A 61,295-nucleotide genomic window follows, 5' to 3' on the forward strand; every position below is an offset into this window, starting at 1 on the left:
AGGCCCAAGCAGAGCAGGGTCCCACGGGACAGCAGAGCACTGGGGCTAGACACACTCACATGCTCACTTCCCGCTCCAGCAGCTTCTACGCCAAGTAGCTCATTGACATCAACCATTACCTGCAACTGCCAGTACAGGCAAGAGTTCACCTTTCCACCCTGTTGTGGGTCAGGATTGGGGGAAGAGGCCTGCAATGATGTTCAGGGAAGGTGGGCCAGGATGCAGGGCTCCAAGGGACCAGCCCACACCAATGGCCTAACCCCTTCCCTTCCTTGTCCAGCCAGAAACCCTGAGAAGGAGGCTGGAGCATGGATCCAGGGTCCTAACCAGAACAAATGCAAACAGATAACAGGGCTGGGCAGCCTGAGCAGCCAGGCGAAGAGGAACGAAATCTCCACGCAAATTCTGTCACTCCCTCTGTCCGTGACCATCTTGGCTCTCATCTCTTGTCTACATGGTTCCAAGATAATGTTTTATTAAGTGTCATCCTCTCTCTCCCATAACAAACCTTTCCTGAGTGTGTTCAATAGCTGGTATTGAATGAAATGACTCTCCTTCTATGAGATGTTCCCCAGGGTCTGCCTCAGGCCTCTCCCCTCGCCTTGTGGATGATCCTAGATGTGGGAGGATCTCAGGGCTCTTGCCTCAGCATGGAGTCTCCCTAGTTACCACCTTGAGCATTCTACAGGCTCACACACAACCCATAACAACATCGACAGTAATACACCACCACCAATGAAGTGTCTCAGCACACCAATAGCATTAACAACAACCCAACAGCAAAATTAACAATATATCCTCGTCGATACTAACACAACTAACACCCCACCATCACCACCAGTAACACTAGCAATGCTAACCCTTAACACCCCACCTGCCCCACCTGAAGGGAAGCTAGCCCCCTCGGAGTCAGTACAGGGCACATGCAGACACCAATTCTCCCAAAGGAGATTTATAACCCTGGACAGCAGCAGTAACTGCAACAGCAGCAATAACAAGCAGGAACCAAGCAACAAGCAAGAGAGCAAGGGAGTGTTTCTGCAGGAGTGGGTTTTTAAGGGGGTGGGGGGTCTTTGCCAGGGTGATCTGGTAAATCCTGATTGGACATGTTAGCCAAATAATGAATTTTGATTACTGGACCTTGGTGTTTTGTCTCAGGAATGAGTCAGTGACCAAATAAGGGAACAGACCTTGGGGGATAGCACTAGGAATGTAATGGTTTTTAGCAAGGAGGAGGAAAGGGGGTAAAAGGCCAAACCTGTCTGCAATGCTTGCCACGCTCAGGCCTGTGTTTGCCATATTCAGGCCTGGTAGAGTCCTTCACCACCACCAATATTAGTATCACTAACAATCAAAATATATCACCATCAGTGTCACTAATAAAACAGTAGCAATCCACCAACAACAAAACAATACTAACAAAAACCACCACCAACACTGTCACTGGTGCCCAAAACACCAGCCCCTAGGCACACCAACAGGCCCTCCAGATGCGATGCTCTCCGCTGTGATACCCCAACACCCCATCTCTGGAGGCAAACTGTTCCTCACTGTGTCCCCATATGAGGGATGGGCTCCAAACCCTGGCAAGTGCCTTGAACCATGAATATACAAGCCTTGTGTACACCAGAGATACTGAGATAGCTAATCCTGTTAACAGGTGGTAACTAGGAGATAGAGGATGAGGGCACATGCATTGTGGACACGGTAGGCAGAGGGAGGAGTCTCGTTCAGGGTGAGAGGGCACGAGACTGTGCAAGATGTCATCAGGCCGCTAGGGATGGTTCACAATTTAAGTTAGGAGTTGGTGTTTCCATTGTTATATGTTTGGATGTTAGGCAACCTCAGCTGCCACATCCTGCATGGACTGTCCTGGAAACCTGACTGAAGTGATGGAGGAATGAAGCATGAACAAGCACACAGACATATGTGCAGAGAAACTGGCATGGGATGGGCTGTGGTGATCTCTGATGGAGACATGCCATCAACAACAGTAACAACTCGGGAACTCAGAGAGTTTGTTTTCTACATCTGAATAGAGGAGGCGGGTTTACTGTGTCCAAATGAACAAGGAGGTTGGTTTAGCTAATGTCGGTAGGTGTTTTTGTAGTGGTGAAGTCTCAGACTGCAGTCATCCCAGAGGGCGTAGCTGTGGTTGGTAGCTCCTGCATACACTGCTAGCATTTCCACTCAGACAAGAGGAAGGCCTTGGCATCCCTCTGAAACTCACCCAGGAAGGCTTGCCCCTCTCATGGGCCTGAGGCATCGGGTCCTTGACATGACCCTGAAACTTCATCCTCTTACCACACTCTGAGACCAGGCAACGAAAACCAGAGGGTGGATGACAGAGATCCCTGCTGGACACTCATACCTCCCTGCCCAGCCTCCCTCCCGGCTCGGTCCGCGGATCAGCCCATGTGACAGAGTCCGTGTGGGAAGGAGGCAGGGACAGGGACAAAGGAGTTTCATCCCTGGGGGCAACTACAGCTAAACTGGACTGGACAGATCTACCTCCATTGGCCAGTGTCTCCTTGTGACCAGGCACTCAGAGCAGGAGGGGCTGAGTGTGCTTTGCTAAATCGCGTCTCACTGTTGTAGAGATGAGTAACACAGTACAGGGTGCCACAGTGATGCCCACAGCCATGCAGCTACACAGCGGATCACAGGACTCCGTGCCTCCATTCTACCACCAGTCCCCACGCTGAACAGTAAGAACGAAGCTGGTCTAGCTGCCCACCTGGTGTGACAGGACTTGGAGCATCCTCCTCATGAATGACACTGGCTACAGACAGTATTGTCACACTCCAAGTACATCCCAGCTGCCATCGCTGGCAGGTGCTCTGTGGGCAGCTTTCCTGGCGACAGCCTGGCTTTCCTGATGATGCGACCTGGTCTGGCCCTCCACAGAAGGGGCTGCACCATATGAACAGTAGCCGTGAGGCTTGAGAGCCTGGAGTTCAACTGCACCTTACCAGGACAGGGGCAGAAGCTAGGCAGTTTTCAGGGTCTATCCGGCTGCCTACCCTGAGACTGCCCATCTCCCCCAGAGGCCTGGCCCACTCCTCTAGTGTGGTGGCGGCTGCACGGTGACCTTGTAGTAACCCAAGTGCCATCCGTCAGCAGCCGGCCGCCAGCCTCCGGAACGCTGCTGCAGCTCATCTGAATTCAAATTACCCTGGGAGCCGCACGCTGGTGCCAGCCATAACTCAGCACGGGGAGGAGCATGGCCGCCCCTGGATTGGACATCACCATACATTCCTGGGGCGTCGGACAGGGCTACTAATGAAAATATCAATCAAAAACTCGGCTGACTTAATGGTCAATTTAAATTAATTAATTGGGGAGGAGAAAAAAAGTTGAGGAGAACAGCACTGCCGGGCTCTGTCTCCAGTGGTAGTCAGAAGCGCTGTAACCAGCTAAGCACAGTCCCCAGGCAGGACGAGGGACCCATCCCAAGGGACCCGCAAGGCATGTCCAAAAGTCCAGGTCTAGCACTGCTGGAGAAGGGGTTCAGAACTCAAACTTTCTGTCTGTGGTTCCAGGCCAGCTGTGAGCAGTCTATGCCACTACTGGGCCTTGCTGTTTGCAGGGATAGCCGGTGGCCTCCCGCTAGGTCCCCTGCCATCACTGAAGAACAGAAACTCTGTGCCCAGCAAGACTGGACAAATGCCCCTGGTTCATGCCTTCTCCAGTTGTCTGGTCAGTTCTCTGGGCCCTGTTCCTTCATCTGAATTTAGGTGGCCACATCCCCTGCCAGGACCTAGCTGAGGTCTCACCAGGTACTCAGGGGCAGTCAGTAAACATTCTTCTACACATGAGAAGATAAATCTCCAAAAGAGCGGCCCAGAGCTGCAAGGTGGCCAGAGCACTAGGTGTACGGTATTCCTGAGGGCAGCTGTTGGCACTAGGTGTACGGTATTCCTGAGGGCAGCTGTTGGCACTAGGTGTACGGTATTCCTGAGGGCAGCTGTTGGCACTAGGTGTACGGTATTCCTGAGGGCAGCTGTTGGCACTAGGTGTACGGTATTCCTGAGGGCAGCTGTTGGCACTAGGTGTACGGTATTCCTGAGGGCAGCTGTTGGCACTAGGTGTACGGTATTCCTGAGGGCAGCTGTTGGCACTAGGCAAAGCAGGATCCCAGTGGGGAGATGCTTCCACACATCCAGTGCTTCAAGGATGATTAGTGGCCAAACACAACCACCTCGGGGATCTGAGAAAGTCATCCAGGAAACCCCTGCATGTGGAACGTTCACCCCAAACACACTGGGACATTATGCACCCACAAAAGCAATGGCAGAATCCTCCATGCAGATGGAAAAGTAAGGAGACCCAGACGTCCCTGACCCCTGCAGGGCACAGATGAGCTGACACATCTGCCAGGAAAGATGCTGGAATCTTCTAGCCATTCACGTTTGCTGACGGCAGCGGTTTGACTCAGACACTTGGAACTGAGGGATTAGTGCCACTGGTTACCAAGCTCCATCACCCACCCTGCTACAAATCAAGGACAGGCTGGGGCAGAACAGAAAAGGCCTTATCTTGGTGGGCAATGCATGGACGGACTCAGAACTATGGAGACAGGACTTCCAAGGCCCACAAAGATGACTGAGCCTGAACTCACCAAGTCTTTCCACCAACCACTTCATTGTACATCCCACACGGGGAAAAGTCAGCTATCTGCAAGTCAGGTACAGTACAGGGGTGGGGATACTGTGGACCGTCTTTATATTTTATTTTATTTATGGTTTTGGAGACAGGGTTTTTCTGTGTTGCTCTGACTGATCCGGAACTCGCTCTGTAGACCAGTCTGATCTCTGATTCACAGAGATCCTCCTGCTTCTGCCTCCTGAGCGCTGGGATTAAAGGTGTGCCATCACCACCCAGGTGTGGATCATATGTAAAGGGAAGGCCAAAGCCTTCAGTGAACAGTGCCTGTGAGAGACCAGACTCTGGTCCAAGGGCTTGTCCAAGGCTATACTGATCATCAGGGCCCCTACTCTGAGTTTTGTTGCTAGTCCTAACCATATCTGTACCCAGGAGTCTGGTAAACCCGCCTGTGTGCCTTCACACAACCTCCCGTGAGGACTCAAGTGGGGACTCGAGTCCCCAGAGCAGCACCCAGGGCTCTGTCTGGTTCAATACACAGAGGGGACGCTGCCTTTACACTCTGATCCCAAGCACCCTGTCTGGTCTGGCTGGACCAAGGCCAGAGCAGCAGTCAGCAGCCACCTCTACCGTTGACCAATGCAGGGCCTCAGATAGCTGTCAGCTGTGAACTGCCCATGTCTAGGCGAGTCTCCAGACCTCGTATGCTGTGGTTGCTTATCTAATAACCTAAGAGTAGATGGATCAGGGGACTCAGGCCAAAGTCCACTGAGGTGCCACTAGGCTCACCCAGTCATGACTTCCCATTGCATCCCAGCCCAGACAGCCCTCCATTGCACATGGCCCGCTAAGTCCTGGGTGCCCCTGGTCTTCTGTCCAGGCTGAACCTGGTCCTACTCTCAGCACTTAGGTCAAATCCTTGAAGCCAAAGGCAGGGTCCACATGGGTAGAATGGCCCAGAGCATATCCAAGGTCAGCCTGGTGAGGGAGTCATGGAGGAAGCCCAGGGCCAGAGAGGTAGCCTGGGCTATACACGGGCCTTCTCCCCACACCCACGTCTTCCTCCCCTGTAGTGCCATCGGCAGCCGCCAAGGTCTCCACTCTGAGGAGGAGTATCTCCTAGGATACGCAGCACATCAGGGGACCTGGCCTTGAACTGAGGCTCCCCATCCACCGTGAAATGATTCCCACAAACACCCCAGCTCTGCTTGTGTGCAACAGGCAAGAGTCTCCTTGTCTCTGTGATCAGAGCCCGGAGCACCCAGCAGCGAGAAAGCAGGATTCCTCAGGTCCTGGGTTTACACCCGGTGCCACACACAAAGGCCCACCCCCAAACTTATGCCCAGTGTCTGATGCCTTGGTTTCCATGGGGCATGGGCAGTGGTCCCCTTCTCATCCATAGCTCTATAGGATGCCAGGTGCTTTCTTCTGGGAGCGGCACTGATGTCCTCAGGGGACACCAGGGTCTAGACCAAGCTAGGAAGTAGGAGACCAAGATAGATGGGATAAACAGTTTTCTCTCCACCACAAGAGTCCGGAAGCTCAGGGCACCCATTCAGGCTCCAGTTCTGAGACCCCTCAGTCTACAAGGCCTTCTACAGTATGCCAATGACACAGCCACAACCAGGGCTGATCTCTGCTGCCACCCAGTGGCTGCTGAGGGCAGAAGACTGGCCAAAGTAGGTAGAGCCACAAGGCTCAACCCCAATGGTGGTCCAAGGTCAGTCCTGGGCCTGGACAGGAAGGAGATGGGCGCCTCGGAGGTCAGGGTGATTTCTGGCCATGGTCCACGCATCTGTCTGGAAATCTTCCTGACCTCAGCATCAGGTGTCCCTAATGCTCATTCACCACAGTTCTCAGCTTTACAACGGCTGACATTTGAGTGTGACATGAGGCCAGGCTGCATTGGCCAAGTTCTCAGTCCCTGAACTGTCAGACTTCAAATGGTGTCAGGCTGGGCTGCCTCAGGAAGGGCCAGGCCTGTCCTCACTATGTCCTCAAGTACACTGATGAGGGGTGGTTTCTTTGTGGCTCTGGACACGTAGGCTTCATCTCGTCCCATTGAGCGGCTCACACAAGGCTCAAATTTCCACCAAGGGCCAGCATCTCTTCAGGATTCCTTTGGTTCAAGGACACATTAGCACTCAAGGCCCCAAATGTCCCAAATCCCCCTGGCCATACATTCTCTGCCCAATGAGCCTCTTCTACTTCTGGAACATTCTGATCCAATGCCTGACTCAGCACAACACAGCCACCCCCACCTAACCAACTGCTCTCCAGCGAGGGCCCAGCACACACCTGACCTACAGCTCTCTGGTGAGGGGTGAGGGCTCAGCACACACCTGACCCACAGCTCTCTGGTGAGGGGTGAGGGCTCAGCACACACCTGACCCACAGCTCTCTGGTGAGGGGTGAGGGCTCAGCACACACCTGACCCACAGCTCTCTGGTGAGGGGTGAGGGCTCAGCACACACCTGACCCACAGCTCTCTGGTGAGAGCCCAGCACACACCTGACCCACAGCTCCCTGGTGAGGACCCAGCACATCTCGGACCTGGAACCCACTTCCTACCGGGTATCCACATGGTAGAAGGAGGGCACCAACTCCCACGGGTTGTCCTCTGACCTCTACACACCTGTGATACAAGCACATGCATTGGATGCACGTGCACACACACACACAAATAAAAATAGATAGATAAATAAATGTAATTAAAAACAGATAGATAGATAAATAAATGTAATTAAAAACACCAATGTGCAGTCAGTGAGATGCTCAGAGGATAAATAAAGGTCCTTACCATGAAGCCTGACAGCCTGAGTCCAATCCCTGGAGCCTGTGTGAAGGCGGAAGGAGGGAACTGGCTCCACAACATTGTCCCCTGCGCTCAGACCCACACGATGACAGAGGTGCACACACACTCAGTGAAACTTAAAAAAAATAAAACAAAACTAGGGGATGAAGAGATGGCTCAGTGGTTAAGAGCACTGGCTGCTCTTGCAGAGGACCCAGGTTCAGTTCCCAGCACCCACATGGCAGCTCGCAACTGTTTGTAACTCCAGTTCCAGGGCTTCTGATGCCCTCACACATACATACAGGCAAAACACCAATGAGCATAAAATTTTTAAAAATTAAAAAACTATCCAGTCAGTGGGGGCACACACCTTTATTCCCAGTGCTTCAGAGGTAGAGGCATGTGGATCTCTGTGAGTTCGAGGCCAGCCTCGTCTATAGAGTGAGTTCCGGGACAGCCAGGACTATTCAGAGAAACTCTGTCTCCAAACAAACATAAAAAAATTCGATTAAAAACCTGCAAATGTGTACATTTTCACAGGTGCAAGCTGAGAAATTCTGTTTTGAGGAAGTATCCCGATGGAGAGGGGTTAGTGGTCACAGGGCTGAGGTAGGGTACTCCAGGGGACTTTCTTCAGGGGTTTCATTCTAGGGCAAAACGTTTTGGAATCAACGAAAGTGGTGTCTTCATAGTCTTGTGAATTAAATGCTACTAAACTGAGCCCTTTAAAATGGTTAACTTTATATTATGGGAAGTTTGCTTTAGAGTTTTAAGAAGACAGGTAGTTCATATATATAGTAATGTATAAAATTAACATCCCAAATCAGGGAGCTTCATATGTGCTAGCAAAAGGGCGTTCCTGGTAAGACCTCCCAACTGTTCAAGATAACATTTATGGTAGGGGAGACAAACTTGACACTTGACCTCAGCCCCACCCCTCCCAGCTGCCAGGACGGACTCCACCTGGGGAGCAGTTGAGTTGGGTGGGATGGCACCTGAGCCTCTGGAACTTCAGGAAACGCCTCTGCCTAGGCCCCAACCTCTGCTGTTCACGACAGGGGCAAGAGGAGTTGAGAGGGGACTCGGATTGGCATGGAGCTCAGGTAACACTAATGTTCACCTATGTATGCCAGGGACAGTGCCTGGGTCTCCTCTGTCATGCAGCCCTGTGACTTTAGCTCTGTGAAACATGCTCCTCATGACCTCTTTGCTCCTGAATGGGAGGGTCACTTCTATGAACAGGATCAGCAGATGTGACGGGTCCCTGCAGGAAGAAGGTGACAAAGATTGGCTTCTGCCTTTGGCACTTGCTTGTGAACCATGCTGTCCTTCTGGAGAGGCTGAGCGGCAGGAGCTGAGGGTGACTGACCCTGGAGGAATCGTCTGCAATCCAAAGGGCAGAGAGAGAGGAGCTCGTCCAAGTGGGGAACCCATGAAAACGGTCATGGCTCATACAACTGAGAAAACACACATGGACGTCCAGGCCTGACAGGGCAGCTGAGAGGCAAGTAGCTGGCCTAACAGATGGACAAAGTCGTTGGCACTGCCAGGAAGGAAAGTGAGGACTCCAGAGCCCCAGGCCCTGAGAAAGTGAAGCCCTTGCAGTTCCTAGGAAAAGGGCTAAACAAGGCTGGAGCTCCCCTTGTCACCAACAGGTAGAGATGGAAAGTCCGTAACAAGGCTACAGAAGTGACAAAAAGCAAACTGTGAAACTGGTTGGGTGGGAAGGAAAGTTCCGTCTGAAGGCTTCTGTCCCTGAGGCTGAAGAAGCTGGAGGCCCTAACTGAAGTGCTGCAACTTCCGCCCCAGGCTGGAGCATGGAGGACAGCAAGGCCAGTTCGCTGTGGGATCAAGGAACACCTTGGGGGGCCAGTTCTAGGGGCAAGAGCTCCCAGATGCAGAGCCTTCCTAGCAGGGCCCATGGTAGAGACCGCAGGTGCTGGGCCAGACCAAATCCACAGCCAAAGTCGCTCCAAAAGCGACCCATGGGAGCTCCCCACAGATCAGTGAGGAGGACTCCCAGGACAGCAAAGCAGCGTGAGCATCCGGGGAACCATCGCTGAACTTCAGCCTGTGACAGAACCTCACACACAAAGCTGCAGTGGTGAGGATTAGCTTGTACTTACCAAAACAATGCAAGCCAGGCAATGGGGACACTTCTTCCAGTCACAGAAAGGGGCTGGTGACAGCCAGATCCCATCCTCGGGACTCACAGGGCAGAAGGACAGGACGGACTCCCCACAAGCTGTGCTCCTAAGTCCTTGTGTGCTGTGGCATGCATGCCCCCAACAAGCCCACAATAAACAGTGTAATGTTTTTTTAAAAAAAAAATTATTTATTTATTATGTATGCTGTGTTCTGTCTGTATATATGCCTGTAGGTCAGAAGAGGGAACCAGATCTCATTACAGATGGTTGTGAGCCACCATGTGGCTGCTGGGAATTGAACTCAGGTCCTCTGGAAGAGCAGTCAGGGCTCTCAATCGCTGAGCCATCTCTCCAGCCCACAAGTGTAATTTTTTAAAAATTAATGAAGAGACAAGCTCTATGTAGCAAACACCCTTCCAAAATGAGGTAAATAAAGTCATTGTCAGAGCAGTGAGAGCAGAGCTGTCAGACCCAAACACAGTGAATTCTGAGAAAGTGAGGCTGAAGAGAAACGGGGGCAGAGGGCGCTCAAGTCCGCTAGGAAGAATCAGAAGCGGGAAAATGGTAACCTTGGGCCAGGAAAGTCTATCTCTAGCAAAAGAGAATTTAGGTAAAAATGATTAAAAAGACAAAAAAGGGTCAACTTAAAGTTCCAACCCATAGAATTGTATAATTCTAAACTTCTATGCACCAACAAAACTGTGGGGGGAAATAGAGAAAAGAGCCAGTGAAGAATCGAACTCAACAACCAATAACTAATGTATCAGGAAGTACACAACAGCATGTGTCTGTTAGCCCAGTAAAAAGAAGAGCTAGTGGTTAGCTTGAGCTATATAGACAGATCCTGATAGAAAAAAAAAAAAAAAAAAATGAACCATGAAGATCCAGGTGTGGTGGCTCACGCCTATAGACCCAACACTCCAGAGGCAGAGGCGGGCGGATCTCTGTGAGTTTGAAGCCAGCTTGGTCTGTATAGTGAACTACAGGACCGCCAAGGCTGTATTATAGAGAGACTTTGTCTCAAAAAAATTAGAAGAAAGCAGGGGTGTAAATTTGTACAACATTAGCTATTACGGATGTACATAGAAAGCTGGATGTCGGGGGCTAGAGAGATGGCTCAGAGATTAAGAGCACTGCCTGCTCTTCCAGAGGTCCTGAGTTCAATTCCCAGCAACCACAGGGTGGTTCACAACCATCTGTAATGAGATCTGGTGCCCTCTTCTGGCCAGCAAGCATACATGCAGACAGAACACTGTATACATAATAAATAAATAAATCTTAAAAAAAACAAAAACAAAAACGACAGCTGGATGGCTGGATGTCTCTTCAAAATAAAGGCTTTCCGAGTGCACTAGTCATTCCTCAGCTTGACTCAAACCTAGACATATCTGGAAAGAGGGAATCCTAAGTGAGGAGTTGCCTCTGCCTGACTGGGCTGTGGACGCTTCTGTGGATCATTTTCTTGGTTGCTGATTTATGGAGAGAATCCTACAGGTCAAGGGAAGTATGAGCGTGAGCCTGGGAGCATGGTAAGCAACGTTCCTCCGTGGTCCCTGCTTGAGTTCCTGCCTTGGCTTCCATCAGCGATGAACTGTAAGCCAGATAAACACTTAACTCCCACAAGTTCCCGTTGCTCGTGACGTTTATCACAGCCACAGAAAGCAAACTAGGACGCTGAGTACATGCAGAATGTCCACAGAAATTGCCACAAAGTTGAAAACAGTTTGCTGTTGTAATAAAAGTAAGTTAGATATCAACAAATCTTCCCATGGCGTGAGTGAGCATTAGGATGCCAAACAGAACAGAACAGAACCAGAGCACATTAGCGCAGCGAGGACACCGACCAGCAGGAGCCCTCGCGCACGATGGTGGCACACTGTGGTACCGTCACCATGAAGACAGTTGGTACCTCAAAAACTAAAAACTGCAATTGGCAATATAGTGTTAGTTACTTTTTTTTTCAGGCTGGGACAAAAGACTTGTCAAAAATGACTTAAAGAAGGAAGGGCTTATTTGGTCTCCGGAGGAGCAAGTATATCATCGGGTGCATGTGGCTGGCCACGTCGCAGGTCACACTGTGTCTACGGTCAGGAAGCGGAGCCATGAACACTGGCAGTCGGCTTGCTTTTCTCGTTTTATTCAGTCCAGGATCCCAGTCTAATGACGATGCCACCCACACTCAGGCTAAGTCTTCTAGCCTCAGGCAGACCTTCGTGGGAACACCTTCAAGGACACAAACAGACGTGTTTCCATTGTTATTCCAAATCCAGTTGTGGTAACAGTTTTCTCCTGGGGTGGGGTGGCTAAGCAACACTGAAGCATGATTAATAAAAACTCAGAGACAGAAACTGGGGTTCAACCTGAAGAACCGAAAAGCAAAGTAGTCAGCCACTGGCTCTTACCTCTATCTCAGTCTGAAATGGCAATCCTGCCTCCAGGAATCTCAGAATGAGACTGTGTCTGTGAGCTGTCTCCTCCTGTCTTATATTCCTGTCTAGGGCTGGGATTAATGGTATGTACCACTGGGATTAAAGGATGTACAATCAGGTTTCTATGGCAACTAGTATGGCTACTGGGATTAAAGGTGTGTGTTACCACTGCCTGCTCTGTAGACTGACCAGAGGAGCTGTTTTACTCTCTGATCTTCAGGCAAGCTTTATTTATTAAAATACAAATGAATGCCACTACACAACACTTCCTCCCAGACCCTTTTGTGGTTTCAATGACAAACCAAGGTTCAATTCCAAATTGATGTTCCCCCTGGTGAAGCAGTGAATTTATTAGGCTACTTACAGAGCATAGATGAGGGGCTGGCTACACAGGAGCATGGTTGACCTTAAAACAGCCACACTAAATGTTCCTCACCCAGCATGAATGATGACATTCCCATGACTATGTAGATGAAGCCCCTCCCAGTCTTCCCCAGCCTGTATACACTATCGCTCCAACAAGACAGCTAGGTGCAATTTGGGCAGAACTGCATACAACTGGCTAGAAGGATTGGCTAAATAGTCAGAAGAGAGTACAATGACCTTTCATGCTCCTTCCGTTTGAGGAAATGTCAACAGGTAATAAGCCCAGCTATGATGATCCTGCACAGCAGACACAGCTGGTCTTAGGGTGGTGGTTCAGCTCAGAGGACAGAGCCATACAGCACAGCCAGGATGCCAATGATGTAACCACCACACATGACCCAGTGACTTTATTTCTAGGTATAGACTGAAAAGAATGGAAAAAGGTCTCAAGAAGACACATGAACACCACTACTTTAGGTTCACAAGAACCCAAAAGAAGGCTGATGGGCTGGAGAGATGGTTCAGTGGTTAAGAGCATTGTGTGCTCTTCCAAAGGACCCAAGTTTGATTCCCAGCAACCACATGGTGGCTCACAACCATCTGTAATGAGGTATGGTGTCCTCTTCTAGCCTGCAGGCATATATGCAAATAGAATATTGTATCCATAATAAATAAATAAATAAATATTTTTTAAAAATTAAAAAAAAAGGCTGACCCAAGACCCAAGTGCTTGTCAACAGTGGATAGAAAGCTGCATTTGAGGGAATATTACTCCACTTCAAAATGGAACACCAGACATATCCACAATATGAATAAATATTGAGAAATTATGTGAAATAAAGTGGGCCAGTCATAAGAATGACAAATACATGAAGGACACAGAGTCAAGTGTTGTGGGATATTTGTACTCTGTGTGAAGATATATTGCTATGATTGGTTTAATAAAGAGCTGAACAGCCAATGTCAAGGCAGGAGGTATAGGAAGGACTTATGGGCAGAGAAAGAGGAAGTAGGAGATGAATCTAGGTCCACTAGATACCAACCTGTATTTCTTTATTATCCTAAATATAATCCTATAATAATCAAACTTGTCACATTAGGTATGTTTTGGAGGTCAAACAGATTTTTTTTAAAACAGAAATATATTTTAAATGGATAGATGGTCTTCAAGCACTTCAAAGACCTACAGAATATGGCATTTAAAATGTTTTAATAATGTAAGTCTTGAAAATGACAGTGAGACATGTCTGCTCCTGGAAGCACCAACTTACTTCAAAAGATGATGATGGACATCAAAGAACTTCCATATGGAGTTGCTTTAAATGTGGCAAAGCTAGCCATTTCTGCAAGAAATCACCCTTTCCTAGACTGCTGATAGTATGCTGTCCAAATTGGATATGCAGGACACAAAAGAAAGTGACTGCCAAACTTCGCCAAGGCAAAGCAGGACAGTCCTTCAAAATTCCTATTTCACAAAAAAAGTCTGCCAGATAGTCTAAGCCTGTAGGCTGAAGATGGATGCTCCAATGTTGCAGAGGAAATGTGGGTGACTGCCCAGGCAGTCAGATGTCTTTGTCATTCCTATAGTTTTGGAAGTTGCTTATTCTATACTTCCTGTTTACTCAGGTAATATTCTATCCTTCTCATATCTTTTATGGGTTTGAATATTAGATAGTTATAGTTACAGTTTTCCCTGTTACCACATTCAGAAAAGAAACTCACAAAAGAGGTGTAAAGTATATAGGGTTGGGAGACATAAAAGCTTAAATTGTTTATCTAAGAAAATGACTTGAGGTCTAAAAACAGTTTTGGGATGGTAATACAGGTTAGGATAGAAAGTAAATTAGGTACAAAACTTTGGACTCAACAAGATATGATATATAATGGAGTGTTTAGTTGAATTTTCCAATACTAATGGACCGGACATTGTAAAAAGAATTCTTACCTGATAATTGTTCTTACTATATATGGTTTTACTATGTTAGAGTTAGAACCTTTCCTTTTTATTTACAAAAAAAATGAGGGAGGAATGTTGTGGGATATTTGTACACCGTGAAGATGTATTGTTATGATTGGTTTACTAAAGAGATGAACAGCCAATAGCTAGGCAGAAGGTACAGGCGGGACTTCTGGACAGAAAGAAAGTAGATGAATCTAGCCATGCAGACGACAACAGGAGACATGGGATGAGTGGAACACACAGATGGGAAAGAGGTGAAAGTCACATGGTAGAACGTAGATTAAATGATGGTCGTGGTTGTACAAGTTGTGTGTACTCATTACCACCGAACTGTACACTTAAAAATGGTTAAAGTGGCAAATTTTACCACTACTTTCAATGAAGAGTTTACCAAAGTCCCACCTGGTTTGTTGTATTTTGTGATGACAGACCAAGATGCCACATGGCTTTAGGGGATAAATAAAACAGGAGTAAAATCCCAGCTCCACCTACGATTTTAATTAACAAATTCAGGAGACACCAAAATGCTCTATTTGAAAATCTCCCAGGTTGCCTTCCTGGGGCTCTGTGATTAACCACATGAGGCCCCTACAAGACTGGAAAAAGAGCGCTGGCCCCAGGGCAAGCCCACCTCCACTACATTCTGTGCAGGAGATCCCACAGTCCTTGGGGTGAGCCCAGTAACATCAAAGGTGTCTGTCTTCCATTCAGAGTTAGAGGGTTTCTGGTAGTCCCACCCTCAGCCCTGATCACCATAGTGCCAGTGAGCCTAGGACATGTGTTATAAGCATAGATACAGACTCCAGCTCAACCTGGGAAGGCCAGTCTTTAGACCACCCTGAATGATGCATGGATTTCACCAGAGACCCTGAACCAAGAGAACTAAACTGGAGTGAGTCCTCTCACAGATGTCTGTATATTCACAGATCCTAGTACCGCACAGATGGAATGTTTACCCCAAACCACAGTTCTTTCTACACATGCATACACATGTGCCTGGATATGGATGCAGACTGCACTTGAGTACATACACAGCTACAAGTTATATAGATGCACATAGTACATACACAGAAGCACACACAGATCCACATACAAACACACAGGTTCATGGACACATATATCTGAGTTCACACACACAAATAGGTACATTATGAGTTTATAGACCCCTCACAGACAGAGGTAGGCACATAGCCATTAGTTAGGCACATATTTGTGGCTATGTGTGTACAGCTGTGCAATGTATACACATGCACAAGCACAGAGGCACAAGGATGGACATGATACGTGTATGTATGTACATGTAATAGTGTGTGAGTGCCCACTTTCATGCGTACACACAGTTCTCTATAGACGTCATTATTTAAACTAACACAAGAAACCTAACAGTTCAGAAGAGGATCTTAAACTAAGCCAGATGGTCTGGAAATCCGGAGATGCTCTCCTAAATTATTCCTAAGCCCGAGAGTTAATAAAATACGGTGACAGGCGATTTTACAATTATAGAGAAAGCAACTGCACGTTCATGGAGCAGCTTCAGGGAGTTGGCGGAGAATTCACAACCTTAAATGTTTTTATTACTGAGCAAGAGAGACTGAAAATAAATGAACTAAACATTCGACACAAGGAGGGAAAAACAGAACAATAAAGTAAATCCACAGGAGGCAGGAGGGGGTAAAGATAAAGGCGGATTAATGAATTGGAAACAAGAAAAATGGGAGTGCCTGTCAGTAAATCCAAGAGCTGGTTCCTCTAAATAAATAAATAAATAAAATAAACAAACCTTGGGCCAGTCTAATCAGCAAAGAGACACACACACAGAGGCCCACAAGGATGCAGAGAGGGGAGTCAGAGCAGCAAAAGAGATTAAATGTGACAAGTTAATACAGCTGATATTCTTGACAAAATTGACAATTTTAGGACAATATAAATTATCAAAATTAACTTAAAGATGCTTTAAAAAAAAAAGTCCAAGTCCATAATTGCAGAACAATAGGAGGTGTGTCGTGAGCCTCCAGCTGGTGACAGGGTAGGAACCCACCCCTCAGAACGACCTCTGTGGGACCTAGGACACCTCAGGGAGGGGCTCTCTGGCAGTGGGAGGTGAATGGCAGATGAAACTGACTCAGCCCCTTCTTGGGGCACTGGTTGGTGGCTCCTGTGAAGGATGGGGCTTCTTCCTAGCTATGTAGATGACTGAACTGGAGGTTGAGGACCTGAGGCCATGGTGGACACCACCTGCCTATGGCCTTGATTTGGGGGATGGTGGGAGGGGCCTAAGTTTTTTATGCAACCAGAACCCCTTGTTTAGGTGTTGGGAAGAGAGCAAAGTGTGCAGGAAGAGAGGGCCACTCATCCCCAGGACCAACTGAGGAGGTTCTAGATACCCTTTGAGCTCTATTCACGTCCCCCATGGACTTGAGTATGAGGCCATAATCCCCACATACTGTCCAGATACCAGGGAACACAACAAAGAGAGAGGACCAGCCTCTGAGTCAGCTCACAGATTCTGTCTGGTTTCCGTGGATATCATATGTGCCGTGTGCTATGCTTTGGGAGGGGTCTTCTTTTTCTGTTCCCAGACACTGTGAAGGTTAGCTGAGCTTGATGGTGAATTCCTGTAATCTCTGCACTCTGGAGGAAGAGATTAAGAATTCAAGGTCACCCTTGCAAATGATTATGATTTCCTTGCTTTGTAGATGCGGCCATAAAACTCACCGTCAGGTGGGTGAGATGACTGAGCAGGAAAGGTGCCACCCACCAGCCTGACAAACTAAGTCCAATTCTCAAAAACTGTAAGGTACAAGGAGAGAACTGATGCTGGAAGATCTCTGACTTCCACATGCCCACTAGGACACGTTCTTAGACAGTCATGCACGTGTGTGGGTATGCACACATGTGAGCACACACAACACATAAATGCAATATTTTAAAAAAATATGTATGTCTGGGACCTGCAGAGGCCAGAATAGAATGCTGGATCCCCTTGCACTGGAGTTACAGATGGTTGTGAGCTGCCACGTAGGTGCTGGGAATCAAATCCAGGTTCGCTAAAAGTGCAGCAAGTGCTTTTAGCTGCCAAACCATTTCTACACTCCATAAATGCAATTTTTAAGTTTCTTTTTTTAAGATTTATTTATTTAGGGCTGGAGAGATGGCTCAGAGGTTAAGAGCATTGCCTGCTCTTCCAAAGGTCCTGAGTTCAATTCCCAGCAACCACATGGTGACTCACAGCCATCTATAATGGGGTCTGGTGCCCTCTTCTGGCCTGCAGGCATACACACAGACAGAATATTGTATACATAATAAATAAATAAATATTTAAAAAAAAAGATTTATTTATTTATTATGTATACAGCATTCCTTCCATGTGTGCCTGCAGGCCAGAAAAGGGCACCAGATCTCATTACAGATGGTTGTGAGCCACCATGTGGTTGCTGGGAATTGAACTGAGGACCTCTGGGAGAGCAGCCAGTGCTCTTAACCGCTGAGTCATCTCTCCAGCCCTAAGTTTTTCTTTTTTTTTTAAATCATCCAGGTGGGGGCTGGAGAGATGGCTCAGCGGTTAAGAGCATTGCCTGCTCTAGCAACCACATGGTGGCTCACAACCATCTGTAATGAGGTCTGGTGCCCTCTTCTGGACTTCAGGCATACACGCAGAAAGAATATTGTATATATAGTAAACAAATAAAAAAAAAACAAGTTAAAAAAAAAAAGAGTGATCAATTAAAAAAAATCATCCAGGTGGTAGTAGTGCATGCCTTTAATGCCAGCACTCAGGAGGTAGAGGCAGGCAGATCTCTGAGTTCGAGGTCAGCCTGGTCTACAAAGCAAGCTCTAGGACCCAGGATAGCCAGAGCTGTTACACAGAGAAACCGTCTCAAAAAGCCAAAAAACAAAACAAAAACAAAAAAACAAAAAACAAAAAAAAAACCTCCTCAAAAAAAGAAACATAACAAACAAACAAACAAAAATCCAGAGTGGCACTTATCTTTTATTTATGTGTGTGAATGCTTTACTTGAATGCATGCATATGCACCAAGTGCATGCCTGTCAGCCCCTGGACCACCACGGGGTGCTAGGAATCAAACCTGTGTTCTCTGCAAGAGCAAGCACTCTTAGCTGTGGAGCTGTCTCTCCAGCCCACTGTATCTTTTTTTTTTTTTCTAAAATAAACAAGCAAGGTCTTACTCTGTAGCTCAAGCTAGCCTGAAACCCATGATTCTCCTGCTTCAGGATGAATGCTGACATTAACAGGTATACACTACTATACCCAGCTCAGGTCAAGCATTCTTTATAATAAGATTTCTAACTACCATTCATACAAGCTTATGGCCACAGGACTATCTGTGGGTTCTTTTTCCTCTGGAGTCAATTTCTGACAGAATCTTCTCAAAGTGTAAATGGAAGTTTCTGTCCTGCCTGGTATCACAGCCACTCAGTCCCAAAGAAACACACAAGGCTTATATTAATTATAAACTGTTTGGCTTATTAGCTCAGGCTTATTAACTAACATTTATTTATTTATTTATTTATTTATTATGTATACAATATTCTGTCTACATGTATGCCTACAGGCCAGAAGAGGACACCAGACTCATTACAGATGGTTGTGAGCCACCATGTGGTTGCTGGGAATTGAACTCAGGACCTTTGGAAGAGCAGGCAATGCTCTTAACCACTGAGCCATCTCTCCAGCCCTTAACTAACTCTTACAACTTAAATTAACCCATAATTCTTGTCTATGTTTAGCCACGTGACTTGGTACCTTTTCTCAGTGTAGAATTCTCATCTTGCTTCCTCTGCATTTGGCTGGTGACTGCATCCCTGCCTTTTCTCTTCCCAGAATTCTCTTAGTCTGGTTGTCCCATCCATACTTTCTGATTGGCTAATGGTCAACCAGCTCTTTATTAAACCAATACAAGTGACAAATCTTTACAGTGTACAAAAGCATTATCCCACAGCACAAAGTCCATCTCCTCTGAGCAGTCTCTGATGTCCTCTCCTTTTCTTGTGATCTACCTTTTTGCCACTGCCCCTCCTCCTTCCATTCCTAGAAGTGTTGATCATTTTCGAAACCTTGTTCAGTCTGATGGTTAAGTTTTGATGTCAATTTGACACAAGCTAGAATCACCTGGGAAGATAGTCTCATGGAGGATTTAGATCAGGCTGGCCTGTCGGGGAACTGTCTTGATTTTCTTAGTTGATTTAGGAAGGCCCAGTCACTGTAGGTAGCATCACACCCTGGCTTTGGGTCCTGAGTTGTGTTAAGAGTAAAGTGAGCTGAGCAGTGGATACTCACATATTAACATCTCTCTGCTCCTGATGTGGATGCAACGTGACTGTTGTTTCTTATTCCTTGACTTTCCTGCTATAATGGACCATCACCTGAAACTGTGGACCAAAATAAACCCTTTTGTTTTGGTGGTGGTATTTTATCATAGCTACAGCATACAAGTAAAACATTCATACACATAAAGTAAATAAAAGATAAGCACAGCTCTGGATGTTTTTTGTTGTTATTTATGTTTGAGGGGCTTTTTTATTTTTGTAGTTTTTTGTGTGTGTTTTGTTTTGCTTGGTTTGGTTTTAGTTTGGGTTTTTGAGAGTTTCTCTGTGTAATAGCTCTGACTGTCCTGGATTATGGAACTCGCTTTGTAGACCAGGCTGGCCTCGAATTCAGAGGTCTGCCTGCCTCTCTCTCCTGAGTGTTGGGATTAAAGGCGAGATAAGGAACCAAGACAGTCTTGTTCAGCCATAGGCATAATCTGCTGGTCAGTCTCTTGTATTTCTGTTTTCATTTTATTTCTTCTCTCCCCTTAAAGGTTTATTTCAGCTTTGTTGTGTGAGTATTGTGCATGTCTATGCACCACTTGTGTGCCCATAGAGGCTAGAAGAGGCACTGGGTCCTTTGGAACTGGAGTTACAGACATTTACTGTCAATGCCCCAGCCCTTCACGGATTCCAGGCAAGTCCTCTACTGTCCAGCTATGCCTAGGCCTCACTGGAGGAGTCTAGGCAAGTGCTTTGTCATGGAACCCAATTAGTTCTGTCTTCTCTAATTCCTAATTTTCTTCTTTGACCTATGAGTTACATAAGTGACTTTCTTGTGATTTTCTTTTTTAGGATTTATATGTGTGCATGAAAACATTTTTGACACTTGTGTGGGTGCCTGTGGAGGCCAGAAGAGGGTGTTGGATGCCCAGGAGCCAGGATTACAGGCAGTTGGTAGCCACCTGATACGGTGCTGGGGTTGAACTCAGGTCCACTTGAAGAGCAGTAAGTGGTCTTCATGGCTAAACCATCTCTCCAGTCTTATCAACTTTTTTATTATAGATTTGTTTATTCATTTATTATGTGTACAGTATTCTATCTCATACCAGAAGAGGGCACCAGATCTCACTACAGATGGTTGTGAGCTACCATGTGGTTGCTGGGAATTGAACTCAGGACCTCTGGAAGAGCAGCCAGTGCTCTTAACCTCTGAGCCATCTCTCCAGCCCTTATCAATTTTTTTAAAATAAAGTTTTCTTTGTTGTTATAGAGGTATGATCAGATAGCTATGGATAAGTATCAATTTCTTGACATGTATTGATACATCCTCCTGACCTATGCATGGTCACACTTTGACTAAGATTCCCCATGCCTGAAAGGCTGTGACTCCCATTGTTAGGAGCACCATCTGGGACACACGTGAGCTGCCTGTCCTACTGCTTACCAGAATCCCCATTGGGACAGGGAACTGGTGACTTTTTCCTTTAATCTGCACTGTTTTGCCATGGAACTCAGTTTCTGAGGATAGCTACATTTGTGGTTTCTTCCTATTCAGATTTTAGTCTGTTTGCACTTATGTATCTGAACTCGTGTTTACCATACTATTGTGCCCCCAGACCCCTGTTCTCTTCTCTGAAGCCCAGGTCCCCTTGCTGCATCCAGCACCCCAAGCTTGTCCCCAGAACCTTTGTCCATCTGTTCGGACCAGTCACAAGACGGATGCCTGAAACCAGGTTTTTTGGTAAGCCTGAAGAGGTATCTGTGCCGGCCAGACCTGGGTGAGGTGTCAGGCCACAAGGCCAAATTATGTTCAGGATCCACTGCCGTATCTATACCAGCAGGACCTGCTCCACCTGAGCCCCACGGGACAGGCAGAAGTGTCTGGGCCAAGGAGAGGATGTCTCCTATGAAGATGGCATTCAAAAAGCAGGAGCCAGCCGGGCGGTGGTGGCGCACGCCTTTAATCCCAGCACTTGGGAGGCAGAGGCAGGCGGATCTCTGTGAGTTCGAGACCAGCCTGGTCTACAAGAGCTAGTTCCAGGACAGGCTCCAAAACCACAGAGAAACCCTGTCTCGAAAAACCAAAAAAAAAAAAAAAAAAAAAAAAAAAAAGCAGGAGCCAGTTGAGCAAAGGGAGCTGCTTGAGTGCCTGAGCAGGACATCAGGGTCCACAGCAGGCCGGACAGGGCAGCTGCCAGGGTATGTCTCTGCCCCTCACAGCAGTAAGTCAACATCTATCTCAATGGATTCAAGAATAAGCAAGCCTCAGTTTGTCCTTGAAAAACAGTAAGTCTAACAGATTCTAACATGTAAGTGCCTCTGAGATATATAAATCAGACAAGACCCACACAATGCCATTGTTCGGGGACAGAGGTGGACTAGAAAGGTAGAGAGGGTGATAAACAGGGGAAAGGGCTTCAGCTTCAAGATATTCAAAGTTTTAGGGCTGGACAGATGTCTCAGAGGTTAAAAGCACTAGCTGCTCTTGTAGTAGGACCTGAGTTCAGTTCCTAGCACCCACACGGTGGCTCACAACCCTCTGTAACTCCAGTCCCAGGAGATCATCTTCTGACCTTCAAGGACACCAGGCATAGTTACACATGCAGGCAAAACACACATACACATTACGTAAGTAAATGGTAAGCTTAAAAAATAAAGAACGCATGGAAAGTTCTGGAGCTGGAAGTCACACAATTATCTTGATGTTGCTGAACTGTGCACCTCAAGCAGGACAGTTGCCGAATGAGAAACCAGCCTCACTGAGAGATGTGGAGGCAGAGGCAGGGTTGTACTCCCATCTGGATGCTGTTGGCACAGGTGAGAATGCAGGAGGAAGTCTGGCAGGCTTGTAGCTAGCAGCAGCCTAGCTGCAGTCAAGGGGCAAGAAACAAGGCACCAATGAAGGTCCAGAGGAGGGCCCCACCCAGGCTGAGGAGTTAGGGTGGGGCTCAGAGGCCCAGAGCAGGAAACAGGCAACTGGGGGGAGGCAGGCAGGGGCAGCTTTGGGAACAGAAGAAATGGTAAGCAGGCCCAGTAGCCTCTGTGAGGCCTGAGTTCTCTGTCTAAAAGCTAAAGACACATGGCATATCACAAGCAGGCAGGTGATAGGTAGCCCCAGCTGGGCTTGACCAAGCAGGTAGCCACTCAGGCATGCAGACGGTGTATAAAACAAACCAACTGTCCCTATAGTCCTCTATGAGATTAACCCCCTTCAGTAGGCCAGGTGGCTAAGAGGCCCATGTTGGCACGGGGAATACTGAGCAGCCTTAGAGAAACGTACTCAGGGTGACAGGCCAAGGACTGGGTGAGCTCACACAGGATTCTAGTGGTCCACAGCAATGGAGCAGGGACACTGGTTATAGAGCTGAGATCAGAAACCAGAGAAGGGCAGTTCCCAGTGCTAGGCCACAAGCCTTGCAGGGTCTGAGTACCTGGCAATGCTGACCCTCATCAGCTCTGGAAATGCCACACTGCACAGCTGGGTGCAGAATTATGAAATCACATTTAGCAATCCTTGGCCTGAGTGAGTCCTCTGAGTCATCACACGCTGTGATGAGGGCCACTAACCAGACCAGACTGTCCTGGAACTAAACACTAAAGCTTTGGTGTGGCCATGGGAACTAGCTGGGCCACTGCCTGCCTCACAGGGCTCTGCAGATGCAGCCCAAGTTCCAACAGCAACAAAAGCTCTGGGCCATCAATGGAAGGGAAACCTTTAAGGCCATGTCACAGCTGTGCAAGTGACTGTGTCAGACAAGCACCACTGAACACACACTCACTGACACGGGTGCCACTGTCTGCTGATGGGGGGAGGGCTGGGAACACACCACTGGTTTCCAGTCACAGGAAAGATAAGAGACTCTGAAAGTCAAACCCCACTAAAACTTGATGTATGCCCAGATCATCTGACAGGGAAGCAGGACTAATGTCAATCACCTTTCATAAATTTTCTTGGAAAAAAAAATACCAACCATTTTTTCCAGAGATGATCATTTCCTCTGCTGTCCGAAAGCCCTTCCTTGTAATAGTGTTCCTCAGTGGACATCTTAGGGGGAAAATCCCTGAAGAGGTGCTAGCTATGCTGCCAGCAGCATCACTTTTGGGGACTGGTATGGACACTTCACATCCCAGAAGCTCAACATCACGGGGCTACAGAAAAGCAGACTCAGCAGTGGGATCTCATAGATCAGCCCAGCCAGCTGCTAGAAGGCCAGGTGGTCACCAAGCCATAGTTAGTCAACCACAGACACCAAGGGCCAAGGGTGCAGATCACCCCGAGCACCCAAGGCTGTGATCCCTCCACAGGGAACCTGCAACTATCAGTCTCAAAGTTGTCAAGCAAATCATACTCTCTTTTCACAGCAGGTTTCTGACAAAAAAAAAAAAGCAAAACTAGTCAGAATCTAGGCAGAACCATGTTTAATACAACGCCCTCTGAAAACCCATTTCAAAATAGAGAAGTTCTCCCAAACTGTAGAAGCCATAAAAATGCAAAATACTTCTTTAGGAAAAACTGAATCAAAATTACGCCTCAATTTTCAAAATAACACACAAGTTTTTCCACTGGTCAGGCACCAAGGTGACAAGACAGTAACTACGCTCAGTCAAAATTCAGTTGTTCTCGATCTGCTCCAGGTCCAGGTCGTTGTGGTCCAGTGGGAAGACACCCTCCTCTCCTGCACTGTCCCAGTCACTGGGCTCCCCACTGCTCCCACCCTCTCCTGTGCTGGCCTCTGGCTCCCCTGAAGCCCAGGCACTGGGGCTGGTTGGGCCAGGTCTAGGGATCCTTGGGCTGGAGCCAGGTGTGATGATGCCCACAAGGCCCTGAGAGTTACATGGGGAGGACACAACAGTCTTCGCCTGGGTATCGTCCTCATCATCTTCATAGTCCAGGGAGCAAAGGCTCTTTGAGTTTTTTAAAGTCTGCAATAGAAAAGACATGGGCTGAAGGCATTTCTGATAGGTGTGCAAGACAAAATTCTGCCTGCCACAGCACTGTGTCCTCAGTGTCCCGCCCACTCCAAACAGTCACCAAGCACCAGTTACCTTGGGCTGTTTCCTATACTCTGCTCATCCCATGCCTGGTCTTATCAGAAAGCAGGGCCACAGAGTTCCCATAGTACCTACTAGGTTGGTCCTGGGAAGACCATTTAGTACTGGACCCACCCAGAGAGGGCTGCATCAGAGCCCATCTAGCTCTCAGGAGACAGACTATCCAGAAGATCCCAATGCAGCCCATCTCCAACAACACCCAGTTGTTCCCAAGAGACCTCAGGCAAGGTCAGCCAGTTGGAACTCATTAGACACCCAAACACCCATGATTCATTCCTCAAATCCTAACAGTCTCAACCCTGCTTCTCACCTTCCTCTCTCAACTTCTAAAGGCTAACCTTCCTCAAATACAACATGTGGAAAGCTTTATCATCCTAAATCATCTAAGAAAAACACACACACACACACACACACACACGGGGCCACTGATTACCCTTTTCCAGGCATGCACTCTGAGCCCTGCCAGCATCTTAGGATGCCTCCAGTATATACCTATCCAAGACATACCCAGGGCATAGAGCCATAAGGGCCAGCTGAGAGGCTGTGCTGTCTGCATGTTCTCTGGAAATTCAACTGCCAGTCTCTGCCCCAGACCAGAGTTCTCTCCCAGTTCCAATAGTACTTGCCTACTCAGAGGGCTTCTTAGACTGTTCACATGTCTCTTAGAAGTCACCTACCTACATCCTCAAGATGCACATATAGAAAGGCTATATCAGACCAACTACCTTTGACATGGCTAGGCCTTGTTTCCCAGCCCCTTCCCTGGTATGACCTTGTGTTCCCCTTCCAGGAGTGCCCAGTCCCTTTCACATGCCCTATGTTCTCTCCGCAATCTCCAGCAGGCTCCTCTAAACTGGCCTCTGACAGGTGCCATGGCTGAGGAGTCTAAAAGGTGTGTGAGTACAGAGACAGCAACACAGATGACAGGACACAGACCATGCATGCCGTCAGAACACAAGGTAACCAGTGCTATAAGACAACAGAAAAAGCCTTTCTAAGTGCCTCCTAATTGAGACTGAGAGACACAGAGTCACAAAAATAGAGACATACAGAGAGAAACAAAGTAACCCAGGGTGGCTTAAACTTGCTATGTAAGGACTGGAGAGATGGATCAGCAGTTAGGGTACTGGCTGCTCTTCCAGAGAATCAGAGTTCAATTCTCCGGCACCCACATGGCAGCTTCTGTAGCTCCATGTTCCAGGGGATCTGACATAGCCACACATTCAGGCAAAACATCAATGTACATAAATAGAAATAAATTTTAAAAAAACTTGCTATGTAGCTGAACCTTGAATTTCTGATCCTCCTGCTTCTTCTACCTTCTGAATGCTGGGTTTCAGGCATGTGCTACCACTCTGGGCAAAAATCTATTTTTTGACAAGAAGATCCCTAGAAACGGTTCTATCACAAACAGATAGAGACACACAAGCCCTAGGGAAGAACAGAGCAGTGCTTTTATGGGAATTAGCTGTCTCCACAAGACAAGCTGCAGTATCTTTTGTTTTTATTGTTCAACTATAAAGAGTGACTCCCTGCTGAGCATGTGACATTTGACTGTGTACACAGCTATTATCCTAGTACTCGGGAGCTGGAGGGCAAGAGGATCTCAATTTCTAGGCTAACGGGGGGGGGGGGGGGGGGCAAACAGAGAGACCCTGTCTCAAAAAGAGTAAACCAATTTGAGAAGTAATATTCTAAAGAGCAAATCCTTAAAGATATAAGCAGCTAGATTCTGGTCACAAAAATAAAAAGGCAGGGCTGGAGAGATGGCTCAGTGGTTAAGAGCATTGCCTGCTCTTCCAAAGGTCCTGAGTTCAGTTCCCAGCGACCACATGGTGGCTCACAACCATCTGTAAAGAGGTCTGGCGCCCTCTTCTGGCCTTCAGGCATACACACAGACAGAATATTGTATACATAATAAATAAATAAATATAAAAAAAATTCTGTTAAAAAAAAAATAAAAAAAAATAAAAAGGCATAATTTATTTTTTACTCAAATCAAGATGAATTTGACTATCCATGTCACTGTATCAGCTGGAGGACCTGTGCCAATTTGTTTCCTGTGGCCCTACTGGACAATGAAAACATCCAAGTGCAGGAGAGTAGGCCATGGGCACACACCAGCAGCCCGATCTCCTGTCCTGGGTCTGCAGTCAGAAGCCTGCCTTCAGGACTTACACACTGGTCTAAGAGATGTGTGAAAACACTGCTGGGCCCCACTGCCCTCCGAGTCAGCTCAACAGGGAGCAGCAGCCTCTAATGGGCTCCTCTATTCATAGAGAAATAACTACCAATCAACAAAGAACCTGACACAAAACCACCATCTCTGAGAAAGCCAAACCACAGGTCATACTTATGCTGACTTGAACTGGCATGTCCCCAAAGGATGTCCCCAAAGGAGGACCAAACACCTACTGCCACTCATGATGATCTGCATGTAAGTAAACAAACTGACAGGAGCTACACATGCCAGAAATCCTTACAGTGCAGTGACACTGACATGTTCTGCTGCATCCAGTGACCACCACTGCAAGCCTCCTCAGCCATGGTGAGCCAGGCGGGGTCTGGGAAAACAGCACCTCCTACAACTACACTGACACTGCTCCCACAGGCATCCCGGGGTTTGCCTCTCCACCTGCCGGCACTGACCACATGCTGAGGAAGCCACCTGGCAGAAAAAGACACCTGTGTCCACAAGCTCCACTTTCTGCCAGCAAAACTGCTCTACAGGCCAAGGCAGAGCCAGAGTCTGAGTCAGGTAGAGTAAGCCACACCTAGAGCCTAGCTGTGTGTGTGTGTGTGTGCCAGGCCAAGATTCCAGTATGGCCAAGAAACATCAACTGACTTTTTTTTTTTTTTTTTTAAATATTTATTTATTTTGTATACACATGTATGCCTGCAGGCCAGAAGAGGGCACCAGACCTCATTACAGATGGTTGTGAGCCGCCATGTGGTTGCTGGGAACTGAACTCAGGACCTTTGGAAGAGCAGACAACGCTCTTAACCACTGAGCCATCTCTCCAGCCCCCCTTTTTTTTTTTTTTTTTTTTTTTTTATCAACTGACTTTTGTACATAACCATGAGGGCCTCCCTCAGGTGTCAGGAAGGGGAAACATCAGCCTGTTCCACATTACAGAGGCCTGAGGAACACAGAACATCCATTCCTTGGTATTTGACAAAAGATGGCCAGAGCAAACAGTCTGTCCCTTATATGTCACAGGGAGTCCAGTCCTTCTTACCACCCTGCAGTGCCTGCCCCAGCTCTGCTCAAGAAGAGAGGTCTCTGCTCAGGAAAGGGAAAATTTCAAAAGTGGATAAGGGTTCTAGGAACAGTGGGGATAGGGAGACTAAATAAAGCCCTGTGCCCCAAATGCAGAGTTCCAGGAGCCTGGAGGGCTCCACTCTCCAGGCAGATTGACAAGTCTTCCCAGGGATTCAGTCTCTAAAGAAATGGCCAGAAACACAGGAGTGCCAACACCAGACTACTCCAGAAAACTCAAAGCTGAGGTGTGCTCAGACCCATGTCTCAGATAGGAGCAAATGGAAGGTGCCACCAAATACTAGAGAAAACATCTCGCCTGAAGACAGATCAGAATAACCATGAGGGACACCCGTAAGGACAAGAGCCAAAACATAATTCTCCCTCTCGCAACAAGATGCAGAGAGTTCAGAGGGGTAAGACATCCCTAGCCTTTCAAAAGAAGATTCACTGGACTGGCAGAGAAACACCAAGGAGAAAGGAAAAGTCACAGTGGGGAAACTCAAAGGATCGTCCCAGAAGTGGACGCCCAGTCGGCAGACTTCCCTGGGTGGGACCGGCTTCCTACACAGGTGCTGGAGAACAGACTCAGGTCCTCAGGCTTGGATAGTGAACACTTTACTGAGAAGTCTCCCCAGCCCTCAAGCATTCCTTTCTTAAAGGAATGCTTTCAAAAGTCCTCACAAGGACTTTAAGGTTTTTTGAGACAGGTATGTGACATACTTTTAATTCCAGCACTGGGGTCACAGAGATAAGAAGGTTCCTGGGCCTCTGGTCACTTGGCCTAGCCAAACTGGTGAAGCCCATGTCCCAGAGAGAAACCTCGCTTCAATTAAAAAAAAAAAAAAAAAAAAGCGGTTCCTAAACTAGCATAATCCCTTACTGCATCATAAATATTTGCATATTTGCTCTTATACCACAGGTAAGTGTAGTCCTCAGCCCTCATCAAAAAAACTTCTCTGAGCCGGGCGATGGTGGCGCACACCTTTAATCCCAGCACTCGGGAGGCAGAGGCAGGCGGATCTCTGTGAGTTCGAGACCAGCCTGGTCTACAAGAGCTAGTTCCAGGACAGGCTCCAAAACCACAGAGAAACCCTGTCTCGAAAAACCAAAAAAAGAAAAAAAAAAAAAAAAAACTTCTCTGCAACAGATGGAGACCTACAAACAATCAAAAATACAGAGTCAAGGAGCCCAGCTCCAATGGACACATTTACAACTCTCCACCTAAGGTTCAGAGAACACTGTAGAAGAGGGAACAGAGAGATGGTAAGAGTCAGAGGACCAAGGAGTTTGCTGTGAGACTGAGTTTCCTACTAATGTCAGAAAGCATCTGTATGCTTTTTTTTCCTCACCAACATGACTACCTAAACACAAGTTAAATAAGAACAACAGACATGCCAAAGAGAACCAGGGAAAAGACCACAAGGCCTCAACCCTACACAAAAAAAACTACTACAGGTATGTATGTATATATATACACACACACACACACACACACATATACATATATGCATGTAATAAAAATTAATGAAAAAAAGGCCATGAATTTGAAGGAAAGCAAGGAGGGGTATAAGCAAAGGTTTGGAGGGAAGGAAAGGAAAGGGAAATGATGTAATTATAATCTCAAAAATAAAAGAATTAATAGGTTAAAAAATACAAAATAAAGTGGGTGACATTCCTCAGCATACCATCCAAGGCTGAACTCTGGATTATTGTACACATGAACACATATGCCCACACGTAAATACACACACAAATAAAAGTAAAAGCAAATACACAAAAAGCCACAATGTTATTCTCACCTGGCCTCCTATACTACTCCCCCTGCCCCTACAACACCATCTGTCTGCACAATCCCAGGTGTTTGAGCCAGTGCCTGCTCAGTACACGGTCACTGCAAATGGTTTGCAAGCCAGTCCCATAAAGCAAATGCATCATGGTGCATGTGGACTACAATGGACCTCACAGAAATTAGCTGCTGTGAAACACTGCAGTGTCTCCTTGCCAGCTCCTCACAGCACACATGCTGGAAAGATTAAGAACATTCATGTGTCCACAAAGGTCAACGGTCAGGAACCACAGGAGGGAGCTGGGAAGCAGGTTCTGCAGGCAAGCATGACCAGGACCTTCCTACTGAGCTTCCTGTCCCGTGACTTGAAGTCACGGGATAGTGAGACAGCACAGCTCAGATGCTTCCAACTGAACTGGGCTCACCTGCTACCCAGCAACAGCTAACTATCCAGTGATGCTGACCTGTGAGTAAGTCACAGGGGTTATGGGGACTCCACAGCTAACTATCCAGTGATGCTGACCTGTGAGTAAGTCACAAGGGGTTATGGGGACTAAGTGGAGACTGACTAGAACAGACAGCATCTGAATCCTGAAGCAGACAGCTGGGGTAGGGGGGGAGAAGGGACAGCCACTGTTCAGAAGGACTGAACAATGGAGCAGAGATGAGGTGGGGCCCATAAGACACCCTACCTCCACAATGAGCCCATGGACAGATTTACTTTTCTCACCTCCTATGGAGCCCAGAGTGTTCATGGCATCTCCAGAGCAGGACTATCCCTTGGTTATCACCCCATCTTTGTTATATACTATCCCCTTCCCCAAAAGGTACCAAGTCAAGGACTCCTCTGCTGGCATCCTCATCCTACGCTGCCGTCCCCCTGGCATATGTGATGATGCCATATGCCACACCCAAAGCACTGGCTAGCAGGGGAAGCTTGGGTATCCAAAACTTGTTAACTTTCCAACAGCCGACATCACACTAAAGGCACCACCACTTCCCTTCTATCAGACCTCTACAGTCACACCAGGGAGACTGGGCTTTCAACCCTCACAGTGACCAGGAAGACGCTTCTGGAAAACCTGACTGTCAGGCAGCATCAACAGTCACATCAGCAGAATGCAAAATAAACATCAGCAGGAACTACGCTACTTTCCACAAGCCTGGGACTGCCAGACAGGCTTCTCCCAACCCAATGGCACTCTGTCCCATCTGTACTGTCCCAATATGGCCTCACCAGACACACTAAAGCAGCTCCTTTCAGGACAACCCCGGCACCACCCACAACACCCAGAGTTTGACATGCACTCACGGCAGTGCCTACAGGAGGCAAATCAGGCTTGAAGCCTTGGGACAGGTATGGGTGATAGGGAGTCAGGGAACTGCCAATGCCAGTCACCAAGAGAAGAGAGGCACAACCCTGCAAGAAGTACCATTTAATTCCAGCATTCAGGAAGCAGAGACAGGCAAATCTCTGGGACTTCAAGGCCAGGCTAGTCTACATAACAGAACAGCCAAGGCTCGTTAGTGTGGCCCCAGCTGGGGGTGGGAGGGAAGCAGAAGGGCCTACTATTCTGCTCCTAGCTAAGGACCAACACAGAGGGAGCAGAGCTGCTGGGCTCCACTCCAGCTCCCACAGGGGGGCTAAGAAACCCTATCAAAGCCCCAGATGCATCCAAGTAGACATGCCCTCCTAGATACTCACTGTTCTCTTCTCCTCCTTCCCATTGCCAGCAGTGGGCACCTCTCTGTGATCCACATGAGAGCAGACAGTGGTCTAATACACCAGTTAAAACCCAATGCTCTGCCAGGCGGTGTTGGTACATGCCTTTAATACCAGAACTTGGGAGGCAGAGGCAGGTGAATCTCTGAATTCAAAACCAGCCTTGGTCTACAGAGCAAGTTCCAGGACAGCCAGGGCTACACACAGAAACTCTGTCTCAAACAAAAACAAACAAACAAAAACCCACAAAAAAACACAAAAGAACAACAACAAAACAACTCCCCAGAATGTGTCAGGGATGTCCAGAATGTGATAGCACAGCACATCTAGGTACCTGCTGGTCTCTGAATGAGGCACAGCCCAAGTCACAAGCCCTGGCTCCTGCAGTCATCACAAGCCAAGGGTCTAGGCCTTCAGTGGTACCAAGCTCTGCCTCAGCTTCCAGGAAAGGCTTCTCACTTTATAAATAACTGCCATGCCCAAAATGTAGTGAGGATTCCCAAGAGATGAGGCTGCACCAAATGCAATGGCTTCATTGAACATCCACACTCAGTCCCTCAGTCCCTCCTTGCTTCCTCAGAGCCCAGAGTCCAGGTGCCCTATATGGGTGCTCTGCCTGTGGGGTATGACTGAGGTTTTGGGCTTAGCTGGGACAAACCATCCTCCCATCAACCAAGCTATGCCATGTGCCCTGACAAGATGGCCTTACACAGCATCTCAGCTCAGAAGAAAGTACTCAAGTAAGATTAGATGGCTGCTGGCCATAACCAGCCTTACTCCAAGACCACTATAAGGCAGAACATAGCTCCCTGCAACCAGAACAGAACACAGCCTCACCCGTGTCATTTTCAGAAAGTCCAAGGACGGCCGTGTCCACCTGGCATCCTCCTCCCGTCTCCGCTTGCGCCGGACCCTCCTCCCATCCAACACACAAGGCTGTGAGCGGCACCGGAGCAGGCCATGGTGTCGGCCTAGCTCAGGTGTGGATGTGGGGGTGCTGCTGGCTGAAGGCAGGCAAGTGTTCACATCTACAAGGTGCTCTTGTGAGAGAGATAGTCGGCGCCTGGAGGAAAACGGGCAGGGTCCTGCAGAAAGCCAAGGCGGACCTGAGCTTGCACTGCCCTCACTGCCATCCACAAAGCCACTGCTGGCTGAAGCTGGCCTGGGCGTCGGCGGTGACACAGAACTCCTGGGCAGGCCTGAACGCCCCTGCAGGGCAGGGCTCCCGAGAGCGCTGCAGCATTGCAGGGTGGCGCTCCCACCACTGTTGCACCTCCTCTTAGAGATGGGAGTCCACACCTTGGAGCTGCCAGGGCGCCATGGGGAGCGGCATCGAGCCAGCTCCTCTGGTTCCGACAGGGACCGGCAGTGTCGCTTGGTTGGTGGTGCTGCAGGTGGCCCTGTGCTCTCACGGAGGTCCAAGAAGTTGCCCACATCCATAGGCCCTGGAGATGGCAGCTGCCATTTGAGACCTTCGGTGTGAGACACACCAAGTGGGCCTAATGGGAAAGGGCCTGAGGCCACCTGGCTTCCAACGGGCCATCCTCCACGTAAGGCTTTCCAGGGACTTTTGTCCACTAAGGAAACACAAAGGTGTATGAAGAAACAGGTGAGCAATAGGAAGCCACACTGCTGCCTCCCTTCCCAGGCTCACAGACACATCTGAACATAAAATACCCCTGCTCACATGGTTGATACCACCCTATCTTCAATGGCCATTGGCACCTGAATCACCAAGCTTCACCTGGTCTTTTTTTCCTTTTTTGAGATAGGGTCTCTCTATATAACCCTGGTTGTCCTGAAGCTCATTATGAACACCAGGCTGGCCCTGAAGTCACAGATCCATCTGCCTCTGCTTCCTGAGTTCTGGGATTAAAGGTGCGTGCCACCATGCCTGGATTCACCTGGTCTTAAGGAGTTGTCTCTCCACCTGTGTTTCCTGAAAATAACCTGATTCCGATCTTACCCCCATTCACTAATATACTGTGTCACCAAAATACTTTACTTCTGTCCCTGGCTGGCCTCTAAAGGTGGACCTTTGCCAGCCAGGAGTCAGACGACGCCACTTTGTAGAAACTGCCACATTTCTTAATGACCAAATCAGAGTTTCAAATCTTACAGATAGAGGCTGTGGCTGAAGCTAGGTATAGTGGCTCATTCCTGTTATCCCAGGATTTATGAGGCAAAGGCAGAACTGACAAGCATTTAAATTAGAGTTTTCCTTTGTGTCTGAGAAACACAGTGAAACCCTGTCTCAAACAAAACAAGACTTGGCCTGGACATCTGCCTGTGACCCTGGACTGTGACCCTGCCCAACATTCTCAAGCCTCCACTTCTTCAGTTCTAAAGCAGGGTGCTGGCAATAGCCCCATGGTGGCTGGTCATCCTGCAATACCATGTACCTAAGACATCACAGGTTAAGTGCAACAAAAGGGGTACTTCTGACCCTTCCATCAAGCCTCCTGAGGAAGACAGGAGTCCTTAAGACATCTGAGCCCAGACTGTAGCTCACAAGTCTCAGCACCCCAGGAGCTAACATAAATCTATATCTCCCAGGGGATAGACCCACATGATAGCTCTCCATATCACTGCCCAGACTAGTCCAACTCTCCTCGGGTCAGTTTAAGCACTCAGTACAACCTGGCACCCAGACCCTGCATGAGCTTCTCAGAACTACCATGGCCCTAGCTTCTATTCCTCTTGTTGGCTGCAAAGGGCAGGCACCTGCTCCAGTCCTCACTCACAGACATGCAAAGTCAGGTATGTGCGTGTCTTCATATAGTTAGCCCAGCTGTGAAGCCCAAATATCCAGGGACCTGACCAAAGGATGCTCTGGATACTCTTGATGGGAAGGCATCCCACGGGTCACTCAGCCTTTCCCTGATTCTTCCAGCCACTGTCAAACTAAGGGACACTGGAGTATGGGCCAAGAGACCAACAGGAAACAGCCAGGATCACTCCATCAAGGGCCCTGGGATGACCTGAGATAGCAAGAAAGCAAGAGTGCCAATTGAGGGAAAAAGGGAAGAAAGGAGTACGTAAGAGGCCCCCAGAAACTCTGAGGAGGGCCTGAGGCAGTTAACAAGGTCCCATATGCAGGAGGGACTGGAGGAGCCAAAATCAAGCAGGAGTGAGGACACAGGTCTGGTGAGATGGGGATAGAGACCTCACGTCCTACTTCCAAACTGTTCAGCAAAGGTTAGTCAATACCTCTATTATTGTAATCTGGTGTTCGACAAGGCGACTCTGACATGGTTCTACCATGTATGCTGCTCAGACTGTCAAGACCAACACAGGGTGATTCTAACCTCAGGGTCTTTGCTTGAATTTATCAGAAGTGTGCCCACACTTAGGGACCACTGTCCTCTGTAACTCCTAAAGAGCAATGTGTCAGGAAGTGAGGGCAAGCCTAGGTAGGTTCAGTATTTGTTCAGCCAGTGTATATCACAGTAGCATGGCAGCCAGAACACGTACCACCTGATTATCCTTCCCCTGATAGCTAAAGGAAACCACAAAGTGGGCCTTGTGTCTTACATAAAGGGTAAGGCACTCTCTAGCTTCCTCCCACATCATCATCATCATCATCATCAGCAGCAGCAGCAGCAGCAGCAGCAGCAGCAGCAGCAGCAGCAGCAGCAGCAGCAAAGAGAGGCCCTGCTGAGCTTTGACCCTGGCCCATCCTTAGAGACCAGTTCTGACTTCTAGATCATGAGCAGGGAGGGTGGTGGCTCTTGATCTTCCTGTCCCACATATAGGTCACACAAAGGCCTCCCTGAACCTTGCTCTAAATATCTGACTCAGTGCAGCTCCAAAATCCCCTCCTGGCCAAAGACCCAACACCACCTTGCTCCATCATCAGCCTTTTCAGCCCTAGAAAGACCCTACCTGTGCTTCTGAGACACTTACCGCCAATCTCCAAAGGGAACAAATGACCACTTTTGTTCAGTTTCTCAGCAGAATACTGAAAGTGACAAGAGAGAAGTCTCAGTACTTATGTGAAAACTCAAGCGTTCACTACAGTAATGTCATTTCTCCCGAACACCTCCATTGGTGTTTAAAATTACAGGCACTGACCTCTAGAAAATACCGTTTCCTTAATAAAAAGGTTGAAGATTTTATTAAACATTTATTTTCTGTATGGGGTGGTTATGTATAGCTATAGGGCACATGTTAAAACGAGAAGCAGCTTATGGGAGTCAGTTATGTCTTTAAAACCATGTGGGTTCCAGGATCAAACTCAGATTGCCAGGCTTGGCAACAAATGCCTTTATCCACTGAGCCCATTGGAAGTTTTTTTTTTTTTTTTTTTAACTAACAAAATCTACCTGAACAAACGGACATTATCCAGACCCACAACGTGCTTCCTCATACTTGCTCTTGAAGTTTTGGCCTTTTCCTTTTGGATGGTCTATACTAATGGTCTTTTAAACCTCACCACCCAGTTACTTTTCAGAAAGATCCTGAGGGGCTAGAAAGACAGTTCAGCAGTTAAGAAACAGCTCAACACTGGTTACTCTTTCAGGACTCCAGTTCAATTCCCAGCATGCACACAGATGCTCACAGCCATCTGTAACTCCATTTCCAGGGGATCTAATGCCTTCTTCAGGCCTCCTCCTCCAGCACCAGGTAGACATGGTGTACATATATTCAGGCTAAACACTAATTCATGGAAAATAAAAATAAAGCTTTTAAAAAAAAAAAAAGACTGAGGGTCTGGAGTGATGACTCAGTGGTTACAAGCACTGGCTGCTCTTCCAGAGAACCTAGGAACTGGGTTCAATTCCAATTCCCACACCCACATGGCAGCTTACAACTGTCTATAACTCCTGTTCCAAAGAATACAATGATCTCTTCTGGTCCCACAGGCGGCTGCACAAAAGTGGTGCACAAACATGCTTGCAGGCAAAACACCCATAACACAAAAATGAAGAAAAAAAAAGACTTGAGTCAAGACCCATGAACCCTTTACTGGTCATGACAGTCCAAATATAGTATCCAAGCCCTAGCTTGATGGTCCCAGTCCTGAGAAGGATCCAGAGAGCAGAAAAAAAAACCCTCCAGGAAGGCAGATAAGGCATTGACAGTTTCAAAGATTAGCAGGAAATGCCATAGCAGCTGTACCAGAAGTCTTGGAGAACTACTGCTGTTTCACATAAAGAGAAAACAGGTGTTAGCACATACTTATAATCTCAGCAGTCAGGGAGGTCAAGGCAAGAGGAATACTCCAAACTTCAGATTAGTTTGAGCTACTTAGCAAGACCCTTGTCTAGTCAATCAACCAATCAATAAGCAAGACAAGTGTAGTGGTATATGCCTGTAATTCAGCAGTTGGGAATAGCATAGAGATAGAAAAAGAAGGATCAGGAGTTTGGGTATATAACATATTCAGGGTCAGGTGGGCTAAGTAAAACTCTATTCTCAAAAAAAAAGAAAAAGAAAGGAAAAAAACAAAAATAAAAGAAGTTAAAAGTTGGGTTTATGACTCAAAAAGTTACCCTTTGACAACAGGTGCCTGTCTAGAGATAGACAGGTCTTCCTCTGCAGTGGATCATGTTTCCCCGAGCATAGCTGAATGGGGGTGGTGAACACATGACCAACCTGGACTCTGTGGGCACTGGACAGCCTCAAACTAAGATGGACAGAGAAGGCTGCTTTAGAGATACTGCAAATGGTGAAAACTCTCATGCCACTGTGCATTAGTGGGCTGCCCACACCTTTCGAATAGCTGCAAAAGACCACAGTCGTGGGCCAGCACAATGGTTTCCTTCCAGGTAGCCACTCCACTAGCCAGCCAGTCCAACCACTTGTTGAGAGCAAGTACCTGATCTGTTTTCACAGCCCACCTTCCCTGGGCCTGCATCCCCAGGATGCACAGGAATGCACCCAGCAGAATAACCTAATACACTCCAGGAAGGACAGGCCTTTCTCAGCCAACAGAAATGGTTCCTGGGAGGAGCTGTGGGCCTGTACCTAACCAGATGTTTTTTCAGTGCACATTCAAGGACTGGTGCAGCATAGCCAGACTCTTCACAGAAGGCATCTACAGGGATCTATGAGAGATGGGATGAGAAGGTGAAGAACCCAAGGACATGAGTGCAGACACTCAAGACAGTGGGTCTAACACTGATCACACCCATTTGTAGAGATCAGTCTCTGTATCATACCACATCCCAGGACCTTGAGACATGGCAGCTTCTGGGCCTCCTTGAGAGATACTCAAGAAAGTAGATTTGCTGAAATAGCAGGCTCCCACTGGGCCAATTCAAGCCTGGCCCTGCCCAGATGGACATGGCTAGGGGCACCAACCGCCCATGTTATACCATCTAAACCAGTGACACGATAAACCTTCCATGCTTCTTGCTTCCAGCTCAGTCACATCACACTTTCCTCTCTCCTCTTCCCGACAGCTAGCTCCTAGCCTTTTACTCTAGCTCTACTGCATCTATCCTGGACCAAGCTAATGTTGGTGGTCTTGGCTGGCCTTCTCTGCTTCTGTTGACCTCATTATCCTCTTCCCATAGCTACTCCGATATGAATCACAGCCCTTCTGCTTCAAGCCCTTGGCACCTAAGAGTCAAATCCTAGGACCAAGGCATATGTCTTAGTTTTCTACTGTTGTGATAAAATGCCATGACTAAAAGCAACTTGGGGAGGAAAGGGTTTATTTGGCTTACATATCCCTAGTCATAGTCCACTTAGAGAAGCCAAGGCAAGAATTCAATCAGGGTATGAACCAGAAGGCAGAAACTAAAGCAGACGGTATGGAGGAATGCTGCTTACTGACTTGCTCTGCACAGCTTGTTCAGCCTGCTTTCTTATACTACCCGGGGTGCTACTATCCTTACTGAGCTGTGCCCTTACCATCAACCATTAGTCAAGAAAATGCCTAAAGTCGGGCGGTGGTGGCGCACGCCTTTAATCCCAGCACTTGGGAGGCAGAGGCAGGTAGATCTCTGTGAGTTCGAGACCAGCCTGGTCTACAAGAGCTAGTGCCAGGACAGGCTCCAAAACCACAGAGAAACCCTGTCTCGAAAAACCAAAAAAAAAAAAAAAAAAAAAAAAAAAAGAAAATGCCTAACCTTATTTTCTCAATTAAGATGACCAGGCTTGTGCCAAGTTGACAAAAACCAACCAGTATAGTATCTCCATTGCCACCAAGCCCTCATCCCAGAAAGCACTTATTGCCCAGGTCATTGCCCACTTTCTCCAGCTACACCGGTTCCTTATCTCCCTGCCTCTCAGGAGGTAAGTAAACACTTTCCCAGCTCTGCATCAGAAGCCTCAATGCACAACTGAAATGCATATGTGAAATTCAGGTTCCAGTGTCCCCTGCTGTCTGAGAATACTCTAAGTCCAAATACATGTGACAGCTGGGCCCAACTACTTGTCAATTGCCCTGTCCTTGTTGCACCCAAAACTACTTTCACAGCCAACAAAAAACTCCCATCTTCAATGTACATTCCAACTCATATCCCAGATACTCACTGTTGCTCTGGCAGCCCAGCAATACATTAGACCACTGCCTTCACCAATCCTCCACCTATGGTCACAAACCATCTATGCCTCTCCACCCTTGAGGCAGCAGTCATTCAGATACAACCACACATTTTTCCAGGTCTTTCTGCAACAGCCAGACTATTCACTATCCTTCAAGCATGAAAGGCAAAGTAAGAAAAACTGGGTGTGCGTCAGGAAGAGGGTACATAATATGACCAAATAAAATGAATACAGATCGCAGAGATGGGAGGACTCAGTCCTGCTGAATCAGAGGAGTACTGAAGGACTCTGGCTTTAGAGGAGGACCAAAGGTGCAGGATCAGGCACACATTGTGAGCCCATAATGACAGAGTCCATAGTGGCAAACATCAGCATGTGTCCCAACAACAGAGCCCTAAGACTAGGGGAGGTTCCTTGCATTCTCCTCTAGTTCTGCTGACCTTGAGCTCAAAAAGCTGCATCAGTCTTGTGGCCCAAGAGCCAGAACTGTGGCTACCACAAGTTGTCCCCACCCAGCACATGGAGGGTCAAGCAGGCAGCACAAACAACCCAGACTAGTACCACAATTATAGCAATGGAGGTACTGAATGCTTAATGACTTTTAGCTTTATTAACATTTAATTATTTAAAATTTTACTTTTAAAACTGATATTCAGTTTTGTTATTAGAAAATTGCCAATGGGTGGTGGCGCACGCCTTTAATCCCAGCACTTAAGAGGCAGAGGCAGGCGGATCTCTGTGAGTTCAAGACCAGCCTGGTCTACACAGCTAGTTCTAGGAAAGTCAAGGCTACACAAAGTTACCCTGTTTTGGAAAAAAAAAAAAAAAAAAAAGGAAAGAAAATTGTTAATTATGTTTAGAATGCCTTGACTAGGTGAATCTGCTTTTCCATGTTCACTAGGAAGAAAAAACATCCTTTAGGCATCCAAGTTTAGAAAGACTCGTGCCTACAGTCTGGGCATGAACATGGCCCAACACGGACATCATCATCATACGAGACCTGAAGGAAAGAACGCAACAGCTGTTTGCGTACTTTCTTTGTTTTGTGCTTCTGGAATCCCTAGCTGTATTTAGAGTGTATCTGTGTTAGTGTCAAGTTTCATGGCACTGAAAACCAAAGACAAAACATTAAAGTGCATGTGGAGTCATGTAATAAGTAGTTACAAACATAAAACATTAAAAATAAGTAACCACCAGATATGACAGTATACACTCATAATCCCAGCACTCAGGAGGCAGAAGCAGGTGGATTGAGTTGAGGCCAGCCTGGTCTACACAGCTAGTTCCAGGCCAGCTATGGGTACACAGTGAAAACCTGTCTCTGAAAAAAAAAAAAAAAGAAAGAAAAAGAAAAAAACCCTCAATAAATTAATTATAAATTAATAAAATAAATGACTTCATGGTTAAAAAAAATAAAAAGAGACCCACCTACTAAGCTAAAGCAGATGAACAAATCTGAGTTGATAAATCTAAGATATCCCTGGAAAGGGGCAGCAGGACCACAGGATCACTTACCCTGGCAGATCTGGTAAGCAGGCCACAGAAATCTGTGTTGGTCAGCTTTGCATTGGAAGTTGATTTGTTTGTGGTGATAATTAGACAGAACTGGCTTCTGTCCAACGCCCCCACTCAGCTCTGTCTCCACCCTAAGTGTACTATCTCCATGTCTATGTCTCCACACAGTGGGCTGTGCCCACTCTGACCCCCAAGCTAACTCACCGGGCCAGCCTCACGGGCCCTTCGGGTAAGGTCATCCAAACTCTGGTTCTGCAGCTTCTCTGTGATAAGAGTGACCATGGCCGGGGTTCTTCCTTGGTCCACATCTATGGGCACTGAATTTCCAGAACACTGGACATCAGCAGGCTCAAGTCATCAGGTCTGAGCTAAAACTCAGGGTTATAGCTCTGACTTAACTTTGCTGACCCATTTCCATGGACTCATCAGGGCTGTGTCTCTGTAAAGAGAAATTGCCACATGACCATATGTAGAATGCTTCCATCCATATTTCTGTTACATACGACATCCTGTGTACACAAAATGTTCCTAATATCCCTCTGGAAAATACCTTCCCCAATTCCAAAACCACCAAGCATGTTCCTTCCTAGAACCTCTAGTAACATCCTTTAATCTCCAGTAACTTTCTTGTAACATCTAGAACATCTAGCAGTTCTCAACCTTTGGGTCACAAATGCTTGGAGGGAGCGTGGAGCAACCATTTCACAGGGCTGCTTAAGAATATCAGGAAACAAAGATATTTACATTATGATTTATAACAGCAAAATTACAGTTATGAAGTAGCAATGAAAATAATTTACCACAGCATGAGGAACTGTATTAAAAGGTCGCAGCATTAGGAAGGTTGAAAACCGTTGATCTAGATGAAGACCAAGGCTTCTCCTGAAGCAGCAAGAAAGCCTATGTCCCCAAAGTGCAATGAATGCCTGAGAAGAGACAATGGCAGCCACACCCAGTGAGAACACCAGCAGCAAGCTACTGGGGCCCATACCAGAGGCCTGCTAGCTCCTTTTTTAAAAAATATTTATTTATTTATTTATTTATTTATTTATTTATTTATTTATTATGTATACAATATATATTCTGTCTGTGTGAATGCCTGCAGGCCAGAAGAGGGCACCAGACCCCATTACAGATGGCTGTGAGTAAACCATGTGGTTTCTGGGAATTGAACTCAGGACCTTTGGAAGAGCAGGCAATGCTCTTAACCTCTGAGCCATCTCTCCAGCCCTGGGCCTGCTAGCTCTTATAGATGGCCACACTGCCCCCAACTCCAGCCTTTGAAGCTGGGTTTCTCAGCACTGTTGCGGACTATTAAGATGTGTTACATTTGTTTGTGCTGTGGAACACCTGTTTAATGATGCAAAGATGTGCTGCATTCTTTCATGGTGCATTTGTTTAACACTGTGAAGCTGCATTACTTTGCCTGTCTAAAACATCTCTGACTGGTGTAGTAAAAAGCTGAACAGCCAATAGCAAGGCAGGAGAAAGAATAGGCAGGGCTGGCAGCAGAGAATAAATAGGAGGAGAAATCTAGGAGGGGATTGAGGAATGAGAAAAGGAGGAAGAGAGGAGGACTCGAGGGGCCAGCCACCCAGTTACACAACCAGCAACAGAGTAAGAAAGAAAGAAATACAGAAATAGAGAAAGGTGCCGGGCGGTGGTGGCGCACGCCTTTAATCCCAGCACTCGGGAGGCAGAGGCAGGCGGATCTCTGTGAGTTCGAGACCAGCCTGGTCTACAAGAGCTAGTTCCAGGACAGGCTCCAAAGCCACAGAGAAACCCTGTCTCGAAAAAACCAAAAAAAAAAAAAAAAAAAAAAAAAAAAAATAGAGAAAGGTGAAAGCCCAGAGGTAAAAGGTAGAGGGAATAATTTAAGAAAAGCTGGTTAGAAATAAGCCAAGCTAAGGCTAGGTATTCACAAGAAAGAATAAGCCTCTATATGTATTTATTTGAGAGCTGTGTGGTAGCCCCCCCTCCCCAAAGAGTCAAAAAAAAACTAAACAAAACAAAACAAAAACAAAAAAAAGATGAAGGTGAAACACCTAGATAATCAGCCTTGCACTCAGTGCCCTTGACAAGACACTGTCCAGCAACAGAAGGGGTCAAGCATGGTACTCGAAAGAAGAATGAAGGAAAAACAGAACAAAGCTGCTAGAAGCTGAATCAGGGTCTCTGCAGTATGTATCCACAACCAACAAAACACCCTGCAACACAGGCCACCCAGTAAGGCACTCAAAGGAGAGCAACCTTGGGAGTGTTTGTCTCAAGAGCAGAGGGTATGAGCCACAAGGAAGGAAGGGCTCATGCTAGCAAACAATATGCACCCAAGCAGAGGACTTGTCAACAGAATAAAGTGACAGAATGAAAAAGAAATCATATCAACATTTCTACAGATACTAGAAAGACCTCAAATAAGATCAAACACCCACTTTTCATTCTTGAAAATATATGCATAGGCTGTCAACAAAAGCAACAAACACTTCCCCTGTGACTTTGAAATATGAGGCTCAAAAGCTAACATGGAACTGAACAGGGAAAGGTCAGCATGTAGCAAGCATGGGGAACACGACAACGTCACCAACTCCACACTGAGCACACACTGGCTAGCCTAGAGCCTGGCATGAGTTTCCACTAGCGGATGCAGAAAGCACGTTGCCCAGTCCATGCATATCTGTGAGGTCATTTCACTAAAAGGTGCCATCAACACATGGGTGCTGTTCTCAGCCACAGACATACCGCACCACTCACATACCATCCCTGTTTAGTTTGTCTGGCCTGAAATCCCATCCACACGCCTAAAGGCACAGCACTTGATATACTCAGCCCTAGCAGGGTGACCACCATCTCCAACTTATATCAGGAAGGGGTAGCAGCTAGAATAGGGCCAGCCTACTTGGCAGTGCCAGCAGGGACACAGAGTCATGGACAGCCTGGTCTCGCTGCTCATCTAAACTGAAAGCCTCCCCCCAACCTGAGCTTTGCAGGGTCTTCCATCAAAGAGCGTGATGACAAGGAGTCATTCCTGGCCCATGTGCCACCACAGGGGTCTCACACACCTTGTGACTTTTTATTTAATTTTCCAAGATTTATCTATTTATTATGTATACAGTTTTGCCTGCACGTGTGCCTGCACACCAGAAGAGGGCACCAGATCTCATTCCAGATGGTTGTGAGCCACCATGTGGTTGCTGGGAATTGAACTCAGGACCTCTGGAAGTGCTCTTGCTGGGCCGTCCCTCCAGATATCACACCTTGTGGTAACCTCATCACAAAGCACACACATCAACCTATAAAGGCCACAGAGGTACAATACAACTTTAAAAAATTTAACAAAACACTAGGATTTTAGATTTTAAAATAAGCCACACAGTCATTAGAGAAACCACTAATTTTAAAGCTGGAGCACCTGGAGTTTAGGAAGCAATGTATGATTCCAAAGAGGATGAAAGATTCCTAATAGAATAGGCACAGGACCACAGGAACAATCCAATCCACATGAAGTAGGAGTCCCAAATCCACATGAATGAGTCAATATCTGAGAAAAACAGTCAACAAAAGTGAAAGTCCTTCCTTATAGCATAGTGACAACTATCAACAGGGACAGAACAACAGAAAATTAAAACCCTATTTTACCATATCCTATATAACAGTTTCCAGCAAGGATCATCTCTAAATGCCAACCACATTCAAAAGTAAATGGAATATTTGAGTCTCCAATATCTTCCCACAAGACACCTAATTACAAAGAAAAATAATGAAAACTAGCCTGATCAGGATCAAAGTGACCAGTTAGTGACAGGACAGACAGACGCACAAGACTCCTGAAGATCACAACCCGCTGTGGGACTCCGCACAAAAACACAAAACCTCAACTTTTTTTTCCCTGAGACAGTGTTTCTCTATGTACCCCTGGCTGTCCTGGAACTTGCTCCATAGACCAGGCTGGCCTTGAACTCACAGAGATCCATCTGCCTCTGCTTCCTGAGTACTGGGATTAAAGGAGTGCCCCATGACTGCCCAACCTGAACCTCAATTTAAACAGGAGAAAATGTCTGAGGAACCAGGTGAGGTCATCAACAAAGTAACTGACAGATCCTTTAGAAGTAATAAGTTGGACTGGAAAGATGTCTCAGCAGTTAAAAGCACTGGCTGCTCTTCCAAAGGACCTAGATTCAATTCCTAGCTGTTGTGAGATTTCAATCCCTTTAGTCAATGGATTTTGGGAATCACTAATCCTAGGTCGTGGTCTTGTCGGCACACATGACAATTTATAAACTTAGGGAGAGGGTCTTACCCTCTCTTGTTCCCACGTTCTCTTGGGTGGTCAGAGCAGAGTAGGCAGCTTGCCCTTTACCCCTGGACAAAACGGCTGGATGAAGGCAGCCGGATCAGCAGCGGTATTCTGTTCAGTGAGTGTTTACCCCTATTCTATACCTAAATAAATTCTGGAGAACCCTTAACGACTCTGGTGGCTTTTCACTACCACTAGCACTTAAATGGCAGCTCACAACCATCTGTAACCGAGGATCTGAAGCTCTCTTTTGGCCTCCACAAACAATGCATGCACATGGCACACAGATACATGCAGGCAAAGCACTTACAGACGAACCAAAAATAAAATCCCCCCCCAAAATTTTAGATTTATTTATTTTTTTATGTACACAGTATTTACACCAGAAGAGGACACCATATCTCATTAAGGATAGTTGTGAGCCATCATGTGGTTGCTGGAAATTGAACTCAGGACCTCTGGAAGAGCAGTCATTGCTCCCAACCAACCTCTGAGCCATCTCTCCAGCACCCCCTTTAAATTTTTTAAAAATAACTGCTAGGTTATGGAAAAGCAGAGCAAGTCCCCATCCAAGCAAAAGAGGATCAAATGCGATACTGATCCTCAAAGAGACAACATCCAAAGTTTGATTAATTGCTGTTAGATAACAACACATTACTGGCATTATTTTCCAAATTTTATCAGCATTCTGTGTGAGGAAAAGTGTGGATGCTGGGAGGGTCTGCATTGCTGCTAAATAGGGTAATGGCTAAGTAAGTATGGAACTGTCACCCTTGTCATAATCACAGATGTTTAGAACATAGTATAAAGAGCCTGCTGGAAACTGGGCTGAAGGAGGCATGTATGTACAATTCACAAGATAGGCAACTCAAAAGCCGCTCATGGGATTAGGGTGTGGCTCAGTGGTAACACCTGTCCCTAGATGCTTGAGGCTCCATCCCCAGCACTACAAAACAAAGTTCCCAAGTGGGGGAAACAGACTAGCCAGGTGCTAAAAAAAAGTCTTTCCCACAAAGACTCAATTTCCAGATAAGGTCACTTCACAGATCTTGGGGTTACAGCTTGAATACAGCTTTGAGCGATTTCAACCCACAACGCCAAGTGAATCTCCCCTTACAGAAACTTGAATGCACAAAATGAGACATAGCTCAAGAGGCCTATTTAGAGGGGCAGAGAAGCCTCTCTGAAGGATGACTCTGGTGCTCAACAAGACTACAAGACTAACAGCTGAGTAAGAGGAGAGCAGGATGAAGGCCAAGACTCATATCAAGGTGGACATAGGGGAAGACACAGCCTAATCAGAGAAACCTGGCTCAAAGGACAGAACTGACTAGCCCTGCCCAGGACACCAGGGACAGGTAGTCTGATGGGAGCCGAGAAAGGACTGCAAGCTCAGCAGGCACTTGGGGAAGTATAGCCAGTCCCACTTCCCCCTCTCCTGAACGTCAGCTCCACATGGAGTAAAGATGCCACAAAGGACAGGCTAGAGTCAACTCTCTACAATGCAGGCAACCAGAACTGTTTTGCAATTAAGCCAGTAGCTTGGGTGAACACCCAGCTGTTCCTCCCTACTCAGCCACACCTTCCAGGCCTAAAGCAGTCCTCCGACCGCGTGGCATCCCCAGACCTGGCCTCAGCAGGCGATGCCAGTGCTCCAGGTTCCTCAGTCACCCTTCCATGGCTCCAGGACACAGAGCAAAAAGACCTCACCAAGGTCTTCTTCCTCTCCATCCCACACTGTGGTCATGCCAGCAACCCAAGAGTGGCACACCCTGAACAGGTACTACACAAAAGCAGTCCAGGAGTGCCCACCACAGTCAGGCTGCCTGACGTACAACTTAATAAGGATTTGCAGCACAGTGGGATTTGTGTGAACACCCAGGCTTCAGAAGAGCCTGGAAATAGCATGGGCAGTGGAGAAAGTCACTTTTGAGCAATAGACCTAAAGCAGGTAACTGGCCAACACAGACCTTGACACTAAATTCAAATCTAAGCTTGATAAGCTACTCCACCTCCTCCATTCTGGCTCCTAACATATTTCATGGGAAGAAAAGCTTCCAAGTCCTGCTTAAAGAGCTTGCTGAACAATGAAAGGAGCCTAAAGAACAAAACCTGGCCAACAGAGAATTATCTAAGCCCATGTTGCTCCCACTACACAGACAAAAGCACTGTAGCCTGAAGGTAGTTCTAACTGGAGAGAACAGAGGAACCTACCAGTTAGTTCTGCTAAACCAAGGTCATCACAAAGTCAAGAAGCAACAGGCAGCTAAGACACTGGCACAAAATGCCAGGTTTCTGTTTCCTTTTTATTTAGTTTTCTCTTTAAAAAGCAGCTGAAAGCTAGGTACAATGGCACACACCTCAGGTACTCAAGCGGCTGAAACAGGAAAAGTATCAAGTCTAATGACTGAAACTGGTATGAGCAACAGACAAAAAAAATTACACACGGGGGGGGGGGAGGGAGACTGGAGAGGTGGCTCAGCAGTTAATAGCAATTGTTGATCTTCCAAAGGACCTGGGTTCTAGTTCCACCACCTGCATGGCAAGTCACAACTATCAGCAAACCAGTTCAGGAGACCCAATGCCCTCTTCTGGTCTCTGCAGGGAACTAAACACGCAGGTGGTACTCATACAAATATGCAGACAAAATGTTTTCACATAAGCCAGGCAGTGGTGGCGCACTCCTTTAATCCCAGCACTCAGGAGGCAGAGGCAGGTGGATCTCTGTGAGTTCGAGGTCATCCTGGTCTACAAGAGCTAGTTCCAGGACTGGCTCCAAAGCAACATAGAGAAACTGTCTCAAAAAAACAAAACAAAAAAATGCTTTCACATATAAAAATAAATCTTTAAAGCTGAAATGCAGAAAGTCCAGCAAGATGGTTCAGTGAGTAAAAGGCTTGCCTCCAAGCCTGATGACCTGAGTTTGATTCCCCAGAACTGAAATGGTAGAGAATTGACTCCTACACCTACACATACCCCCCCACACACCCCTTTAATGTAGAGCACTTGGAAAATAATAATCTGATGCACATCAGTTCGTAACTGTCAAGTCATGAGCAGAGGCTTTAGAACACGCCTAAGATTCCTACACTCCTCTCAAAGCCATGTCTAGTTACCTCCTTGGACACAGTGGACAGAAGCTAAGCAGTACAGACTAAAGTGAAAGGGTACTCCATCTGCCAGACTTTTTAGAAATATACCACAAGCAGGGCAGTGATGACACACCCTTTAATCCCAGCACTCAGGAAGCAGAGACAGGCAACTCTGCGAGTTCAGGCCAGCCTGGTCTACAAAGTGAGTTTCAGGATGGCCAGAGCTGTTACACAGAGAAACTCTATCTCGAAAAACCAAAAAAAAAAAAAAAAAAAAAAAAACAAAAACACCATACATCAAAGGCACCATGTCAGGAGACATGTGGACAGTGGCCTAGGGAGTCCTTGTGTGTATGCGAGTCATACCTACCTGATGAACCTGCCTGAGACTCTACACATGGGCTGCCCCATTGAGCTGATGTAGAATTCCACACCCCAGCAACCATGGACAACAATTATCATTACCATTTCCTGCCACCAATTGTGGAGGTAATTTGTTATGCTGCCATGGTAGCCCAAACAACGACAGTTAATACAAAGAATGGAGCCAAATGCCCTGCTCCCCTCCTGGAGCAGTGACCACACCTGCAGGAAACAAGGGAGAACGTGATGGAGGAGGGTCATCTTTCTATCTGTTGCTTTCATTGGTTAATTAATAAAGAAACTGCGTAGGCCCATTTGATAGGCCAACCCTTAGGTGGGTTGTCGGAGCCCACAGTGGGTGGAGTAAACAGAACAGAATGCTGGGAAAAAGAAGCTGAGTCAGTGAGTCTCCATGATTCTCCCACTCCAGACAGATGCAGGTTAAGATCTTTCCTGGTAAGCCAGCTCGTGGTACTACACAGAATATTAGTAATGGGTTAGATCAATATGTAAGAGCTAGCCAATAAGAGGTTAAAACTAACGGGCCAAGCAGTGTTTAAAAGAATACAGTTTCCGTGTAATTATTTCGGGTAAAGCTAGCCGGGTGGCGGGACGCAGCCCCGCCGCCGCTCCTATTACAAGAATGAAAGGCTAGCACCCTACGTGCTACTGAGGTCCCGCAAGTGAAACCAGTGTGACTACCAATGCAGACTGTCTTTCTTTGGTAGTCACTGATCAGCTGGGGCTCAATCGCTCTTTTAAAATGTTACATCTAGATATCATACTGATTCCCAGAGAGACTGGAATAGCCTTGTTTAGACATCACCTTCTTTTAAAAGGTCACACACAGATGTCATGCTGATTCTGAAAAGCCTGGGACAAAGCCTTGTTTGGGTTCCACAAAGTTGGTACCAGTTTTGTTTTTTTTTAAAAAAAAAGCCTTTTCAAAACAATATGAGGAAAAGACAAAACCTCCCTGACATAACAAATCAACATCTTGATAGTATTAAAAACCTTAATTAGTTGATTTGGACAGTAGGATGTTTAGTTCAAAACTGCACAGACGTAAAAGTCAATTCATGCACCCCATCACACTGACAGGCTAAAAAAGAATAAAATTCTATTTTGGGATCAAAAGATGCCAAAAAGCATTTGATAAAATGCAAGAAATAACCTATCTGTGAGAAACACACGCACACACACGCACAACAGGAACAGAAGATGAGCTAGATAGTTCAGTTGGCATGGCGCCTGTCTAGCATGCACAAGGATTTGGGTTCCACCCCCCAGAACCAGGAGGAAAAAAAGGGAAAGGTTGTTATTGTTTGTAACATATCTCAGGCCTTTCATGTTACTACATCCTGAGGACTCTTCCTTGATGAATAAAAGAGGCTTGCTTCTGCAGCTCACCCTTTAGCTTTCCAGTACCTGAGGAAACAGCACAAACCTACCACGTGAGGACTGAAGCTCCTCTACAGTTCCCCCAGCCTCTTCTCCCACCTAACCTGTGAGAACAGTCTTCCCTCCTTCCCACCAGGACAGTCTTGTCCTTCCACTCTAGCACATGATGACATGACTTTGTCCTTCCTTCCTACTTCCCTTTCTTTTTTTTTTTTTTTTTTAATATTTAAGCATGGGTCCCTCCCTCCTTCCATCATATTAAGAGCACGACCTTCTCTTTTCCTTCTGCCACATGAGAACACAGTCTCCTTTCTCCATTGCACTATGTGAAAACATGGCCTCCTCTTTCATCCACATGCCAGGAGTAGGGCACACCCTCCCCAGGGGTGAAAGGTCATGCATTCAGGACTCTTCCAGACCTGACTTTGAGTATCTTTACCTGGCTGTTCTTTTGCATCCCTGTGGGGTGTAAGTGCAGTGTGTCCTAACTGTTGTGAAAACTTCTAACAGATTAATCATGTTTGAAGAGAAAGGTATGAGAATCTCAGTTTATAGCTAGTCAGTGAGAAGCTCCAGACACAGACTACAACAGTCTGAGAGGTAGGGGCAGTCCTGCGGAAGGATCCCTCAACCTGAAGGGGCTGGTGCAGCCTCCACATAGTAGACAGTGTCAGAAATTAATTGGATTAGGGAGTAACCAACTGGTCTACTGAAGACTTGTTTGCTGGTGGAAAGGTCACATAAAACTTTCATGTCAATTGCTATAGTATGAGAATAGAAAAATTTTTAAAAGATTTTTTAAAAACACTAGTGTCAAATGTTTTTAGAACAGCAAAATACGCCATGAGAAAAAATTCCTCAACTTGATAAATATCTTCCAAAAAAAAAAAAGAAGGACTGGAGAGATGGCTCAGAGGTTAAGAGCATTGCCTGCTCTTCCAAAGGTCCTGAGTTCAATTCCCGCAACCACATGGTGGCTCACAACCATCTGCGATGGGGTCTTGTGCCCTCTTCCGGCCTACAGGCATACACACAGACAAAATATTGTATACATAACAAATAAATAAATATTTAAAAAAGAAAAAGAAAAAAACAGCTGGCCAGCAAGAGCTGGTCAAGCAGTGGTAGTACGCACCTTTAATTCCAGTACTAGGGAGGCAAAGGCAGGTGGGAGCTCTGTGAGTTCGAGGCCAGCATAATCTCCAGAATGAGATCCAGGACAGCCAGAGAAACCCTGTCTTGAAAACAAACAAGGAACAACAAAGAAAAACAGCTCCCAGATCTGAAGTGAAGACTCAGTGGTTAAGAACACACATTGCTCTTGCAGAAGACTTGGGTTCAGTTCCCAGTACTCACATCAGACAGCTCATAATTTGTAATTTCAGTTCCAGGGGATCCAATATCCTCTTCTGGCCTCTGAGAGTACCTGTATGCCCATGGTGCACATATAGACAAGTAGGGGCACACACACAAAAGTAAATACTTAAAAATAATTTTAAAAAACAGACATGGTGGTACATGCCTTTAATTCCAGCACTTGGGAGGTAGAAACAGATCATCCTGGTCTACAGAGTGACTTCTAGACCAATCAAAAATACATAGTGAGACCCTGATACAAATGAGACTCTGCCTAACAAAAAAACAAACTAACAAAAATAGAAAGAAAAAGAAAAAAAAAAGCTAACTTTTCTAATTAACAGCAAGAAACTCAAAGCACTGAGACTAAAGCAAATGCCCCCTCATAATCATTTCTTAATAACATAATACAAGTCCTTAAAAGAAATAAAGGAAGGCCAGGCAGTGGTAGCACTCGCCTTTAATCCCAGCACTCGGGAGGCAGAGGCAGGTGAATCTCTGTGAGTTCGAGGCCAGCCTGATCTACAAGAGTGAGTTCCAGGACAGGCTCCAAAGCTACAGAGAAACCCTGTCTCGAAAAACAAAAAACAAAAAAAGAAAGAAAGGAAAATAAAAAGACAGGTGGTGGTGGCACATGCTTTCCCAATACTCAGAAGGTAGAGGCAGGTGGATTTCTGTGAGTTCTAGGCCAGCCTGGTCCACAGAGGGAGTTCCAGGACAGCCAGGGCTACACAGAGGGAAAGCCTGTCTTGAAAAAAAAAAAAAGGCTGATAGCTTGGGAAAGAATAAAACTACACAATCATCTATGTAGAAAATCTGAAAGAATTAACAAAGTAACTCTGGAAAGATAAGCCATTACAGTTAAGACTGTTGGAATTAACACAGAAAAGGCAATCTCAGCTGAGCATGGTGGTACACATCTTTAATCCCAGCAGAGACAAGCAGATTACCAAATTCAACGAGAGTCTGGTCTACAAAACAAGTTCCAGGACCACCAGGGTTACACAATGAGACCCAGTTTCAAAAACAGGAAAAAAAATTCGTTTTCCCATATGCTAGCAATGAACAAGTGGAAGCAAATTAAAAACCCAATGTCATTTATACAAGCATTCCACAAATTACTGACATATATCCAACAGGCTATGATCTACATCTATGAGGAAAACTTCAAAACTCTGATGAAACAAATCAGAGAAACACAAAGCAATGAAGTAGCCCACGTTCATGCAAAATGCTAACTTGTCCTAATTCAATCTATACAGGCAAAGCAATTCTAATTTTCCTAGTCCATAAGAATATCATAGGGTCAGGATGGGGTTTGGAGAGATGGCTCAGTGGTTAGGAGCACTTGCAGCTCTTGCAAAGGACCCAGGTTCCATTCCCAGTACCAACATGGTGGCTCACAACCATCCCTAACTCCAGTTCCAGATCTGACCTCCACGGACACTGGGCACACACATGGTGCATATACATAGAATCAGGCAAAACACTCACATAAAATTAATAAATCTAATAAAAATTTTAAAATAAAGTCATTAATTAAGAAGAAGGAAAAGAAGAAATAAAGACGACGACGACCATAGGGGCCTGGGGAAATGACTCAGCAGTGAAACTCATTGGCTGTTCTGCTGAAGGACCTGGGTTCGACTTCCAGCACCCATATGGTAGCTCACAATCATCTGTAATTCTAGTCTCAGGAGATCTGATACCCTCCTCTTGCTTCCTTGGGGACTACATATATGTGGTTCACAGACATAAACATAGGCAAAATACTCACACAGATAAAACAGTATTTTTATTTTTATTTTATTTTATTTTTTTTGGTTTTTCGAGACAGGGTTTCCCTGTGGCTTTGTTTGGAGTCTGTCCTGGAACTAGCTCTTGTAGACCAGGCTGGTCTCGAACTCACAAAGATCCTCCTGCCTCTGCCTCCCCAAGTGCTGGGATTAAAGGCAAGCGCCTCCACCAGCCAGCTCGATAAAACAGTATTTATTCAAAAAAAAAAAAAAAAAAAAAGAATCTTATTTCTCACATTCTGAAGACTAGGGAATCAAAGAACATGTCAATGACAGGTGTGGTGTCTGCCAGGGCTTCCATTCACCTCCTTTCTGGTGTAGAGATCCATTTTTTCTGTCTCTTCATATGGTGAAAACTTGCTTGAGGTTTTTTTTAGGGGGGGGGATTGTTTGTTTGCTTTTTGGTTTTTCCAGACAGGGTTTCTCTGTGTATCATTGGCTGTCCTGGAACTCATTCTGTAGACCAGGCTGGCTTCAAACTCACAAAGATCCACTTGCCTCTGCCTCCCCAGTGCTGGGATTAAAGGCGTGCTCCACAACATCCGGCCTTGCTTGCACTGCTCACATTAATCATCAACCAAGAAAATGCCCAACAGGATTGCCCATAAGCAATCTAGGAGAGGCATTTTCTCAAGTGAGGGTCTCTCTTTCACTGGGTGAAGCCGACACAAAACTAGCCAGCATGCAGTATACATCTTGCAGATAACCTAAGTTCAGCTGCCAGCACCCACATTGTATGGCTCACACCCACCTCTATTCCAGCTCCAGGTGATCCAACACCCTCTGCTGGACTCCTCCAGCACTTGGACTTACAACATTTGTACATAATCAAACACACACAATACACGTAATTAAAAATAAGCCTTTTAAAAGTGAGGTATCAAACCAGGAAATACAAGGAAGAAACTTACACCTCATTTCTAAGTGAAAGAAGCCAATATGAAAAGAATGCCAAGTGTATGACATTCTCGAAAAGGCAAAACTATAGAGACAGTAAAAAGGGTACGTGTTGATCAGTGGCTGAGCGAGGGAGGGATGAACTGGAGCAAAGAGTCTTAGGGTACTGAAACACTCTGCTTAGCATTAAAATGGAAAATGCTATCACTACACATTAGTCAAAACTCAAAACGCTTGGCATCTGGGCTAGAGATATGGCTCACCACTTAAAAGAGTATCTGTTGCTCTAGCAAAGAAGTTCAATTTCCAGCACCCAGATGGTGGCTCACAACCATCCACAACTCCAATTCCAGAGGACCCAGCCTCCCCTTCTGTCTTCCACAGGCACCAAGCACATATGTGATGCACATACATACATGCAGGCAAAACACACATGAATATAAAAATAAAATAGATAAATCTTTTTCTAAAAGGAGACATCAAAAGATGTGTCCCTGAGTCAGGTGGTGATGGTGCAAACCTTTATTCCCAGTACTTGGGAGACAGAGGCAGGTGGCTCTCTGTGAATTCAAGGCCATCCTAGTCTACAAGAGCTAGTTCCAGGACAGGCTCCAAAACTACAAAGAAACAAAGAAACCCTGTCTTGAAAAAACAAAGATGTAGCCCTGACTGTTCTGGAACTCACTCTGTAGACCAGGCTGTCCTTGAACTCGCAAAGATCCACCAGCCCCTGCCTGCAGAATACTGGAATTAAAGGCCTGTGCCACCTCCACCAGGAAATAAAGGTACTTTTTGATTCTAGTCATTCTCTTTATATAGCCCAGGCTAGACTCAACCTCTCAACTATTAGATTATAGGCAGACACAACCATACCTACTTTTTCAAGCACACAGAATCCATTCTTGGGTAATGTCACCTTTGCAATCCAATAAAAGAACCATAAATTTAAAAAAGGAAATCATCAGAAATGATAACTACTGGTGAGTCCAGGCTGTAGAGCACCACACGGAAGAAGACAGTACCTGGGCTCTTCCTCGCAGATAAAAGGCATCAGGTGAGCTCTGATCAGCTGGGTGGAACATGCAGATTGAGACTCCTGACAGCCTACTCACTAGCTCAACCCCAACCCTTAAAAATAAGAATGAATTAGTCCACCACCCTGGCAGATGGCCTTTAACTCTAGTACTCGCCTTTAAACCCAGCACTCAGGAGGCAGAGGCAGGCAGATCTCTGAGTTTAAGGCCAGCCTGGTCTACAGAGTGAGTTCCGGGACAGCCAGGGACACAGAGAAACACTGTCTTGGGGGGAGGGGGAGGGTTAACTACCCATTAGCAAGGCCTCAAGGAGTTAAAGTACCTGGAACTCTACTATATAAGTTAATCTTCCTTTGAGAAATGTCATTGTAGACTATACAGGAGTTTATATAATTTCTTTCATTATTGCTAATTTTAAGCTCACACTGAGCTTCGTTATTATTAATTTTTCAAGTAAGCATACAAAATAAAGGTGTTCATTATGTCATAAAAGTGTTTTTGAGCCGGGCGGTGGTGGCGCACGCCTTTAATCCCAGCACTCGGGAGGCAGAGGCAGGCGGATCTCTTTGAGTTCGAGACCAGCCTGGTCTACAAGAGCTAGTTCCAGGACAGACTCCAAAACCACAGAGAAACCCTGTCTCGAAAAACCAAAAAAAAAAAAAAAAAAGTGTTTTTGAGCTAAATATACTGATACATGCCTGTAATTCCAGCACACAGGAGATAGAGGCTGGAGGATCACAAGCTGGCCGCTAGCCTGAGTCACACACTGAGAGCTTGTCTCAAAAGCTAAAATAAAGTTTTTCTTAAATAAAAGAAAAATTTCCCCACTGTTTCCAAAGCACCAAGGTAAAATACCTAAGGATTTCTTGAGTCTTGTCTCTACCAGTAACATCATGTTCTTTCTCTCAGACCGGAGCTCCTTGATATTCCTGGTCCCTGAGGGCACGTGTGTATTCACAGAATCTCTGCAGCTAGAAGTACGCCTACTTAAAAAAGCCCGGCGGTGCACGCCTTTAATCCCAGCACTCTGGAGAAGGCAGAGGCAGGACAGCACAGCCTGGGCTACACAGAGGAACCCTGTCGGGGGGGAGGGGATTGTTTGGGCTGGAGGGAAATAACTGAGTGGTTAAGAACACTGGCTGCTCTTGCAGAGGACCTGTGTTAGATCCCTAACAACGACACAGTGTCCCCACAACCACCAGTAACTCCGGTTTCTTGGGACCAACACCCTCTTCTCACCTCCAAGGGCACCAAGAATGCATGTGATTCAGACACACAATCAGGCAAAAATGCTCACCTATACAAATGAAATCGATGTTTTAATTAAAAAAAAAAATTGGCGTTTTCTCTGTCTCAGAGTAGCAACTAAAACTGTCTCTACAATGATTGTCAAATTCAACCTCAGTGAAGAAAAACTAAAAGGCCATGTAAATTAGTTGGCTCCAGTCCAAGCCACAAGCTCCTATACAAGAAGGAAAAGTTCCAGAACCAAGATCTAAGTTCCAGGGACATTTAGCAGAATCATTAATCAAGCCATGGGAAGGGACCAGGCTTGCTATGTCCAATATTCACAGAGGAGTTAAGGAGTGAACTAGGTGCCAGACCCAGGAAAGAGTCTGAAAGGACTTCCACATACAGGTCTCTGCTAGCCAAATCCGTGGAAAGAAAGTCCAATTTCTAGACAACTTCAATTTCCACTCTTGAGTAATATTCAGGATTTCAAAAGAAAACCGTCCTCACTCCTGGCTTCTGAATGAGATACTGAACCTCTCTTTAAAGACCCACTTCCATCAGAAACACAAGGTTACCAAAATGTATTTGAAGAAGGACCAGTCAGGACCAGTCACATTTCTTAATGCAAAAACTAAGCTGGCACAAGCACTCAGGAGGCAGAGGCAGGCGGATCGCTGAGTTCAAGGCCAGCCTGGTCTACAGAGTGAGATCCAGGACAGTCAGAGATACACAGAGAAACCCTGTCTCGGGGGGAAGAAAACAAAAACAAAAGAAAAAACCTCTAAAGTCAAACTAATCCATCTTTAAAATTCTCAGAGTCGAGACATTATTATACACTAAGTAATGAACTGGAGGCATAGGTTTGCCAGGCCCAGGGATTGAAGTCTCAACGCCAGAAAGAAAAATAAATTATGGAAGTTTAAGTTCATACTTAAAGATATATCCAATAATGAAATACTCTTAAGTGCAAAAAAATTCAACCGTGAATTTAAGTTGAAGTGATGTATTTCAGATCCCTACTTAAAACTAAGGGAAAATAAAACCCAACCTACAAAGTTAGTAGCCAATAAGGAGCGGCAACATACACTGTGTACATCTCACGTTCCATCCTCCACTCACAGGAAGTCTTAAATGGGCTTACATTCCCTTCGGAATACACTTCCAAGTCACCTTCCACGGGTCCTTGGGAAGTATCTGCTCTTAGGATTGATTCCCTTAAGGGACCATCCTATCTCGTCAAACTTCCTGCTTCCTGAGTACAGAATAACAATCACTGAGTCCCAGAAACAGTGGGCTCAAGGGCCCACAGGCTCAGCATGGCGACAACAGGTCTCAATATCGACACGAGAAGTGATTCAACAAGTGGCAGCGCGCCCCAGGCGCAGCGGGCAGGCCTTACCGCCCGGCCTGCAGGAGCGCGCACAACAGGAGTGCTTGGGGCCTGGCCTGCTCGGAGGGGTCCCGAGACGCGCGACGACTTTGGAGAGCTGGGTTCCCGGGGACCTTGGGGTGTCCGGCCGCGGGACACGAGGACCGCGCTGGGCCCGGGGCGCGCGGGGACCTTAAGGCGCTGAGCCGCCTGCCGGCCCGAGGGGGTGGTGTTCCACGCGCAGCGGCGATGCACCGGGCTCTCGACGTGCGGCTGCGCGGCGCCGGCAGACGTGCGGGGACTCCGGACTGATAGACAGCACAAGGACACGGCGTCCCCGCGACCGGACTTTGTGGCGGTGCGCAGGACGACGACGGCCGGGAGCACTCTCCGCGAGGCCGGCGAGCGCCCGGCTCCCTGAGTGAGGCGGGGCGCCAGCCGCGCAGGCTGCGCTCCGCGCATGGGGACGACGCGCCTCAGCCACCTCGGAACAAAACCGCAGCCGACGCCCCGCCCCCTCCGGCCGTCCTCATTGGCCGCCGCGCCACTACCGCCGCCGCGAGCCCTCGGCAGCCCGTTCGCGCACCAGCGCAAGGAAGCCGCTGCCGCTAGCAGCAGTCTCAGCCGCGCCGCGGGGCGGAGCGACGCCGCCGCCCGGCTGGTTGTGGGCGTGGCCTCCTGACTTCCCGCCCCCCCATGTCTCTTACTTCCCTCCCGCGAGCAATGTGCGCCGCCGCTGATCCCGCCCCCGGCACGAGCACCGCCCCCTTGCGTGCGCCGGCGCGCACAGGGTATGACATTGACCTCCGGGTCTTGGCGGGGTGGCAAAGGCTGGCAGCAGCGACGTGAGGCTGCGAGTAGTCCCTCAGTAACTCGAAGGCTCGCTGTGGCCGCCTTCCTTTCCCTACCTTTCTTTGCTTTGTTTTTTTTTTTTTTTTTTTTTTTGGTTTTTCGAGACAGGGTTTCTCTGTGGTTTTGGAGCCTGTCCTGGAACTAGCTCTGTAGACCAGGCTGGTCTCGAACTCACAGAGATCCGCCTGCCTCTGCCTCCCAAGTGCTGGGATTAAAGGCGTGCGCCACCACCGCCCGGCTCTTTGCTTTGTTTGAAACAAGGTCTTACGATGTAGCTCGGACTGTTCTGGAACTCAGTAGGTAGACCAGGCTGGCCTCGAACTCACAGAGTGCATCACCACGCCCAGCTCTTCCTATCTTTTTCGGGTTGGTAATGTGTCCTTGGGCAAGTCCATGCCCTCAGGGGTCTCAGTTCTGGACCTGTAGTGTGACTGGGAGGTAGGCGCACATTGGCGCTACATCCATATTGGTGCAAGGCTGTTCTACAGGGGGGTGTGACTCTGAAGAGCACTTCCCAGCGTGCTGGAGGCCAAGCCCAGCAAAGAGAAAATACATGTTTACTTGTCTAGGACTTGACAGGATGACTCCCATATGCAATGGCAGATGCCTGTAATTCAGAGACATCCTTGTCCCGAAACAACAAAAAGTCAAAAAGGTTGCTGCTTGAGGTGGAAAAGTAGTTCTGAAAGCATTTGGAATAAGACCTTAACAGGAATACATTAGAGAGAGACACTGGATATTCCTGGGGCTGGATGCTGGGGACACCAGGTGTCAGGCCAGGCCTCCACAGGCTGTGACCCAGTAAGTCCAGTCCTGTATAGGCTCAGTGACCCAGGGCCAGGATCAACTTGAAAGAATGTCCTTACCTGCCACATAACCAGCCACAGGCCTTTAGTTCCCTCCTCCAGGCTTCTTGAGGACAGGGGGCTTGTGACCTGAATCACAGCAGGCAGGCATCTGGCACCCCCACCACTACACACACACACACACACATACACACACAGACATCTGGCAGGCACCTGTGCCTAAGAGGAACTCTGCCCAGAACAGTCCTCATCCCCACTCTGGACCCAGGGTGGCCTTCTCAAATCACCACGGTCACCTTGTGTTTTCCAAGCCCTGTGGCTGATTAAATTACATATGCCATGCCACACAGCTCAGCTGTATTTGATTAATACTAACGGACTTCAGGGATTGAAAGTCTGTGCCCTTTCAGAGTAATGTTCATTGAGTTGATAAATTCACATAAAACCAAAAAGTACTTCAAACCCTCCTACAGGTCAGATTGCAAGGGATGGCTTGCCGGCCTGCACAAGGGGCCACATTAGTGATGCTGAGGACAGATGCCAGCATCGTGGTGTTTATCAAGTACCAAAGGTGACCAGCCAAGGGAAGGCACTAAAATCATCCTTGGTTCATAGATAAGGAAGCTGCTGCTCCACCAAGGGGCTGTGTCCCCTCCCGGGACACTAAGTAGCAATGTCGTCAGCCTGTTTACCTCAGTGCCTAACTTCAGCTCCCTTTGAGAATATTGCATGCAGCAATCTGGAAGAAGCCAAGACCACTTGGTCCTACTACCTAGGTTGAAACCCTGCTGAGGTGAAAGACAGTGCTAGCCTACCTAACCTCACACTCCCCACTCTCAGGGAAACTTTTCTAGAACATTGGAACAGCCCAGGCCATTTCAGCACATAGGTTTGCTGACACAGCTTCAAGGCAGGATGGGTGCCAGAAGAACACACCTGGATCATCATAGCCCACCTTAGCTCACACCAACAAAACCTAGTTCACCCCAGGACACCTCAGCATCCCTAACACATTAGACACCTTAACATGCACATCAAACACATCCTGACATCTCAAATCCAGGACGTCTCAAATCACCCCATCAGACTCCAGCACGCCCTAGCACGCACAGCACAGGGTCTAGATGCCACAGCACTTGGGATAAGGAGGGCAGTCTGAAGAAAGGTCTCAGGCTGCTGGAGATTGCCCTTACTGTCTCCTATGCTATGCAAAGCTAGTCAGACCAGAGAGCGCGTTAGTGAGCTGACAGGTACCCAAAATGCATGACATTTCTGAGCCCAGCTGGCCAATAGCCACTCTACATAATGGCTGTCACCTGCTCCATCACAGACATGTCTGGGCTAATATACAGAGACCCATGCAGATTCCTGTCCAAAGATGCTAAATATTCTACATGATAATAACTTTATTGATGTGGGATTCCCCTCTGTATGCTGTGACTACCATTAATGAATAAAGAAAGCTGGCTTGAGCGTATAGCAAGGCAGAATTTAGCTAGGCGGGGAAAACTAAACTAAATACTGGAAGAAAGGAGGCAGAGGCAGAGAGAAGCCATGTAGCCCCGCCGGAGACAGATACTGGTTGGAATCTTGCCAGTAAGCCACAGCCACGCACGTGGTGATACACAGATTACTAGAAATGGGTTAAATTATGATCTAAGAGTTAGCCAATAAGAAATCAGAGCTAATAGGCCAAGCAGTGATTTAAATAATATGGTTTCTGTGCGATTGTTTCAGGTCTGAGCTGCCGGGAAGCCGGGAAACAAACAAGCAGCTTTCCTTCAACCCTTTATTATTTTTCTGTATTTGGCACATAATCTGCTACAAGCAGGCATCTCTCAACACAACAGAAACAATCACTAAATGTGATGGTGCATGGACTCACTACATTCCAGAGGCTGAGGAAAGCTGTAAGTTCAAGGCCAGCCTTAGCTATGGAACAAGACCCCAATCTCAAAAAATTAAAAACTACAAAACTTCCAGACACCTATTCTCCTGTACTTCTGAGGCCAGGATCGTGAAATGCAGGTCCCAGGTCTGTACCCCTCCGAAGGTTCTGGGAGGGTCCTTCTGCCTCTTCAAGCTTCCTGTCTATGTCACACTCCGGTCACAGGCTCCTCTCCTCTGTGGCTCTGTTTCTCTTCTTTGTTATTCATTTTCTACTTTGGGGGTATTTTTTAATTTTTTAAATTTATTATTTTATGTGTATGAGTGTTTTGCCTACATGTATGTCAGCAGACCACACGAATACAGTGCACTTGCGAAGATCAGAAGAGGGTGTCAGACCCTTTGCATTGGAGTTACAGATGGTTGTGAGCCACCATTTGGGTGCTGAAAAATCTTACCATCTGAGTCCTCTGAAAGAGCAACAAGTACTCTTAACTGTTGAGCCAAC

The 61,295-nt window shown here is 46.9% G+C and overlaps 1 protein-coding gene across 4 annotated transcripts; it reads right to left on the reverse strand.

Annotated features, from left to right (window-relative positions):
• Window positions 1-23,974: 23,974 nt before the first annotated feature.
• Window positions 23,975-57,786, reverse strand: Fam53a (family with sequence similarity 53 member A). 4 transcript variants are annotated; one of them, XM_057772212.1, is made up of 6 exons: window positions 57,273-57,316; window positions 50,914-50,983; window positions 40,612-40,846; window positions 35,302-35,356; window positions 32,233-32,972; window positions 23,975-24,495 (listed from the first exon to the last, which is right to left on the reverse strand). In XM_057772212.1, the coding sequence occupies exons 3-6, from the start codon at window positions 40,687-40,689 to the stop codon at window positions 24,184-24,186; spliced, it is 1,185 nt and encodes a 394-aa protein (XP_057628195.1). In that variant the 5' UTR covers window positions 40,690-40,846; window positions 50,914-50,983; window positions 57,273-57,316; the 3' UTR covers window positions 23,975-24,183. The 4 variants fall into 4 exon arrangements, with proteins under 4 accessions (XP_057628195.1, XP_057628196.1, XP_057628197.1 ...); XM_057772213.1 differs by lacking the exon at window positions 50,914-50,983 and having other exon boundaries at window positions 57,273-57,405; XM_057772214.1 differs by lacking the exons at window positions 50,914-50,983; window positions 57,273-57,316 and adding an exon at window positions 43,817-43,835.
• Between the last annotated feature and the right edge of the window lie 3,509 nt (window positions 57,787-61,295).

This window comes from Chionomys nivalis, chromosome 6, assembly GCF_950005125.1.
Source record: "Chionomys nivalis chromosome 6, mChiNiv1.1, whole genome shotgun sequence".
NCBI classification, from domain to species: domain Eukaryota; kingdom Metazoa; phylum Chordata; class Mammalia; order Rodentia; family Cricetidae; genus Chionomys; species Chionomys nivalis.

Excerpts from the sequence above, each read along its gene's own strand:
- Fam53a (XM_057772211.1), bottom strand. The coding sequence starts at position 57,704 with ATGCGCGGAGCGCAGCCTGCGCGGCTGGCGCCCCGCCTCACTCAGGGA. Across the intron at positions 35,357-57,272 it reads GCGCTCCTGCAGGCCGGGCG|TATTCTGCTGAGAAACTGAA; the intron begins GTAAGGCCTGCC and ends TGTCACTTTCAG. Across the intron at positions 32,973-35,301 it reads GTTCCCTTTGGAGATTGGCG|TGGACAAAAGTCCCTGGAAA; the intron begins GTAAGTGTCTCA and ends GTGTTTCCTTAG.